The 72,089-nt window shown below is 33.1% G+C and overlaps 5 protein-coding genes across 10 annotated transcripts; 3 read left to right on the top strand and 2 right to left on the bottom strand.

The window, feature by feature from the left end:
* Positions 1 to 1,621: 1,621 nt before the first annotated feature.
* LOC11441233 (topless-related protein 4) lies at positions 1,622 to 11,137 on the top strand. Of its 4 annotated transcripts, none has more exons than XM_024781593.2 (26): positions 1,622 to 1,780; positions 1,873 to 1,986; positions 2,099 to 2,278; positions 2,363 to 2,476; positions 2,569 to 2,727; positions 2,827 to 3,004; positions 3,109 to 3,229; positions 3,486 to 3,595; positions 4,454 to 4,622; positions 4,733 to 4,842; positions 4,929 to 4,998; positions 5,136 to 5,209; positions 5,339 to 5,434; positions 5,504 to 5,599; positions 6,406 to 6,533; positions 6,631 to 6,865; positions 6,944 to 7,108; positions 7,182 to 7,274; positions 7,372 to 7,518; positions 8,042 to 8,152; positions 8,234 to 8,413; positions 9,204 to 9,332; positions 9,498 to 9,593; positions 9,867 to 10,055; positions 10,224 to 10,390; positions 10,473 to 11,137. In XM_024781593.2, exons 2-26 carry the CDS (start codon positions 1,907 to 1,909, stop codon positions 10,669 to 10,671), a joined length of 3,396 nt encoding a protein of 1,131 aa, XP_024637361.1. In that variant the 5' UTR covers positions 1,622 to 1,780; positions 1,873 to 1,906; the 3' UTR covers positions 10,672 to 11,137. The 4 variants fall into 4 exon arrangements, with proteins under 4 accessions (XP_024637361.1, XP_024637360.1, XP_003609377.2 ...); XM_024781592.2 differs by having other exon boundaries at positions 3,483 to 3,595; XM_003609329.4 differs by having other exon boundaries at positions 3,100 to 3,229.
* Positions 11,138 to 13,186: 2,049 nt separating this feature from the next.
* LOC11441671 (BRAP2 RING ZnF UBP domain-containing protein 1) lies at positions 13,187 to 18,403 on the bottom strand. Its single transcript, XM_003609328.4, has 11 exons — positions 17,949 to 18,403; positions 17,752 to 17,860; positions 17,021 to 17,135; positions 16,772 to 16,869; positions 15,484 to 15,590; positions 15,065 to 15,317; positions 14,498 to 14,551; positions 14,062 to 14,205; positions 13,927 to 13,991; positions 13,742 to 13,796; positions 13,187 to 13,656 (listed from the first exon to the last, which is right to left on the bottom strand). The coding sequence occupies exons 1-11, from the start codon at positions 18,227 to 18,229 to the stop codon at positions 13,498 to 13,500; spliced, it is 1,440 nt and encodes a 479-aa protein (XP_003609376.2). The 5' UTR covers positions 18,230 to 18,403; the 3' UTR covers positions 13,187 to 13,497.
* A 2,477-nt stretch (positions 18,404 to 20,880) lies between these two features.
* On the top strand, positions 20,881 to 23,406 carry LOC11441232 (putative clathrin assembly protein At2g25430). Its single transcript, XM_003609327.4, has one exon. The coding sequence runs from the start codon at positions 21,057 to 21,059 to the stop codon at positions 22,860 to 22,862; it is 1,806 nt and encodes a 601-aa protein (XP_003609375.2). The 5' UTR covers positions 20,881 to 21,056; the 3' UTR covers positions 22,863 to 23,406.
* Positions 23,407 to 35,300: 11,894 nt separating this feature from the next.
* Positions 35,301 to 55,395, bottom strand: LOC11444955 (WD repeat-containing protein 11). Of its 3 annotated transcripts, XM_039832751.1 has the most exons (21): positions 54,251 to 55,395; positions 52,876 to 53,362; positions 50,264 to 50,351; positions 49,958 to 50,139; positions 49,597 to 49,733; positions 48,961 to 49,027; positions 47,933 to 48,065; positions 47,687 to 47,804; positions 45,891 to 45,966; positions 45,613 to 45,795; positions 45,228 to 45,388; positions 43,343 to 43,448; positions 42,169 to 42,373; positions 41,801 to 42,069; positions 41,527 to 41,648; positions 41,119 to 41,263; positions 40,921 to 41,013; positions 36,679 to 36,752; positions 36,223 to 36,276; positions 36,008 to 36,144; positions 35,301 to 35,746 (listed from the first exon to the last, which is right to left on the bottom strand). In XM_039832751.1, exons 1-21 carry the CDS (start codon positions 55,255 to 55,257, stop codon positions 35,697 to 35,699), a joined length of 3,894 nt encoding a protein of 1,297 aa, XP_039688685.1. In that variant the 5' UTR covers positions 55,258 to 55,395; the 3' UTR covers positions 35,301 to 35,696. The 3 variants fall into 3 exon arrangements, with proteins under 3 accessions (XP_039688685.1, XP_024637074.1, XP_003609372.2); XM_024781306.2 differs by having other exon boundaries at positions 35,301 to 36,144; positions 47,687 to 47,801; XM_003609324.4 differs by having other exon boundaries at positions 35,301 to 36,144; positions 54,251 to 55,394.
* A 12,717-nt stretch (positions 55,396 to 68,112) lies between these two features.
* Positions 68,113 to 70,223, top strand: LOC11438797 (uncharacterized). Its single transcript, XM_003609321.4, has 4 exons — positions 68,113 to 68,494; positions 68,584 to 68,698; positions 68,788 to 68,902; positions 69,080 to 70,223. Exons 1-4 carry the CDS (start codon positions 68,394 to 68,396, stop codon positions 69,967 to 69,969), a joined length of 1,221 nt encoding a protein of 406 aa, XP_003609369.1. The 5' UTR covers positions 68,113 to 68,393; the 3' UTR covers positions 69,970 to 70,223.
* The last annotated feature ends 1,866 nt before the right edge of the window (positions 70,224 to 72,089 follow it).

Below are 72,089 nucleotides of genomic sequence, written 5' to 3'. Positions count from 1 at the left end.
CATAGGATATATTAAATTAATAAATTTAAAGTATTTTTTTAAAGAAAAATTAGTTTACAAAATTACAAATACTTAAATTAATGATATAATTTTTATTATGAATTAAGAATACCCTTTATGTCATTTTACATTTATCAGCTAGTTGAACCGCTATTTTTACCAAACACTTCAGTTAGCTTATCAGCTAAAAGCTATCAGCTATCCGCTATTTTTACCAAACAGAGCCGAAATTACAAAGAAAAAAACTTAGATCTATGTGAAAATCACTTATTTAGATTGAAATAAAGAGAAAAAGATGAAGAGGGGTGATTTCAAGTCAATAATTGACCCAAAATCACCCCTCAATGAAGAAATTGTAAGAGAAAACCTAGATGAAAAAACTAGGGTCGACTTGTTGGAGAGGGAAAGATTCTATCAAGAGTTTCTTTTGAAAAATCAAAAGGGTCACTCATCGGAAGTCCAAGTCACTTAATATGGAAGGAGGGAGTAATATATTAATCCATTTGATGTTTTTTTTTTTTTTTTGTAGCTTAGTGGTTAGAATTCACCTTTTTCAAAGTGAATAAGTGGGGTGTCCGAGATTCGAACCCCAACCCCTGCATATAATAATCCATTATCCTACCAACTGAGCCATGTTCACAAGACTAATCCATCTTATGTTAAATGTAAGTAAAAATGAAATACAATGCAATCTTTTACTTATATTTCAATCTAAAGGGGTTTTTTATTTTTTATTTAAGAATCGAAAGGAGTACTTGCAATCTACATTTGATTTATTAATAACTGACTGATAATTGGTAATACACCTTATCTTTGAAATTGATTTTTTCACTATAGTGAAGTCAAGAAAAATACCATAAACTTAATTGTGTGATAAGATCTTAATCTTAATTTGCTTGGTTGGCAAAAGTCAAATACTATAATTATATAGCAATAAATACATTTCCTTTTATTTTCTTTGAGTGCTAGTTTCAAACTAAATGCCACAAGATTAAAGAAGTATCATGCGTTGCAACCAACCAAGTAACCTCATTGAAAATCGACAATGCTTATTTTTATTTATTTATTGACGATTGATTAAATATATTTCCTTTTTGACCAATCAATTAAAAGTTAAATAAGGAGTTGTAATATTTTCATTAATTAAGAAAATGGTAGTTGACACCCTAGCTAATTAAAAATCAAAAAGAAAATTACTAAAAAAAAAAAGGTAATGAAGTTTTACTTTAACAAAAATATTTCCTTCGATCTCAATAGAGAAATTGCATCAGGAGTCAGGACCATATTTAAATTGCATCAGGACCATATTTAAACTAAGTACAATTTGACTTTTTGTTTATACAGTACTTATCCTAAATGAACGAAATCCACATGTTAATTAAATGCTGGCTCAAACCGAACTAATGTTGAAAACCCCGCAACTCAAGCCGATAAAATATTCAAATCTAGACAAATTAATGACTCCCGATATTTCGAACTGCGTATCACACTAACCATAACCCATTCTACTTATCAGAAGAAACTATAAGTCGAACTACGTATCGATAACCTGCTTATCATAAGACGAAGCCGTTATCACTTTCCCATCTCATTATCGATTTCTCACGCTATTTAAAGTGTCTGAATCCATTCATTTTTTCGTCGCTTCACACAATTCTCTCTTCTTCTCCAAATCCCTAACATCACATACATGAACAAAAGCTAGAGAGAGAAACTAAAATCTAGAGCGAGAAACAATTTTCACTCGCATTTCTCGCTCGCTCGATCTGTGCCGACGCAGGTGAAAACTTCTTCACCGTCGCATTTTCCGTCATTTCGTATTTCAATTTTTTCATTTTCATTTTTCATTCAATTCGTTGTCTTTGCGTTTAGGTATTGTTGATCTATTCGATTCTAGATCTTTCCGATGTCTTCGTTAAGCAGAGAACTCGTTTTTCTCATACTCCAGTTTCTCGATGAAGAGAAATTCAAGGAGTCTGTTCATAGGTATATATATGCTTAATTTGTTCAAATTTGTTCAAATTTAATTTATTTAAGTTATTTATTTATTTGATTTTAATTTGATAATTTATATTGTGAATTTTTTAATGTTGTGAAGGTTGGAGCAAGAATCGGGATTTTTCTTTAACATGAGGTATTTTGAGGAAATGGTGACGAATGGGGAGTGGGATGAGGTGGAGAAGTACTTGACTGGTTTTACCAAGGTGGATGATAATAGATACTCGATGAAGATTTTCTTCGAGATTAGGAAGCAGAAGTATCTTGAAGCGTTGGATAAGTAGGTTTATTTGTTCTGATGTTTGGTTGTGTTACTGTGTTTAATTTGATTGCTTTGATGTTGAATGAGGAAAAAATGTTGCAGGGGAGATCGATCGAAAGCTGTGGAAATTTTAGTGAAGGATTTGAAAGTATTTGCCGCGTTTAATGAAGAGCTATTTAAGGAAATTACACAGTTGTTGACTTTGGATAATTTTAGGTTTGGATAGTAAAGCTTTGATTTTATGTTTTGGTTCCTGGTTTATTTGTTTGTTTTGTTGCCTGGTGACATTTTTTTTAATGAATTTGCAGACAAAACGAACAGCTATCTAAGTATGGGGATACTAAATCCGCGAGAGGAATAATGCTTGCTGAACTGAAGAAACTAATTGAAGCTAACCCTTTGTTTCGTGATAAGTTGCAATTTCCTTCGTTGAAGAACTCCAGATTGCGGACTCTAATAAATCAGAGGTTGTTAAAAAAATATGATCTTTTCTATGTTTATAAAATAATATATTCGGTGTTAGGTTTGATGGGGTTTACATTTTATTTTTGTTTGTTGGTTTGCAGTTTAAATTGGCAGCATCAGCTTTGTAAGAACCCGAGGCCTAACCCTGACATTAAGACCCTTTTTGTTGACCATAGTTGTGGGCAACCGAATGGCGCACGAGCGCCTTCCCCTGTTACCAATCCCTTAATGGCTGGTGTCCCAAAGGTTGGTGGTTTCCCGCCACTTAGTGCCCACGGGGTAAGTTAAACAACAGGATATGACATGTGTTTCGTTTGTAAAGCTCTTGTATAATATTATACATACATGTTATGACTCTATACCTTATTTATTAGCCGTTTCAGCCCACCCCAAATGCTCTTCCAACATCTCTTGCCGGATGGATGGCAGCTAGCCCTCAAGTTCAACATCCTTCAGCTTCCGCAGGAGTAGGACCCATAGGTTTGGCCCAAGCTAATAATCCAGGTAATTAACATTGGTTACCTGCTTGATATGCATTGTTATTACGAATTATGACTATGAACACTTGGGATGGAGAAAATACTTGTAATGTGAAATAGCAGCTCTAAGGGTATATTTAAAAGTTGAGAACCGTGAAATTGATAGAGTGGTAGCAACAAGCTTATGATATCATTTAATGACGTAGAATTGCACACTTTCATGTTTAACTTAACTGATTTTCTTGTGCCTTTTTGGCTTTTACTTCTGCTGCTGGTAGCAGCTCTTTTAAAGCGCCCCAGAACTCCTCCCAATAACCCAGCTATGGATTATCAAACTGCAGATTCAGATCATGTAATGAAGAGAACAAGACCTTTTGGCATATCAGATGAAGTACAGTACTTGAATTCTATTATCTTCTTTGAATCTTGTTATTAGACTGAATTGCAGCATGCTAATGTGCGAAATAAAAGTTAGCTGTGTTATTATAACCTTTAGTGCCTGTTTGAATTAGCGCAATTTAAGAAATGAAAGTTTGAATCTTGTTTTTTGTTAATATCTTGCTTTCTATTTTCCCCTTTGATTTTGATTGTTATATATGTTTATGCTGATCAGTTGATGATTGGATATTGAGTCTTCAATTATGAAATTACGAAAAGAAAGTTAAATACACATTTCAGAATTGCCTGGAGTATCCATAGTTTTGTGTTTTCATACTCTGCTTCAATGCAACTTGTTGCAATATCTTTTTCCTCATTTTTTAAAACTAAAAACCCTTTCAAATTGTGTTTTAGAGAACCATTTTGTCTATTACTTCATTCCACAGATTAGTAAGTTGCACTTATTTTCACGGTCCTTTGATGGGAAGCCAACTGAATAAAAAGTGTCTTTTGATGGTCCTTTTCGGAAGTATTTTCATTGCACAGATTAGTAAGTTGCACTTATGTAGAGGGAATATAAATTTTTTCTTTATACTGTAGTTGGGAAATGATTATTCATATACTTTCGTTTGGGTGGATTAGTGCATGTTGTTATTCTAAGGCAGTTTGAATGGATGTGTCCTTTATACTCAAGTTTTATTTAAATTTTTTCTTTATTCAATATTTGTGTCTTGCTATCTAAGGTAGTTTGTTTTTCAATTTTAAATTCTCAGGGTTTCCCTTTCACATCTTCAGATATAGCGTGTACTGGCTGACTCGATTTTTGGTCCGTTGTGTATAGCTGAACCCTGTTTATATATTTATTTCACAGGTCAATAATCTACCAGTAAATTTGCTTCCTGTTGCATACTCAAGCCAAAGCCATGGTCAGAGTTCCTATTCCTCTGATGACTTGCCCAAGACTGCTGTGATGACTCTCAACCAAGGTTCAACTGTCAAAAGTATGGACTTCCATCCACTTCAGCAAATTCTACTTCTTGGTAAGCCTATTTCCATGTGAATTTTTTAAACTTAATATTTTCTTACATTCTATATGGTTTAACCGATTGACTTTATTTACTTATCTATTTATTTGTCCGTTGATGGGTAGTTGGAACAAACATGGGCGATGTCATGGTGTGGGATATAGGTAGTCGTGAAAGGATTGCTCATAGAAGTTTTAAGGTTTGGGACCTTCAAGTATGCTCAGTGGCTTTACAGGTATGGATCTCAAAGTGCTTATTTACCGCTTGTTTTTTAAGACACCTTGTCACTTTCTGATTATTAATTCCCTCGTTCTTATGTAGGCGTCCCTTTCCAATGAGTACTCAGCCTCAGTTAATCGTGTGGTGTGGAGTCCTGATGGAACACTTTGCAGTATGTTCTACCAAGTTTTTTCTCCTGTGTTTTACTCTCACATTCACTGAATATTTCCTGTGATACTTTTGCCTTTTGCATTATATACAAATATGTATGGAGTTCTAAAGTTTGCTTTATCCTTTTTGATACTTCAGGTGTTGCTTATTCTAAACATATTGTTCACATATATTCCTATCATGGTGGGGATGATTTGAGAAACCACCTAGAGGTTTGTCTGTCTAAAGTTCATAGATTTTCTAGGAGATCTTTATTTGTTTATTTCCTATCCTTACATTTTGAAAGCAAAAGATTCGTAACTTCTTGATATATGGATATTGATATAGTTTTTGTGGCTCAGATAGAGGCTCATGCTGGGAGTGTCAATGATCTTGCTTTTTCTTATCCAAATAAACAGCTTTGTGTTGTAACATGTGGAGAGGACAGGGTCATCAAGGTTGGTTTACCATACATATTTAATAGACCTATGCAAAAAATACCATTTTTAAAACTTCAACGTTTACAGGTATGGGATGCAGTCACTGGTGCAAAGCAATATACTTTTGAGGGTCATGAAGCGCCTGTATATTCTGTATGCCCTCATCACAAAGAAAATATTCAGGTAAGAATTTATATGTGTATCATTCATCAGATGTCTAAACCGAGAGAGAGGGACTAAAAAAATAGATAAAAAAAATTCCGTGCAAGAAAGTCATACAAGCACAACAAGAGAAATTATCCAGTTACTGTTGAAATATCAAATCTTGCTCAAATTCCTGCATGTGCAAGGGATAGACAAAGTCTTGTAGAGAATCAATTAGTCAACCTTTGTACATTTAGCACATAAATTTTATCTTTTTATGTTCATTCCATTTGTTGTGGATGTCATGTGTATAGTCACGAGCTTTTTTCTAATCCATGCCATCAGAGTGTGAATAAGCTTTGAAAATGTGGATAGTAAATGCTTTTCATTTTACATGTGTGTACTTGACTACACATGCAAATTTATCTCCAAAATATATTTTTCTCGTTAAACTTGGTTTGTGTAAGTGCTTGTGTGTGTTTTTTATTTTAACTTGTAAATCACACTTAACGTTTTTTTCTCTATTCGGATGAAATGTCAGCAATTCAAAGTAGTTCCCCAACTTAATAAGTGTTAAGTGTGATTTACATGTTCTATTCATGTTATAAATTGTGGATATGTGACACGTCAATTGTCAACTCCAATGATCCATTTAGTGGTCATGCTTGGTCAATAATTGTATTACGATATGGAGAGAGTATATTTTCATCTTGAAGCTTGTCCTCATAATATTTTAAAGTTGATGGATGGGTCATGGATACCTTTGAGTTTCTAATTTATTTTGGTTCAATATTATGCCTGTGTTCTTGTATAATTTCTAACTATGTTTTGATTTGGCACTGCAGTTCATCTTCTCGACTGCAACTGATGGAAAAATAAAGGCATGGCTGTATGATAACATGGGTTCTAGGGTTGACTATGATGCACCTGGCCATTCATCTACCACAATGTCATATAGTGCTGATGGAACAAGGTTCACACAAACTTTTTGTTCCTTTTATCTCCTTTTTTGGTTTAGTGCGTGAACTTATTGTTTTAGCATTTTCTTACTATCTATATATTGTTCATAGATTATTTTCTTGCGGCACAAATAAAGAAGGGGAGTCATTTCTAGTGGAATGGAATGAAAGTGAAGGAGCCGTGAAGCGCACATATCATGGTCTTGGGAAGAGATCTACAGGTGTTGTTCAATTTGATACCACCAAGAATAGGTTTTTAGCCGCTGGCGACGAGTTTATGGTCAAATTCTGGGACATGGATAGTACAAACTTGTTGACAAGTTTTGATGCTGATGGTGGATTACTGGTAATTATTGGTTTGGCATCTTGTTTTGTTTTCTGATGATGATAACTTCGTAGTAATACATGTCTTTGAAACCTGCAGGCTTCTCCATGTATTAGATTTAACAAGGAAGGAATACTATTGGCCGTCTCTACAAGTGACAATGGAGTTAAAATTTTAGCAAATGCAGAAGGTATTAGACTGCTCCGGACTGTGGAGAATCGTGCATTTGATGCTTCTAGAGCTGCTTCTGCAGCTAATGTGAAGGTAAAGATATTCAAATTTAGTTTACAGTTAATTTACTGCAAGTACATATTTTTAATCCTCCATGATAATTCAGCCACCTACTATTGGCGCTTTTCCTTCTACCAATGTTGCTGTTGGAACGAGCCTTGCTGATAGAACTCCTCCAGTAGCAGCCATGGTTGGGCTTGTGAGTTTCTCTGCATATCTATAATTAATCTGTCAATGAATGTGAATTGCATTTTTCTGGGGCTGTATTTAATTAAGCTCTACTCTTTTATTTGTAGAATAATGATTCTCGAAGTTTAGCTGATGTGAAACCCAGAATTGTTGATGAAGCTGTGGAGAAATCTAGGATATGGAAACTAACAGAAATTAACGAACAGTCACAATGCCGCTCCTTGAAACTTCCTGATGGTTTATCATCAATGAGGGTATTGTCTCATACTAAATTTGTATATGCTCTTCATTTCATTTTCTTTTGGCATGTGAAGCTGTTGTATAAATGTTTTATTCTCATCAATGCATGCTCTGCCTCCCTATTACAATTACACTGTTCAATAAATAAATAACCTGTTATGTTCGTGTTGTACATGTGTAGTGTATAACATACACTATCTTGCCTATATAATATCACTTTTTGCATGTCATGTGTTCAAGTTCTATTCTACTTGGATATTCCCCTTCCGTTGATGTATATATTTTACATTTGAATTTTGAAATTGACTCAGAAAATGGAACATTGTCCTATTATTTTTCCCCAGATGTCAATGGCTGGTACTGGACAGTTTCTTTATTTTGTTGCTATTATAAACTAATGTTAACTTTTATGAGAAACCAAATTATGAGATAATTGTTTATTTTGTAGTCATTATAAACAAATGTGAGTTTTTAGTGTTTGATAGCTTGAGGTTTTTTGTAACTTCAGCATCTTTGAACTATTAAATATTGTTTCAGGTTTCTAGGTTAATTTATACAAATCAAGGGGTTGCAATTTTAGCTTTGGCAGCAAATGCTGTTCACAAACTTTGGAAATGGCAGAAAAATGACCGCAACACTTCAGGGAAGGTAATGAAGTATCCTAATACACGGATGTATATTACAGGTTAACACCATAAGATTGTTAATCAACAATAACTTACCATGCAGGCCACTGCAAGTCTTCAACCACAACTATGGCAACCATCTAGTGGAATATTGATGACTAACGAGATAGGTGATACTAACCCTGAGGATGCTGTGTCATGTTTTGCGCTTTCCAAGAATGACTCGTATGTTATGTCTGCTTCTGGAGGAAAAATTTCCCTGTTCAATATGATGACATTCAAGGTGTGCAACTTCTTCTTTCATCTATTTGTTAATTAATGTATGGGCTGACTTGAGGAATTAATCAACTGTAGGCTTCACAGGCTTGTCACTTTCTTTTTTGTTGAAAATTTGAATTTACTGGTTTCTATTTCTGATCGTTTGATAGTGAGCTTGAATAAATATTAATCTAGTGTTGTCAAAGGGTATTTCTTTTTTGTTGAAAAATTTAATTTACTGTTTTTTTATTTCTGATAATTTGATAGCGAGCTTAAATAGATATTAATCCAGTGTTGTCAAAGGCTATCGGCACTAGGTTCAGTTAGGTACCCAGTATATCATTTTTTTTGGTTAAATGGGTTCCCAATATATCATTATACATGTTCATACCTCATTAAATTGCTCGCATGCCACATGTGTGAGGTTTATGAATGCCGTAGATTGGAGTGAAATAAAAGAGATTGAATTTAGTATGGAGTTGTAACCAAGACAACGAGAAATCCACAACTTGGTTGCATCAGTTGGGTGAAATTAGTTTGGAGGCTAACATGTTTTCTATCACCTTGTTTCTCTCTTTGTTTCACACCATGTGGTTATACATTTTCGTGAATTCCTATTTTTGACCTTTGAGCAGTGTAGCCAAAATGGAATTGCAAGTTCATGTAATTTAGATGATAGTATAAAATCTACTTATTATTTGGCTAAATAATGTACACAACTTCGTAGTTTATTGTAGTGCATTCAGAATTTTCTGTTGTTGGCTTTGGCTATTACATATTGAAATTACATTGATCTCTTTGAACCCTACCTGCAGACAATGACAACTTTTATGCCGCCACCACCAGCTGCTACATTTCTTGCTTTCCATCCTCAAGATAACAATATTATTGCTATTGGCATGGATGACTCTTCTATACAAATTTATAATGTTCGAGTGGATGAGGTAGTTCTAAATTTCATAATTTGACGATTGTTTTCAGAAGATTGCATTTGTCTCATTTTTTTTTTTCTTTTTCTCCAAGCCTAAAGCTATTGGTTTAGTTTTGTATATTGATGCTTTTTTTGTGAAGACTTTGACATTGATCTTTTAAAAAATGTTTCCATGAAGGTCAAAACCAAGCTAAAAGGTCATCAGAAGAGAATCACTGGTCTTGCATTTTCTCATGTTCTAAATATTCTTGTATCATCTGGAGCTGACTCTCAGGTAAAGAATTTTAATTAGCAGCCTTTTGCTCTATAAATAGAGTGTTGCCAAAAGCTAAAAGTAATCTTTAAGGAATAATATTGCTTTTGTTTGCCTACATATTCCAAGGTTGTGTTTACCTTAGATTTTTCATTGTTTGTCTATGTATATGTGTGTCAGTCATGTCCGTTATGCTCTGTACCTTATGTTCCTTGCGAAAGTATGATCATTAAGTTAATAACGATGTATTTAGTGAGATATTAAGAATGCATTCATTGATTTCATGTCAAATAGTTGTGTGTATGGAGCACGGACGGATGGGAAAAGCAAACAAATAAATTCCTACAGATGCCAAATGGGCGAGCACTAGCACCTCTTGCAGATACCCGTGTTCAATTTCATTTAGACCAGACACATTTACTTGCTGTTCATGAAACTCAAATAGCCATATATGAGGCCCCAAAATTGGAATGCCTAAAGCAGGTGTGTTTGTTTGTACTCAAATCTGAATTTATGCAGTTTTTTACTTTGGTCTGGTAGAGCACATTGTTTATTTAATTGGTAGCTCCATCTGATCTTTGCATTTCAATGTGATCTAAAGTTTAAGCCATGAAACACACTTATTCTGAATTTCAATTTTTGTCTGATCAGTGGGTGCCTCGGGAAGCTAGTGGTCCAATCACACATGCTACATATTCATGTGATAGTCAATCAATATATGTAAGCTTTGAAGATGGAAGTATTGGTGTTCTTACTGCCTCAACACTCAGATTAAGATGCAGAATAAATCAAACTGCTTATCTCAATCCCAACCCAAGGTGCGTTTTGTTATCAGTGGTGTATGAAAGATCTTTTGTTGCAATTCTTTTTTCTCACATCCAAATAACTTATTTTTGACAGCCTGAGAGTATATCCTCTTGTGATCGCTGCACATCCTTCCGAATCCAATCAATTTGCATTAGGACTTACAGATGGTGGCGTACATGTTCTTGAACCACTAGAGTCAGAAGGAAGGTGGGGTTCTCCACCTCCAACCGAGAATGGTGTTGGTCCTAGCACTCCTTCAGGTGCCTCTGTTTCAGAGCAACCCCAAAGGTGACAGTGCATTATGCAGTGCTGTCTCTAAGGACCTTTGAGAGCGTATTTATTGCTTATGGTCCCGCCCCTGGTGCCTCCATTCGGTTTGCAAGGGGAAGCTGCGGAACTTGTGTTTATAAGAAGATAGGATAAATCAATTGAACCAATCACCTTGTTAGTGCGTGCTTCCTAATTAATTTCTTCTGCATGGGGTTAGTTGAGTATGTTTACTCATTTAGGATTATTACTGAAATGCATAGCGTAAATTCGGCTGGGGCGTTGCAGAGTGGAGGGTGTCATTGCTATTTTTTTTTTTTTAGGTTTTTCCATTTTAGGCGGGTCTTATTTTGTTTGTGTAGATTTTAAAAAATATAGTGAACTAGTCGTTATAGTTTTCTTTTTTACCAGTGTTCACTCAGATATTTAATTGTTTTATTACTTCTACCTTCGATGCAAGGAATCTTTTAGATATCTTTACGAGGCTTCAATTGATAGATTTGTTAGCTGTTTTTTTAGTTCCTTTTGATTTCGCTAAATGAAATAATAATCAGAATTAACTGTGCTAATTATCACGAGGGACTTGCTAGTTGCTAACACTACAATTTTGAGTTGAGTCAAATAAAGTACAGTACAGTACAATTGTAGTAAGTCAAAATTAGCACAGTTAATTCTGATTTCAACACTATCTTTGACCGAAGGAAGTTGATGCAACTAATATCAAAATTGCGTACTTTTTATTTTTGAAGCAGAAAGTTGGCTTGTCTAACACAGTACATATCAATGATAACATACTTAAAAATCATTCTTCTTCAATGAGAACTAAAACCCGGATATTTTCTTTGTAGTTTTTTTATGTTACTCTTCAAAAGAATACTCTATAAAGATTGTACACTCATATCAACAAAACACTTCAAAATTTAAATAAAATAAATTTTCAATTTAGTCTTTTTAAACTCACAATCTCTTCCATTTAGTCATTAAATTAAATTATACAAATGTAATAAACAATTCTTGAAATGGACATATTAAGTTATTAAGATTAAATGGACATATTTCCGTATATTTTCAGACTAAATCTCCGGATTTTATGTTGTCAAAGACTAATTATTATATTTAGGATTAAATATGTTTTTGGTCCCCGTAAATATAACTTTTCTTTTTAGTTTTTCTAAATTTTCCTTCGTCTTTTAGTTTCTATAAAACTTTCAATCACCCTTTTTTGTCCTTATTTTTAAGTCAACTCATGTGTAACCTTTGTATTTTTTTTAATGAAATTGTGTAAAAAATTGTAAAAACACATAATTTACCGCCAAAAACATAAAAATTCATATTTAATTCATCTTTTGTTAAAAAGTTCTATTTTCTTAGGAGATTATAATATTATAAACTTTTATGCAAAACTTTTATTCAAAAACATGAATTCTACATGAATTTACTTAAAAGGAGGGACCAAAAGTGAAGATGTAATATTTTTGGGGACTAAAAGTCAATTTTTTTAGAGGGACTAAAATGAAAAGTTGGTATATTTATAGGGACCAAAAACATATTTAACCCTTATATTTCTATATTTTAAAAACTGCTACCAAAAAAATATAATTAAAAAAAATAACAGTTAATGATTTTTTTTAATTGTAACTAAACAATATTAAAAAATATACACACAACAAACAGACCTTTAACTTCTTTAAAAAAATAAAAATAGACCTTTAACTGTATACTTCAGATGTAAAAGTCGGAAAATACTTGGGTGACATAGAGTTGGGTGACATTGGTCAATCACAATGCCACAATGCTTGGGTTTCTCTCTCTTTCACAAGCATTGTGACATTGTGATTGACCAATGTCACCCAACTCTATGTCACCCAAGTGCTACCCGTAAAAGTCACAGCAAAGGTTCATTTACTTTTCTTTCCAATATCATTCTCAATTAGAGCAATGATAATTGGACACACTTTTTTGAACACAATACAGACATCAGGGATAATTTGGACTTTTCAACCTTAAAGAAGGGGTATTTTTGTAAATGCCACACATCATTCTTCTTCCTCTCTGATACGAGGTATGCTTCTCCCTCTGTTCTACCACAATCCTCCACCCCACCGCCGTCCTCCTCCACCGTCGTTCTCACTACCAACATCGTCCTCATCACCGACCACCAACAACGCCCTCCACTTCATCTTCTCTTTGTGCACCTTCTCTCTTTCTCCCTCCTTCCGCCATCCTCTCACCACCACCGTCATCCTCACCTTCGTCGTAACAACCACCATCGTCCTCACCGTCATCAACCCGGTTAGATCTTACGCCGTGTCGACGACATCTTCTCCTTCACACCGCAGGAGATCCGATTACATCGACTGAGATCCGTTCAATTTTTCCATATCTCTTGCGACCTCCAAAGAATTGACAGAGAAAAGGGGGGGGAGAGAGAGATATGCAGCACTGATCAGTTGCAGAAGAGGGGTGAGGAAGAAGGAAAAGAAAGAAAAAGAAAAAAAAGAAAAGAAGGGAAAATACGTATAATCATACGGTGCTGTCGATTTTGTGTCACAAAAATTGTGTTTACTTATCATTTCTGTTCTCAATTTTACAAAGCGTTTTCTCATTACTTCGAGCAGCAGTATCAATAAGTAGGCCCTATCCGGGGATTACAGCCCCACACAAAGCAAACAAGTTGAAATGGGAGTTGAAATGTAAGGTGGGCTAATTTTTTCTGTGGCAGTTAAGTCAGGTACCATCATAATTTCGGATATGCATCAGACAGAACTCTTGGCAAAGTTTATCAGTGTTTTCCCTCCAAAAATTTAGACTAGTCCATAGATTCGAATACATGTTCTAGGTGACGTTACAACTAACGCCGCTTTCGACCAGACTTTCTGTTTTTCTTGCTGTTTCCAGGAGAAGGTTGCTCATGAGCCACTGGTAAGACTGTTCCCTCCTTTATTCCATTTGAGTCTGACATCTTATCAATTGTTTTTTGTGCTTGTAGAAAAATCGTGATATCTCTTATCTGTTTGTACAGTCACTTAACGCGTCAGAGAACAATAAAAATGGAAAGCTTCTATACAAAGAATTAATGAAGGAAGTTGTCATACCTGTTCCTCCAAATCAAGTATCTTCTCATTCATCGACTTCATTGATGCAGCTTCCCTAAATGATCACAGATTTAAACATGTAATGAGAACATGGTGCAGCAATAACCAAACAACAAAACAACTTCACTATCATCTTAATAACCTCATTCCAAACAAACTGGTAGCTTAAGTGGTAATACCATTACCTCTCTTCTGCTTCTTTAATCTTCTTTCGCCACATTTCTGAATTTTTAATGAGCTTCCGATTAACCTAAGGGCAGAATGAAGTGTCTAAATAGCAGAGTTAAAGCAAGCAATAGGAAATATAGGAGAAAAGTTACCTCAGCAACGACATTTCTTTCTTCAGTACACTTTTCTAGTTCATTTTGGATATCAAGCATTCCAGAAGTTGCAGCTTTCTCCACTGCTTCAGATATGGAGCTTTCTTCTTTACTTCTTGCCTCAATTAGTAAGGATTCATAATACTAAAACAAAAATGGTATGAAGATAATCAGATTTCACAAACACGTCATCATATTACTGCATCAAAAGATCAACCCATTGCGAATTGTCCCAAAGCCTTCATCATAAGTGAAAGAAACTTTATACTGACAACCACACTAGAAATTACATCACTGACATTTAAGAAACTGGTATATTAGAGAAGAGTTGATGACATAAACAATCTATAGTTCTATAACCTGAATTGAGTTTAATGTTTCCAGAATTATTTTAACCCCACAGTGAAAAATTTCAAGGATGGTAGAGTTAACTCACTTGTCTTTGAGTCTCCAATTGAGATGTAAGAAGACGGTTGTACTCATCCACAATCTGTTTATGTCCATTAATTAATCAGTGACAGCATGGGAGAGAAAAATCATCGGAGCACAAGATACATCGAGTATCATACAATAAACAACCAAACGTGTGACATTAGGCCATGAAACGATGTTGAACATCACATGTGAAGGCTTATTTGACATTTCACATCCCATTTATAGAATAACTATATAGGCCTGTCTCTATGTCTAAATGACAGTACAGGTATTAAGTGCCTTATGCATAAAGCCCAATGTTAACACAGCAAACAAAATCATACCACACGTGCACAGGCTTTTGTTTCAGACTAATCTGCCCAAATTAGTAACAGCATAAAATTAAATTAAGAGATCAATACATGCGAAACAGATAAGCTCCACTTAAGTGAGCTTGTCACTAAAATGAGCAAGTAAATATGTATCTAGGGTTGATTTAAAATTAAAGTGCATTATAATGTTAACTTGTTAAGGTTAGCTACACCCTAACTCTACGATTTCAGAGAAGTTTTTTCCACGAGAAACATACCGCTTCAACTTTGCTGTTAAAGAAGGCCCCATTAACTTCTAAATCTTCACTACATTCACATGTGTCACATTCCCCTTCTAGAGACATACAGTGAACATGCATCTCCGACTTGCCATCAATTCTAGATTGGTCCTGATTCAGTCGATGGACATAATTGTCACCCACATAATCCCAAATTTGTTGTGTTCTAAAATCAAGAGAATAGCAATGCTGAGTATCTTTCCAATGCCGAATAGCATGTCCTTCTTTATATCTAGATTAAAAAAGAACCATAATATTAAAGTCTTCCCTGACAAAACAAAAACAAATAACCTATATAAATGACAACAAAATGTGTGTTTTGTTAAGCATATAAAGTAGGGACTTTTGTACACAAGTTATTACCAAGGAAAATTAAAGAACTGATACTAATATATTACCTTCCACATCCGACAAATCCACAAATCATACAAACCCAGACATCATCTAATGTTCCACAAATAAAACAAGTTGGCTTCTCATCCTGTTGTTGACATAATCGGCAGACCTACAATATAAACATCATAAGTTCTTTTCAATAGAATTCTCCATCAATTCAATAATATTTCCACATGCATTACCAATAAAACCGTGCTTTTGTTAGCGAAGCACATGAAATTTTAGTCAATCCAACATTACAAAATATAACTACTAATTAAATACTGAAAAATGTTCGCATTACAATTCAAACAAAATCACTCTATGTAATCATACTGCAGAGATGACAACCTAATTTCCGTCCTTCCTTGTTTTTTAGAAAATAAAAATGATCAACGAATGCTTGCATTTGCATCCCAACTTAAAATTAATAATTAGGGAGAAAATACACTAAATGGATTTTAATATCTGGAATGTGCAATGATAAGTTGGCCATGTGTTGAAATTGTTACCTTGACCACGAGGAGGGGGATGCAAAGGCAAGGTTAGTGTTTCAAGTGAAGTCGTGACAAGGTATTCGAATTGGAAATTCAATGCATTATGGCTCGATTGGTTTTAACAATACCTCACTTCGAACAATAAGTGAAGTATGTCTAAATAAATTTTGGAGAAGATATTCTTCTTTCGTTTCTCGACAATGAAGTAAGATTAAGCTCATGAGCTTAATATCCTAGGTTGGAAAAAATAGATAGGATCCATTTTTTCCCATCACCCATGTTGCACCTTTTATCTTTATACAAGAGTTTGAGCTTATGCAAGATCAAGTTATTTTTATAAAAGAACTTCAGATACCTTTACACCATTCACTTTGGGACTTAAAATGTGCATTAACATGATAATAATATGTCCAAACAAAATTATGATATTCTCTCAATTTCCCAAGAGAATATTTCATAATTATGAAGTTATAGAATGCAATCCTAATATGTTCTTAAACTTTGGTTAATGAAGAGCTTGTGACAACCTGAGAAACTTTCAAACTCGTTTGAATCAATCAATATATGTTCAATGCAAATTAATCTCACGCTAATATCCTAGTTAGGCAATATAACTCTTAAACCATTTGTGCAAGTTGAGTGACCAAGCTTCTCATGAAGAATCATCATCACTCACCTAGTACCCATGATGCTCTAAGAGTCTAAGTATTAAGGTCAAACTAACATGTTAGGACAATAGATTGCCTATACCAATCAAAGATTAAAGTGTAATAAAATGTCAAAACGGTTTTCATGGAACGAGGAAGCTACATACCTGGCAAGACAAATATGTCCACTTTGAGACGCAAGGGCATTGAAATGAATGGTCACAAAGTGTTGTGCATATTCCACTTGTATCAGGGTCCAGTCTCTCTGGCATTCAAACATAAAAATAGAAGAAAATATCACCACAATCATCAACCCACACAATCATAATCACCTCAGAGAAATTGAAGACAGCGAAAAAAAAGTCACCAAGATCCAAGCAAAGAGAGGGTTACAATGAAGAAAAAATGGAACTCACCCAAGCAAACTGGACAAGTTGGTATTTCTGTACAACCAGCTGGAGGAGTCCCAGCAACTTCTTCACATTCCGAGTACTCCACGGAAAGCAAAAATAAAATATGGCATATCTCTGCCTACATTTGATCATTATTTTGAAAAGCGAAAGAGAGATATAAGTAATAAGGAAGACTAATAAATTTGAAAAATGACAAAGGTATTAATTGATTATTGGGGAAATGCACATGAATATTAGTCCTAAATACAAGTCTATTTTGAAAAAAAATATGCCCCTACATATAAGTTTCATTTCAAATCATTATATTTTTTTCTACAAATATACCCTAATTAATACCATTTTCATGAAAGCTAAGAAGTCAGAATTGAACACATCTATATGCAAAAGGTTATTTTAGAAACATCCATACACAAAATAACACATTAAACAACACTACCTATTTCTACTCAGGGTCTGTTTGAATTAACTTATTTGAACTTATATACTGGCATAAAAACTTGTGAGACTGATTGAGAGAACTTGTGAAAACAACTTATGATTTATCCATAAGATGTCCAAGATAGCTTATACAAAAAACAGTTTGACTTTTTTTTTTTTTTTTTTTTTTTTAAGGGAAATAGCTTATATTCGATAAACGCTTATCCTATAAGCTGCAAACTAAGTTGTTTATCCAAACAGGGCCATAATATATGTAAATGGCAGGTATAAATTTATGGAAACACATTATTACTTACCTCAGCAGGAGAAAACTTCTTGCCATTGAAATAGGTATGAAATGCATCAGCAGCAAGCTGATCATCAAACCTAATCAACACACTATACCTATCTTCCATCCCATCGTTCCTACCAAATTAAAATCAACAATTAGGGTTTTCATGCAACAGAATATTATTATACAACTTTTTCAAAATGGAATTGAAACGGTACCAACCTGATGAAGAGAAGATGATGAAGACGATCAAGATAGTGGGGACCACAAAACCGAATGAAATCATCGAACGAGAAATAATTAGGAACAGCGAGGATGAAGAGAAGAGGTGAGAGAGAATTGGAATTAGGGAGAGAGGAGTGTGAAGCGCTACGAAAGAGATGAAGAACGCCTCTGCGTTCTGTGAATTTAGGGTTTGTTTGAGATTGGGTTGGAGCGGAGAAGATGAGTTCGGGATCGAGTGGATTCTCGGCGTCAACTGAGTGGACTCGGAGGAAGAACATGGCCGTGACTCGCTTTTTTGATCGGAGAAGGAATAACAAGTTTGGGTCTGAATTGTGAATGTGGAAAATGGAAGGGTCAGATGTGTAAAAATCCAAATCTTTATATATAGAGTCCGTTTGGGTTTGGCGGGTTTCTTTCTAAGTTCTAACTACCCCTACACCGTACACCGGGAAGGAAGGAAGTTCTCACCATCTTCAACTTACAAACATAAATTATATCATTTTATATAATTTATTAAAAATTCTAATTAAGTTTAATTAATTTAAATGATCTCTTAGAATAATTAATCTTGCTAGATCGAGAAGATATTAAGTATTAACTAAATTTGAGCAGTATTCTATTGATGTTAAAATGGGGTGGTACCTGCAAGCATTCTAACATTCAAGTTAGTATGAGAGCAAAGAGTGAGAAATTTCATAGTACATAGATGATTTATCTTGTATTGTTGTGGTGGGAAGATATTTATGCCTCCTCAAGGAGAAGTCGTTGGAGGGTAAAAGGTGAACTATTACGGATGACGTCCTTTGATGGTCGGATTCAATAGTCATTGGAGGACATTGAGTCCGCCAAAGTGTTACAAATTCTCATAATCTTATGCTAGAAATGAATCATTTCTTAATTTAAGTGTGTTTTGGAAGTGGATCGTGAAACCGAAGAGATTAAACCTCAAATAGGTCTAAAACAATAGCTATAATTTTTCGCTTTTAAAATAAAAATAATAATAATTTAGTTATTATCTTAGTAAATCCTTTTATCAATGCAGATCTATGTTAACCCTGCACATCATCCTCAACTTGTAAAAGAAAAAATGGTGAGGCAGCGGTAACACCAATGTTTAAGTTACTTATTTAGTACACCCTCCAATCCTTATTATAAACAAACCTTCATTTTTTAGGTTTATTCAATAAATGATATATGTGGTCTATTATATAGATCACATATATTATTTATTGAATAAATCTAAAAAATAAAATTCTGTTTATAATAATGATCAGAGGGTGTATTCTATTTTAATATTTTAAACGAAACTTTTAGCCAAGTGAGACAAGTGACAAACCATTCAAAACGTTAAAAGGACATTGTGCAATGGGGTTGCCAAGAGACTAAAAAATGAGTGCTCAATGCACACAAATCATTTTTTTATCAATAAAGAGCACTGGTTAAGGAATCTATAAATAGAATTTCTATTTTAGAAATATAAACTGTCACTTTTTATCAAATAATAATTATATTACTTTTAAATAAAAATTTACTACTTTTGGTGCTTAACCAATACCGCAGAGACATCGATTAACATTCTCCCAAAATAAAAATGGATAAATCACCTTTAGAGCAAAAATTGAGCATTGGTGAGTGACTCCTGACTGGGTCTGTCCCTTAATGGAAAGAGAACAACTATTGATGATTGTCCACATTTCTTTTCCTTTTTTGCTGAATTATTGTCACATTGTTTTTGTTTCTTGTACCCTAAGATAGGTGATGAAATAAAGTGTATGCGTCCCCTTAAAAATAAATAAAGTGTATGCATGATTAATTGATTATTACAATTGCTCAAAAGATGAGTATCATAAAAAGAAATTTATAATTTTAAAAATATTTTATCAAAACAAATAATTTAATAATAAAACATTTTAATGCTCTTAAATTAAAGGCTTCACACTTTGATATTATTTCAATTTTTCTTTAAAAGATTGATATTATTTCAAAATAAAAAACGTCATTATGTTAAATTATTTATAAATACCACATATTTCTGTCTTTCTCTTACTTGTGTCGTTGGCTTACAGACTAAATGAAAAAAATATTTCAAACACTATACATAGTCATATTTGCGGAGTTATGTATTTTGTAGTTTTATATTATTAATATGAATTTTTCGAGTTTGTTCGTAAATCCATGTTTTTTTTTTGCAGTGAATTTGTATTTTATCGAAATATTCTATCAATTTAAACGAACAAATATTTTTAATTTTTGATAAAAAAATACCACTTAAAATTAAAATTAATTTCGATCAGCCTAAAGAAAAATTTAAATGCAATAATTTTTTTTAAACCCAAATGTATCATCTCTCAACTGTGAGACTAATATCTGTTTGAGATAGTTATGATCCGTTCAAAAAAGTTAATCTCTTTCAGTAGATATTTTTTTATAAACATTTGTCAAAGATCACTGATCAAACTCAAAATCGATAATGAAGGATAAAGTATTTACATATTAATATTTTTTTATTCAAAAAACATCCATAATTATTAAAAAAAGCATTGATAATCTAATCATTACAATATAATATTAATTTATTTTTGACTATTTAATAGGAGTTAACAAGTAAGGAAATTAAAAATAGTAGTTTTGTATTGAAAATTACAACTTTTAAACTTATTAAAAATAAAATTCAAAACTTTTTAATATGTTATTTTTATTTTTGTTCTTTTAATCAATGTCTTAAAAGTATCCTCATTTATATGAAATGATGATGAATCTTTTTTATTTGATAAAATAGTGCATGTGACCGTAATAAAAAATCTAGTACATGTGAACAACAACGTCAGCATGTCAATGTGTCATGTTAAACAGAACAGAACAGCGTGGCGCGTCCCATGATGATGTGTACAAGTGCAAGCATCGTTCGTTCCTTCTTTTTCTTTTCACTGTTCAAAAAATCTTTCAATCTTTATTGCATTTTCCGTTCATTACGCGTTTTTCATAATCTCTTTCTCCTCACTTTTCTCTCTTTTGTTTTTCTCATTCATTCATTATTACAACTTATAACACACACGCACACACATTCAGCAACACTTTCTTTGATTTGATCCTTTCTCTTCCAAAATGGCACCATCAACAATCCGCAAAGCAATTGGAGCAATGAAGGATCAAACAAGCATCAGCATAGCAAAAGTTGCTGGAAATTTAGCACCTGACCTTGAAGTTTTGGTTGTCAAAGCAACAAGCCATGAAGAAGTTCCTGCTGATGACAAATATGTAAGAGAAATTCTTAATCTTACATCTTATTCTAAAGGCTATGTCAATGCTTGTTTAATCTCAATTTCTAAGAGATTAACAAAAACTCGTGATTGGATTGTTGCTGTTAAATCTCTTATGCTTGTTCATAGACTTTTGGTTGATGGCCACCCTTCATTTGAGTATGAAATTGTTCATGCCACTCGTAGTGGAATGAGGGTTTTTAATATGAGTGATTTTAGAGATGAGGCTCATTCTAGTTCTTGGGATCATGCTGGTTTTGTTAGGGTTTATGCAATGTATCTTGATCAAAAGGTTGAATTTTTGGTTTATAATAAGAAATTGAAAGGTGTTGTTGATTCTGGGGATGGTGAATTTGGTTCTGTGAAGAGGAATGAGGAGAAGAGTGATGTTACCCCTGTGAGGGAAATGAAAGCTGAGAGGGTTTTGGATAGGTTGAAGCATTTGCTTCAAATTCTCGACAGTGTATTAGGTTGTAAACCACATGGTGCTGCTAAGAATAATAGGTTAGTGTTGGTTGCGATTTACCAGATTGTGAGGGATAGTTTTAAGCTATATGTTGAAATTTGTGATGTGTTGGGGGTGTTGATGGATAGGTTTATGGAAATGGAGTATGCACATTGTGTACAAGCCTTTGAGTTTTATGTTAGTGCTTCCAAAATGATGGATGAATTGGCAGGTTTCTATGGTTGGTGTAAGGATACGGGTATTGCTAGGTCCTCTGAGTACCCTGAAGTGCAGAAAATCACTGACAGTCTTTTAGGGACACTTGAGGGTTTCTTGAAGGAAATGAGTGATAGAACAAAGAGTCCTGAGAAGAAGTTGGAGGTTAAGGTAATAACTTTGAAAGAACAAGAGCCAGAAGCATATGCCAATGAGGTGAAGGCTCTTCCAGCGCCTGAGGTGAAGAATTTAACACCTCGACCGCAACAACCTCCTGTGGCTCTGCAGCCTAAAGAAACTCCTCGTGTTCAACAAGAGACAGGTGAATTAGTGAACCTTAGAGAAGATGGTGTTTCAGCTGATGAACAAGGCAATAAATTTGCATTGGCATTGTTTTCTGGAGCTTCGACCGTCAAGACAGAAGGTTTGTGGGAAGAATTTGGTTCATCCAAAGTGACTTCAGCGTGGGAGACACCAGCGGCTGAAATAGGGAAAGCTGACTGGGAATTAGCATTGGTGGAAACTAGCAGTAATCTGTCGAAACAGAAAGCTGATTTGGGAGGTGGCTTTGATTCACTTATACTAAATGGGATGTATGATCAAGGTGCTGTGAGACAACATGTGAGCACAACTGAGGTGAGTGGTGGGAGTGCTAGTAGTGTGGCATTACCAGGAGTTGGTAAGAGTGCGATACCGATTCTTGCTTTACCGGCTCCAGATGGAACAATGCAAGCTGTAGGAACACAAGATCCATTTGCAGCATCACTGTCTGTGCCGCCACCTTCATATGTGCAAATAGCAGAAATGGAGAGGAAGCAGCACTTGCTAGTTCAGGAACAACAATTATGGCAGCAATATGGGAGAGATGGGATGCAAGGTCAACTGGGTTTAACAAGGGTTGGAGCTGGATCACAACCTATGATGAGTTATGGAATGCCACAATATGGTGGGATTGGACAACCTGGAGGCTATTACAATGCACCTTTTTGAAGTGTGGAACTTGTTGTGTCAAACTTTGAACCTGTTTGGAATATAGAAGTTTTTTTTTGTCTTTGCAGATGGGATACATACATAGTGAATGATATGTTTTGAGACAAACTGTCAAGCTAGGAGGAGTTTGATTCATGAAATTTGGCTCCTCTTAAATAAGTCTTGGTTCATATACCGTGAATTTGAAAAAACAGATATTGGGTTCAAACTATTTTTATGTAATTTTTATTGCGTACGAAATTTAGGAGAGGGGTCATGCCTATTATAATGGAATGACGAAGGAGCAATTCAAGAAAATGCAGGAATTCATAGCAGGAAGTTCCAAGAATCAGTCGAAACTATAGGTCTTTTATTTGTGTTGCGTTGCCACACACTTTCCTGCAATTTTCACTCCATTATGCGAAGACATCCCACTCGAATTTATACACCATTGAGTACTCAAACCTTTTATGTTTGGATATTTTTTTTTCAGTGTACTAGCATTCATACATTTTATTGCTCTAATTTGTATAAATTACCAATAATAGTTTTTATGAATTTTTTATTTTGGTTAAAAGATAGGTATAAATATTTTCACTTTTGTATTGTGACGAAATATACTTATTTTTTTCGGTGACACCAATAATAAGGTAAATATAATATAATTTCTTATATTTTTGAATGACACCAACAATATAACATTTTTATAAGAAATTTTGTTTAAAGATATAATTAAAAGTGAAAAGTCATCTCAAAATCATGTATTACTTTTATATGTAGTATAGATTTAGTTTTTTTTTTTTTGACAAAAAGTATAGATTTAGTTACTTTCTCTATTTAACAAAATAAAAATAAAAATATAACAAAAGAGAACTGCTATATGGTGCGACATATAGCAGCGACGAAACGCACGACGTCACCTCCCTCACGTGCACTCTCAATTTCTATTGGTCATTTATTTATTTTTTATTAAATCAGTGCAGAAGAGAAAATAACACATTTGCTGTCATGATCACATATTTTGTATGAACTTTGTAGATTCTAATCGACATCTTGCAACTCATCCCTGCCGTTACTTCCACCGATCTTGCTTTATTCCTTGTTTTCATTGCTGCAGTTGTTTGTCTTCAAATCTAACGAACAGAGAGACGTCATGCAACCACTACTCCATAACCTCATTCATATATGAACTTTGCAGCAAGTTTCATTTCATTATAAGATTGAAATCATCAAATCACACTTGATTTTTATATAAAAAAAAGTAAACAAGCAGTTACAGGATTGATTTACTCCCCTTGCCTTTGCACCGATTCACATAGTTGCAGCCAAAAAGATCTAAGGTCAAATTGGACATTTGTATGAAATAGAATTTAAGAGAGTGGCCCCATCAAGATGCCAGGTCAGTCGCGGGACTCACACGGCAGTTGTGTCGTGCATTTAATCATTTTCCATAACAAAAAGAATATTAGAAAACAGTGCAAAGTTGATGATATTCATCACTATTTTGTCTGTTAACCAACACCAATCAATGTATATAAGACACTTCAAATATTATAAATACCGTCGTCTAACATTTTTCAATCGATGTGGGACTAATTATGGTATCCCTTTTCTTGCTTTTCAAGCTTTAGAAGAAGAAACATAAAAGAATAATTCAATAAGTCATAATCATATTGTAAGCAAGCATTTATCCAATGCCTCTTAAATTTGAACTCTTAAGTTTATGTCAATTTTACAGAACGTGTATCATATCATATCATAATTGTTTCTTTTAGGGGTATAATATCATAATCATGTTAACTGCTTATAGTTACCGAAAGTTTGAATGGCAGTTCCTTTTTCTTACTAAAATAGCATTATCTAGAAACTTGGAGGCTCTTCGTCGTTGGAAAAAAATAAAACTGGAGCATTTTCCTGTTGTTTTTTTTAGGACTGAGTATTTTCCTGTTGTTATTCAAACATAATTGAATTCACCACAAAAAAAAAAAGGGTGAGAATATGGATGAGCTTGAACCGGTTTTCGCTGATTTGAAGTATTTGGAGGAGTATTCTTTGGCTGGGATGGTGTGTTTGTTGCAACAGGTTAGGCCGAATTTGAGTAAAGTGATGCAATGTGGTGTTTGCCAATGAGTGATCTTCATGTTGGGAAAGCTAGTACTATAGAGATTCCTGTGCCGGGGAGCTGCTGTTGTTGAATCTGGTGGTGGTAAGGCTTGTTCTAAACCGGTTGCTCATAGGTCTTTTCCATCCTGTAAGTATCATGAGGGGGTGAGGATTTGGAAATGGGGATTACATCACGAATGCGAATGGGATATTGTCTTGTGCTCCGGTTTTGCAGAGGGAGATTGAATTCCCGAAGAGGTTTGATCTTTCTCCGCCAATGAAGTGCTTGTTAAAGAGAAATGTTGCCATGTTTGCTGCTGGTCTTAGAGCAAACACCAAGCAATTGCAGGAGAAGGGGAAGGCCAACGTACCTGGTCGTAGTGCTGTGTCGAATTTGGATTCTCCGGTTGTATCTGGGGCTGAAACCACGGTAGATCTGTGTGGACACTCTCGGGTTGTTGATAACCAAGGGGCTGTGAACTCGGAGCTGAGTAAATTTCGTGACTTGAATCTTGATGAAAATTTGGAGTTTGTGGCTGAGGATCAGAAGGATGAGGTGATAGTGAGTATATTTCATCAGATAAAGGATTTGGAAAAACAGGCCAAGCAGCGGAAAGAATGGGTGGGCATATCAGAAAGCATTGCAGGCCGCAAAGAAGCTAAGCAGTGATTTGACTGAGCTCAAAACATTATGGATGGATAGAGAGGAGACCAGAAATTGAAGAAAGGGAAACAGGCACTTGAGGACACAACTATGAAGAGACTCTCGGAGATGGAGAATGCTTTGAGAAAGGCTAGTGGTCAAGTGGACCGTGCAAATGGAGCTGTGAGAAGATTAGAGACTGAGAATGCTGAAATCAGAGCAGAGATGGAGGCCTCCAAATTAAGTGCATCAGAGTCGGTGACAGCTTGCTTGGAAGTCGCAAAGAAGGAGAAAAAATATTTGAAGAAACTTCTAGCTTGGGAAAACAGAAAAAGCTAAGCTGCAAATGGAGATTTCTGATTTGAAAGGGAAGATATTAGAGGATTGAGAAGTGTCAGCTCAGAATAAGCAGCGCCAAAAAGAATCTGAGGTTCTCTCTTCACCCCTTATTTTATTTATATATATATATCTTTTGACAATGCCACACACAAACCACCAAAAAGGAAAAGAAAATATGGTTTTGCCTCTGTTTGCATAGAATGAGTTTATTGATCGGAATTGCATGTTTCATGTCAGAATAAAAGTAACATGTTTCAACCATAATCTGTGTGACTCATTTTTCACATTGAATTCCATTTGGTTGGACTTTACGTGTAGTTTACAGCTTGAAACAAGTGGGAGTTTGTGTCCTGGGCCAAGCCAATTCCCAAACAGGGATTATTTCCAGTCTCACCCAAAGAAAATTACATGTTTCATAATCAGACATCGACATGGCCTAGACTAGTGTGACACTGTTTGCTATTGTCATATTGAAATTGATCGTTTTGTCATAAAGGGATTCTCAGTAATTAAATGCATATCTAACTGGGAGAGATTAATATCTTATAGTTCAGTGTAGCAGTTTATGGTTATTAGTTGAAAAAGATTACAATTTTGTGTATTATTTTTCTTCTTTTTCGTGCTTTTAATGCATACTGGTAATTTACTAATGAACCATGTATGCATAGCTTGGAGACAAAAAACCGAGCCATTATTTCATACGGCACATAATTAAAGTTTGTGTCAAGACATGGGTATACGGCACAATACTTCAAATTCTATGGCACATTTCAAATTTTCTGCATCCGTATCTATGTTTTGTTGATATTTGATTGCATGTATTTATGCACACACCAGAATAGTTCATGGCAGAATGTGGTTCGAAGCAGCTGCTCCAAAATATGACACAGCTGCTAAGCAGATAGCAGAATTACCATGACACCAAAGATAAATGCAATGTCGAATTTTTTATAATCTGTAATACACACATAATTGGTATTTGATACTAAAAGTCTCCAGTACTCAAGAGTCAAGACACATTTATCATTAACAATCAAAAAGTACTTCTTGATTCTCAGCTTCTTCCATGCAATTGTAATCTTATGGCCTATTTTTTTATTTTTATTTTTGTATCTAACAGGTAGAGGTTATAATTGTTATTTTATAATATAACAATGTTATTAAATAGAAGCAATAAAGCGATATAGCATAACATATTTTGATGAGTCTTCTATGAGAACTTCGACACTGTCCTAGTTTCCCTATTAGGGAAATAGCGGCCGCTATTCCAGCTCCGGCCAGCACATGTTGCCTCAATAGCGGAAATAAGAGAATTTAAGGATTGTTTTTTATGAATAAATAAAACAGAACAGTCTGCATGTATTGCTACTATGTTCACCGTAGAATTACGGACTTATACCTTTAAATACTTAAGTTTTGCTCTACCTCCCTTCTAAATTTTTTTATATTCTGTACTATATCACTTTGTAGTGTATTTGGTTGCGGCATATTCATGAGTATTTATTTTAGTAGCCATGTGAAAATATTGTTTGCTTGCTTCAATTCTTGATGATCCTAACTTATATTCTACAGGTATTTTCTTATTAATAAAGGTGTAAGTGACTTTAAGAAAGTGCTGATCAATGCCCTAATGCTACTGATTAATAAATCAAAGTTATGAAGTTTTTCATATAACAATTCTTTAGGCAATGCCCCTGGGCATTGGTTAGCAAAACTCTTGATATTATCACACCTGAATTTTCTTTTTGTTGACTGTATTTAATTCCTGTGATTTTGTTAGCAATGATCTGTCACTTGATCCAATATGTATCTTACAAATAAATTGTGCTGAAAACTGCATTTCTTCACCAAAAAGAAAAACAATATGTTATTTCTAAACCATTTATTTTGCATAATACTTAATTACAGGCAAGAATTGTTCTTATTTATATTTACAGTTACATACAGTATAAAATAAAAACAAAGTTGGCAACAGAGTCATTTTATTTTGACAGGTGATGACCTTCCTATTCCATGGGAAGTTTGGTCCATTTTCCCTTTAATCTAAGTATATACGTAGCTGCTGATTAATAATAATAATAATAATAATAATAATAATAATAAAAGGTATGCTAAGGAATTAACTAATTGAGATTTCACTTGTTTAACAGACTCACGTCTCGCTGGTGTATGACTATTTTCACTCCTTAGATTTATGATTTGTCTGTGTGATAATATGGTGCATCTTGATGATTCCTTTCTCAACCAAACGAAATTCTTACCTCTTCTTTTTAATTTTCATTTTTCTTCAAATTGTTTCTTTGTTTCATAATATTAGAAAAGCTTCATGTTTTATCTCAGAATCAAACTAGTTTTGTTGAATTTTAAGAAACTTATTGCAAGTCCTTTACTGGATCCATATATATCCCTCTCATATTTGTGATGGTGTCTCAATTTTCCCTTCAACTAGAGTTTTCACTAGTAAGTTAACTCACAAATATCTCATCTTTCACTTTTACATTCTCAAATAAAATAAACAAATAAATAATGTTATGTAACTTTTTAAATTTTTTAAGGGTAGTGTTAACTTGTGCCCTTAGGGCACATGTTAAGAAATCCAAAAGAAGAAATATTCTCTAAAATTTTGTACATTCAATTCATTAAAAGGTTAAAGATTAAATGTAATACACACATTTCAATAAAATATTTTTATAATTAAAATCAACTGTAGCACATTGAAATTTAAACAATGTGATTTAATATTATTGTAGTACATCGAAATTTAAACAATGTGATTTAATATTATTGTCAACGTTACGGTAACCTATAGGGTCACACACAAATGACAGATAGATGAGAGAAATAAATAAGTAAAGCCTATTCGTAATTAAATAATTAAATATAACTTTATTATTTAATTTACAAAAAATAGAGAAAACGCGGTCCACCGTAAGGTACAGTGTGTTTAAGTGAAATATGGTGCACTGTAAGGTACGGTGTACTTAAGTGCTTGGCTTGCTCACCACACAAGTGATTTGATAAATAGAACCATTGTGCTGAAACATTACTGACTTTTGTTGAGTGCTTAACCTAATTCACAAAAGGCGTGAAACCCTAGCCGCCACTCTCTAAACCTTTTTCTCACTGAATCTCCGTTGGAATTGGCTAGCACCGGTCATCGGAGAAGTTCTGTTCGTGTGGACTAAGTAGAGGCATCGCTATGTTGCTTTGCTCGTGATCAGAAACAATTATGCTACAAAGGTTCTGCTCTTCAAAAGGTAAACACATGAATTCTTAAATTGCTTAAATATGTGTTAGATGTGTGATTAATGATTTAATCAAGATCCGTTTCAATGAGATTTCTTCCGCAAAGAGGATTAAAATTTTGAAAAACCCCTCTTGAAATCCCTTCAAAAAGGACAAACAAGGTAAGTATAAGAATAATCGTTAATCCACCGATTGTTGCTATTGATATGTTTGACGATTACAAGTTTTCATAATCGTTAATCCATTACAAGGATATTGAAAACTTGCAATCGTCAAACATATCAATAGCAACAATAGTATCCGTTTCGATAACACTTTCCAAACCCAAAGAACATTGACTTGCAATATTCGATGCAGTTGTTTGAATTACAATGTTCAATAATATCGCAATGAGCTTCATCATCATTAAAAGCACCTTCTTTACAGAAAATTAAACATTGTTAGACACATCATCTAATATTCATAACAAATATTTCATATTTCAAAGATATTATATATTTTTCCATAAAATCCTACAACTTAAAGATTAAAATGAATAAGGAAGTTGAAAAATAAAGACTTAAAGATTACAATAAAAACATATTCATTTAAAACATAACTATCATATTCTACAAATGCAAATCATTTTATTGAAAACATAACAAATATTTCATTGTGGAACTAGATTGTTACTTGCAAATTACAACCAAAGCAATGCACATAATTGCAAAGGTAAACATAAGAAGAGTCATACGGGTTGCCATTATTTTTTGATAGCTTGCCAAGTAACACCTTACAATAGGCTATTTATAATGACAAGGATAGTTAATCCAATAAATTAAAATATAATAAACAAGTCAATTGATTAATATCTTATTTAATTGATATTTTTTTTAGGGAATATTTGACTGATATTTATTGAAATAATTATAATAATAATTAATATTTTTCCCCTCATAAAATAATAATTAATATTTTTTTGACTAAAAAAATGATATTTTCTATCATTATTATTTTTATAAGAATGATATTTAAAACATGCGTGCATTCAATATAAAAATCATATTTAAATCTTAATGCATAAATTAAACCCACCTGGGTTTAAGCAGTGGTTTGGCTAGGGATCTGAGAGTGCGCTTCTTCTTGAGGTCTCAGGTTCAATTCTCTCTAGTGTCAATTTAGGTGGGCTAATTTAGCTTCTTCAACAAAAAAAAAATCTTAATGCATAAATAAATCAGGCCATCTTTTTAAATTTCTACTCCCTCCGTCCCATAATAAGTGAGTCATTTGCAAAAAAAAATATTGTCCCAAAAAATTGACTCATTTCACTTTCAATACAACATTAATTTCTTTTTTCCAAATATAACTCCAAATATAACTCCTTATCATAAATGCAAAGTAGAATATACTCCCTCCGTTTCAAAATACATGTCCACTTTTTGGAATGTGCACTATTCACTTGACTTACTTTGACCATATTTTTTAACTAATGTATAAATACAAATATTAGCATGTAAGATGTTGTTTGATTTGTCTCGACATATATTTTCAAAATATTAAATTTTTATAATTTTTTACTTTAGATAATTAAAGATATTAACGGTCAAAATTATACATTGGCATGTGTGAAGTAGTTGACTTGGACATGTATTTTGAAACGGATGGAGTATATTCTACTTTGCATTTATGATAAGGAGGAACACACCAATAAGTGATAAGACACTCAAAACTATTTTTACTTATTCACTTTTTCTTAATATATATGTGTGAAATGAACAAAAAACTCAGTTATAATGGGATGGATGAAGTAATTAATATTGTATTGAAAAGTGAAATGAATCAATTTTTTGGGACGATATTTTTTTACAAATAATTAATTTATTATGGGAAGGAGGCAGTAATATTTAAGTATCCTCTTTTTATTATATACGGTATTAAGGTGCAACTAGATGATACCTAGAAAACACCACCAAAAAAAGATGATACCTAGAAAACACCAATATGTTATTTTGATATTGTTTGATTTTGGCCCTTTGTGCATCTCACTATGCAAAATTGATAGGGCGTACGTTGACTTGGATTTGGCTTTGTTAAATTGATGTTATTGCATGCTGACTTGACTTTTTAAACATTTTTCCATTTAATTTTTTCCAACTGCCTCTTTTATAAATTCACAATTATATTATAAAAACAATTACATACTAAAATATCTATTTTTTTGTAAAATCATATTTTAACGTCTTAAACATGCCTGAAAAAAAAAATCATGAAAAAATTCAACCTCTGTCACTTTTTTAAACTACGAGTATATTATAAGATAAAAATAAGAAGAATATCAAATCACAAAATTAAAATGTGTTTTTAATTTTACGGCGTCATTTTTGAGACACTGCGTATATTATAGAATCAATTTACACAATTAACCCAATCAGCTTATAAAATATCTCAACAATTATCTACCGTTAAAATGCGATTGATTATAAAGATGTTATTGTTTATACTAAATGTGGATAAAAACTAAACTCTTATTATACTTATATTGCTATGCTAACTTAATTTTAAAATATAAATTTTCTTTTTTTATTTAATATCTTCTTATATCCCTTTGTCTAACCCAAGAGATGCTTCATGCATGGTTGTTAGCTCTTAATAGGAGCCCCAGGGAGAGCAATCCGCAACAACATAATGTTGGAGTAAGCCGCAAGTAAGCATTTAAGTGCAACATGGACGCAAATGTGTTTGAGGAACAAAATGCTTTTGGCACATGCATGTGCATTCGTAATCATCAAGGTTAATTTATCTCAGCACAAATAATGGCGTTTCAAGGGACTCCCCTGTCGCAAGAAGCACAAAATTAGAGACTAATGGAAGCAATTTAATATGGTGGAAAAAATTGATCATAAAAGAATTGATATTTACAAAATTGTTTTTGATTAAAAATGAGTTAAATGTGAATTGATTTATGTTTAAATAGTTTGAATCAAAATTGATTTTAGATGTATAATTATCAAAAAGGGTATTGATATGTATATGAAATTGGATTTTATTTCTATTTTATATAACTATTTAGAAGGACAATACTTATAAAGCATGTTGATATTTTCAGAGAATCGATTTCTCTCAAACGCATAAGCGCTATGAAATGGCGTTTCAACTAAAATTAATTCCAATAATTTGAATCACGTTTAACAATTGATAGCCAAACATCTTTACAAGCTTATGGAACTGTGTTTAGCTATATGGACGTGTGTTTGAAGCCTCTCAACCTAAAACCAAACAGACACTTAATGGCTTGGTGAGTTGAATTTGAATAAAGTGTACATGTAATTGGATTTTTTTTTTTTTTTATGCAAACATAGAATTAGATTTTTTTTTTTTTTAAGGAAAACATAGAATATAGAATTAGATTTTTATTTTTTTTTAAGGAAAACATAGAATTAGATTGTAAGCCTGTTTTACACGGATCCGCATATTAAAACGAATATGGTGCTATTTAGGACACTTTAAGAATTTATTTTAGACATTTTTCAAACTTTAGGATAAGTTTAATTCGATAGCAAATTAATTTTGTCGGTTGTTCAAAAAAAAAAAACTTTTATTTTTGAGGGAAAAAAAATAAACTTTGTCGATCATTTTTTTTTTTATAGATACACGAAATGGCAGAGCCATTATAAACTTTTACCGGGGTTCGAACCCTGGTCATGACATCCGGCCTAACAATTCCGACATTTTATCAGTTGAGCTAAAATTTTTGGATAACTTTATCGATCATTACTTAGCAAGATTACTGATATATGCTAGTTCCTTCCTTTTTTTATTTTAGCTCATCTTCTATTGAATCTATTATATTGAATGAGATGGCGTAGTTTTGTTTGAGTAAAAGAAAACACACCTAAAATGTTAATGCATCTCTTTTTTACATGAACTTAAATTATAACACTTATTTTTGGTATTGAACCCACATTCTCATGCTACATTCAAACTACTTATATCATTAGGCGCTGCTTTTTCTTGAAACCATTTAATATATATTACATAGAAATTTGGTACCCCCAACAAATTAAGTCAAGATCCGCTACCGCTGCCAATGCGTCCTGAACATATGCAAAACCAAAAGCATCAGTTTTCATTTCAGTTTCAACAACTTTTCCAAAACTTCTCCAATTCCTTCAATTCGATTTTGGTATAAAATCAAGTGAATCATCTCCATTTTATCACAAGTAAGTAGTTTTACTTATTTTTAATTATAATGTTAGTTTGTGTAGGTTTTTTTAAAAAATAAAATAAAATTGGTAGATTGCATGTGTTTTCAAAATGTTATAGATGAATGTAGTTGTGTGTAATTTTGAATTTTTTCTGATTTTTAAAAATTTTGAAAGAGATTTTTGTATTTGAAATTTTCTATACCTCTTTAGTTTTTAATCATAAATGACATGTAAAATGTATTCTACGTGTGGCATGCAAAAAAAATGAAGAAAAAAAACACGTTAGTGCCACAACATAGATTTTGCTGAGTCAAAGACAAACTCGAAAATAGCCTATATTACACGGAGTAAACACCATTAACCTATAATTCTTTATCCAATTGTTCTCGTTTACAAATCAATCTACTTGCTAATTTTGATATAAGTATTCTGGAAATCGGAGTATTGAATGGAATTTCAGAAATGTTTTCCCAGTAAAAAATTTATGTGGAGGTGAACTGAAATGATAAAAAAGGTAAATTTGACATTTTTATTAATCTGTAAGGATAAATGATTAAATGTTCGGGTATAAGGTATTACTTCCCTTTTTTTCTCTAGAATATGCAAATGCAACCATGAATGATTATGATGACAAAAAAAAAAACACTACCCTGGAAATTGTATCCCCAGAAAAAATAAACCAACTCTATAGTCTGTATAGCAAAAGTAACGGTCATGTGTAAACGGATATTAGACAATAAAAGAGACGTGGCACGTGATAACTGATAAGCATCAGTTTCATGATAATTTATATGTACACCAACTCCAACGGTAATATTTGACCGATCGACATTCATCAACGGTCATATATTTCCCTCACTCACCTCTTCACCGTTAGATCTTCATCAAAGGCCCCACAACCAATCCATTTATCCTCTTCCTTTTACAAAACCATACGAAAATACCAAATGGAGAATTACGCACCATCTTTTCATTTCATTTCTTCAGAAACCTTCCTATAAATACTGTTGAAAATTAAATTTAAATCAAGCATAAACTAGAAGATGTTAGAACCCACGAAGCACCTAATTGAGTAGAGCTTTTTTTTAAGCAAAGATTAGCAAAGCTATTAGAATAAAAAATAAAACAACAAAAATCATTTTGTTAAATCAATTAAAATTCACGTTTTAATCCACAAAATATAAAGGCTTTTGTTTTTTCATTAAGACAACAGAATCGTGAATGCACCCTATTCATGTTTTAAAAATCCAACGGATAACAGAATGCGCAGCCTTAATTAATTAAAGCTATATATATATATATATATATATATAGCTTTATATATACATGATTTGCTAGAACACACCCACTAGTTTTTATGTGGGAGTGTTTTAGCAAGTTATAACTAAAAAGTTAATAAATACACCTTAAGGTGTTTGTTGATATAACACACCTTCTAAAAAAAAACAAGTGGATGTGTTCTAACAAATCCTATAGGCATATGCTAAAATATTTTTAGAAAGAGTATTTTAGCAAGTGAATAACCAAAAAGTGATTAAATACACCTTAAGGTGTAGCTTTGCTAAAACCTGCCACATAAAAACTAGTGGGTGTGTTCTAGCAAACTATATATTTTTTTTTGGACGTTATATTTTAAAATTGACATTAAATAGTCAACCGCATAGTAACCAAAAAAAATAGTCAACGTATAAATGTTTTTAAAGATAAAAAATAAAAATAAAAAGATACAATTATCTCTTTTTTGAGGTAAAAAGATATAAAACATAAAAACTCAAATGATATAAAGTTTTATATCTTATCATTAGATATTTATTTGACTACTTTGAATTAAACAAAATAATAATAATACTGAGAAGGAAAATCAATCCAAACTTACCACAATCGATTTTCACCGGTCTAGGATTGGTTTTGACCTGTTCTCGGCAATTTTAAGATTAATCACTATTTAGCAGTAAAAGAACCAAACATCAATCAGCTGGTCATATATTCCAAGGTATGGAAATTACTATGTTCACAAGATACAATCAACTATACTATACAAGTTCGCGAACTTATCCAACACCGATGTAACATGTGTAAACATAGATCGATGCAACCATAATCAGTGTGGAGTCCTGTCACAACATATAAATACAATTAATTGATTTGTTGCCTACAAAATTTTATATACGATCTACAATGGGACACCTGCCTATGTGATTGCAATGTAAACTTCAGAAAGTTCATGTATTCACTGCCATCAAAGAGGATTGTTTTCATAGAAGATTCTGGCATCTTGCTACCTCAAAAGATTGCATGTCATCCTACGCCATTTCGTCTTAATACTCTTGTGACAACAACTTAGGAAACGAAAGCATCTGAACCTTTGACGCTAAAGAATGCAGGCAGTACTGCAACAGATATCAGCCTACAACTTTCTTTTCAGCCAGAGTAATCAATTAACTGAATATAAATGAATAATTTGAATATATTTCACAAGCCCTATACTTAGTCAGAGGATGGATGTGAATCCATGCATAGATGCACCAATTTTCTTTGGTATTGCACAAAGTATTCATCAACCGCAACTACATCTTCATTTTCAGGATCTAAAGCATGCAAGTTTAGTATCCTATCATTAACCGATGAACTTGATTCATCGTCAGTAATACCTAAGTCAGAAATAATCTCTGCATGGATTTCACGGCATGCAAGTATAAACATTGCAGCTGTATCGGGTAGCTGAGCCTCGCGAAGAGCTGCCAATGCTTCTTGTAGTGCACCAGCGGCAACATACAAAATCAGAGCCCTGCATTGGGTCATTTGAGTTAAAATGGAGTGAATAGTGGTAGAGTTAAGATAAAAAGGAAAAATTAAACAGCGGTACCTCCAGATATTATGTTCACTGTGCAGGACATATCCAGCCCATCTTTGCAACACTCTGCAAGAATACAAAATGTAAGATCTCCTGGTCAAGATAGTGTACAATTCAAATAACCTTTTCATTCATATAAATGCAGATATTAATCATCTTGGAAAGCCATTTCAAAATTATGTAGAACGGAAAATGATTCAAGAAAATTGGCCACTTGCATTATGCCGTTAACCAAAAAGGAAAATTCAGATTCTTCATAAAATAAGACAACAGGACAGTATGTTACAGATAGATGATATCTGAAATACTGGCAAGGATTTATTTTTTGTTCATTCAGCAAGAGACCGGTGGTTATTCTTCAAATTGCAGATGGGGTTATGACATGAATGTTACTTTCACCCCATGCATAGATTAAAAAAATTATAATTAATATGAACAAAACATATGTTATTGAGAAAGAGTATAAACCTTGCATAATCTGATCCTTTTAAGTGAGTGGCAGCTAAGGTGGCAGCATCTGACCAGCATCCAGCATCTTGTAGCTGCATAGGTATGACAATACACTTCTCTAAGTAAATCAATCATATCATATTGATGACATTTCTGTCAATTTTTTAAATTTGAAAAAGCTTTGGAAAAAAAATATATACTGAAAACATCCAGAAAGTTTTCACTTTTGATATATTTTCCAGAAAGTGCCTGAATTGAACATGCCCTAGAAAAGAAAAAAAAGCATTTCAAAGCAAAGTAGTAAGGAAGGCCATTTTACACCCAGCAGATTGACATGCATCAATCTGAAGTACAAGGAATTACTTGTATCTTGTCAAAGGGACTTACTCTAATTGTCCCTGGGAGAACCTCAATCGTTGGGCTCTAGGTACTCTAAATTGGATGTTTCAATAGTTAAATGTTGTCTCAATTATATTCCTGGTCCCTTAAGTTGTTTTTAGAAGTTCACTTTAGTCCCTTAAGTTTTTTCGTTACATTTTGGTCCCTTAAATTACAAACGGTAGACAATTTGGTCCCTTGAAAAAATTGTTTCATTTTCGTCATGTAACTTACTAATATTAAATAAATATTTTGATCCTTCATATGTAAGTTACAAACTTTAAACACTTTAGTCCTTCATATGAGGGACCAAAATATCTTCATATTTGTAACTGTGTCCAATGTTCATAACTTAAGGGACCAAAATGTAACAAAACAAACATAAGGGACCAAATTGTATAACACTTGTAATTTAAGGGACCAAAATGAAACAAAACAGACTTAAGGAACCATAGTGAAACTTAAAAATAACTCAAGGGTTAAATATGTTTTTGGTCCCAATAAAATCGGGACCTTCTAAGTTTAGCCCTTACTTAATTTTAATAGTTTTTTTAGCCCCTATAAAAAATTTCTGCACGTAGTATTAGTCATTACTCAATTCAAATTTGTTTAATTATGCTTATACTCTTAAGTTTTCGAAAATGCTTTTGCAGACGTGTTAAGAACAATACTAAAAGTTCCTCCGCAAAAAATTATCGCAAAATTTGATTTCTACGTCCATATTTTTGTTACTTTTATCTTGACGTTTTGTCATTTTAAAAAATACATATTTAATTCATTTCATTTTTAAAAATTCTAAATTTTAGTAAATGAACCTTTCATAGTATTCTAAACTTGTCTCAAAATATTCGCTCAAAATTTAGAGTTTAAGTATAATTAAACAAACTTCGTATTAGCATGGACTAAAATTATAAGTAATTTTTTTTGGTAGGGACTAAAAAAACTATTAAAATTAAGTAAGGACTAAACTTAGAAGTTCCCAGTTTTATAGGGACCAGAAACATATTTAACCCATAACTTAAAGGAGATGCATTACCTCTTGTCTAGCCAAATTCTGATAAAATGTAATATAATAAAACTCCCAAGTGTATCTTTTAATTATTAATATGTGTGTAACAATGCCTACCAGCTTCTGCCACTAAGATCAAATTAAGCTTGGAATATGCAGATTTCAGTTGTCAAGGTTGTTTATTTTGGAATGCCACGGTTGAAGATGTTTTAGACAATGATATTGGACTTGATTCTCAAGCGACTATCGGTGTAAAAGTAGTAGATAACAGTGCAAGCAAGACTCCTAAGTTCAAATATTAACAACCCCGCCATATGGGCGTCTTTTGGTTTACCCCCTAGGAAAAAAAACTTGGAGATTCCCGAAGATTCTTTGGTTCATACCCCCAAGCTATATGACTGGATTAATGAGATGATGTGGCACGCTGATGTGTAATTTTTTTTTAGTTTTGATTATTTTTAAATTCCACATGGCACATATAATAAATTTAAAAAAAAAAATCATGTTTAAGATGTGAAATAACTAAAATACCAAATAAATTTTTTTAATTTGGTAATTTGTTTAATGCCAAATTAAATTTTTTTTTTATTACCTCACATATATATAGAATTAAAAAAAAAAAATCAATTACATCTTCATCTTCTTCCCCACTCACTCTCTTTTTCAATCTCCTTCTATCATTATTTTTCCAGATTTTTTTTTTCCTGACTCTTTTACTCCATCTCCCTTCAAACCCAGAATTTTTTTTCACCTTCATCATCACTAACAACAACAACAACACAACAATCTCCTCAATCTTCTCCAACAACACATAGCAGCACGCACAACAGCAACCCAACAACAACAACATCAAAACACCAGAATTCATGAAAAACATCAAATTAAAAATTCCAAATTTTTTTCTCCCTCTTCTCCTCTAGTGCCTCTTCTTCTCTCCTCCTTCATCATCTTCATCAACACAACATCAATAACACACAACAACAACACCTAGAAAACCTTAATCATTCCAATTATTTTTCTAATCTCTTTTCCTTTTCTTCTTCATTCTTTTCAATTCAAACCCTAATCTCCAAATCTGAATTTAATTCAAACTCAGAAACCAAAAAATGGAAAGAGATGAACAAAGAAGAAAAAAAACCCAAGAAAGCAAAATAAATCGTGTACTGTTTTCATGGTTTTCGGATCTGATATTAAAATAGATTTGGGATGATTAATTGAGAATTATATGAAGAGATTAAAGGGAGAATTCAAGGAATAAATTGAATGAAAGAAAAACAGAAAACCCATCAACTTTTTATTTGTGAAGAGAGAGTTAGATCTGAGAAAGATGGGATAAAATGAAGGATGAAGATGATGCAAAGGGGAAAAAAAAGAACATATAGAGAAGGAAGAATGGGGACGGGAGTGAGAGGTGCCATTTAATTTGGGAAAGGGGAGTTGTTTCCCACCATGGGAAAGTTATTTTCAGCCATTAGATTTAAGAGGAACATTAATTTTATTATAGTCTATCCACACTATATTTTTCCATTTGTCTTCATCCTTTACCATTTCCATCTTTTCACCACAACCAGCAAACTGAACAACTCCGGTGGTCACCTCCGCCACCACAAATGGTAACGTAACCTCCACCACCTCTGGATATCACTAATAGCGACAACAATTTTATAAGCATCTTTGAAACGAAGATCTATAAAGCTGGAGGTAACTTTGAATCCACTATCCAGAAATTGATTTGTGCTGCAACCGTACATTCATTGATATTTGGTGGGAGAGATGAAAATACAACCTACTTATTTTATCACAATCCAACTTGACATTGACCATGTAGACTAATTAAGGAATAATTGGATAAAAGTTTAACGGCCAATGTTGAAATCATATATAAATAAGTCCTTTGGTGGGAGAGATGAAAATACAGCCTATTTTAACATTGACTATTTATTCAACATTAAAATTGAGGAATGGTTAAATCATGGGCTGGACTGAAATTGTATTGCAAAAATTTAGATCTGGAATGCAAAGTTTGAGACGGTGGTGGAGAGAGGAAAGTGGGGATGGAGGAGAGAGAAGAGTGGTAGGAGAGAGTCTGAAAAATATCTAGTGTTAAGAGTCCATAATAATACCATGTTCTTCATTTAATCCAAAAGTTAAGATCAACTTTCCCATGATGGGAAACAACTCCCCTTTCCCAAATTAAATGCCACCGGAGTGAGAAGAGAGAGAGGAAATTTTTGACAATTTTCATTTTATTTTAATGTTTTAATTTATTAAATTAAGTTTTTAATAAAATAAATTCAAATGTAACAAAAAAAATTGGAAAAGAAAAAAAAAGCCACGTCAACGTGCCACCTCATTGATCAATGCACAGTAAGCGTGCCACATAAGCTAATTTGTCCAGTCACATGCTATCAGGGTTCAAAACCAAAGAATCTTCTAATGGCAGGGGGGGAATCTCCAAGTTTTTTTTTTACAGGGGTATACCAAAAGACCCCCAAATGGCAGGGGGGGTAAAAGCCCATTGACCCTTAACAATTTAACAAAAAATCCTTTAAAAACTCTTTTTTCAGAGTGATGCGATAGTTAGAAAAGGAACCGCTTTAACAAATTATTTCACTTCCAAAACATTAAAAACTCTATTTCCTTCTGTTTTAATGTTCGGCAAATATGCTATATTGTGGATCCAGTTCTCACCTAAACGAATAAAACAAAATTTCATTGACACAATTTGAACTTCAAAATCATCAAGAGACCATCAATCTTCCGGGCTCTTGATTACAACTTTATAAGATTAACATACTATGATGGTGTGACCATTCGAGGGAGCTTTAAAATTGTTTGTTTTTGGTTGGATGTGTTTGTAAATGCAACCTAACCTGAGAACATGCTTCTTGATGTCTTCCAACTGCACATAGAAGATGAGTGCCAGAGAGTGACCTGTCAGCTCTCACCATGTTGGCTGCAACAACCTAATAAAATATATCTCATTAATACATGAAATATTTTTTTGAACACTAACGATAATTTGTATTTTGATGTCTAAACACACACATGCACTTCCCAGTTAAACTCACCTTCACTGCAAGCTCATGAAGAGATCTTGAAACAGTAGAAGAGAGAGCTACTGCACGAAGCGCATTGACATAGAAGTAAGAACTCTCCGGAGGTGTAGAAAGCAATAAACTAACTGCAGCTTCTAGATTTCCAACTGATACAAGTCTGATAGCACCAAATTCAAAAGGAATTGAAAATGAGAATATAACTAGGAAAGTAATAATTCCACCTGAAGTATTAAAGAAAACAAACTTTAAAATGGTTTCTGTCGCAGAAGTGTGAGACCTAATACAATGTTTTGTACGTTATGATTTTAAGTAGTACAGCACTTAAAAAAATTGATGGATTTGTACTACAATCACTTAAAGAAGTCAAGCTAAGCCATATAATATCAATAAAATGATAGAAGAAATGATAGATTTACTTACTCATGTACACGTTTCTGTATAGCCTCTTCACCTTCTAATTTTTCATGCCAAGAAATACGCTCACTGGCACTTTTCCACAACTCTTCTTGGTCAAAAGCCATCAACCTTTGTTGACCTTGACTCTGTTAATCCAAAAGCAAAACTCACTAAGAATTTGAAACTCAACATTAACAGCAATTCTTTAAACAACAATTGAATGTGCAACGATAAAAGGTCTGTCATGTGAAAGAACCACAAAAGATGCTATAAATAAGACCTACAATGCATCTCTTACCATGTCTTCCGTTGGTTTTCCCTTTGATGATATCCTAGACAGTAAAGATGTTTCATCAACCTCAGAGACAGGCTCTGTTGTAGGCCCTTTTGACGGTGGCTTTCTTGATGACTTATTAATCAAATGTTTAAGCGCTTGAGGAAGCTGTAGCCAAAACAGAGCTTCTGAGGATTCACCAAATACTGTGGCCGCAAAAGCAAATCTTGCAGCACAGCCTTTATCCACAATACTAGCATACAACTTGGCTCTCTCATCGTCAAGCATGCAACCTTAAAATGGAAATATTAGTAGTGTTTTTAACACTGAAAGTATAAAATCTTAAGTGGAAGAATTCTCATAATTGAAATTCTGCATAAGAAAATAAAAACCTTCTTTTCGATATGGTTCCAATACTTTTAGAAGCATCTCTGGCACCACAGAGTCTCCAAGAGGTGGTATGTTGATCATGTATGTGCGAAGATCCCCCGTCGGTGAAGGAGCTCCTGGAATTAAGTGAGGCCTTTTTCCTATGGTTGTACTACAAGTATTAAACCAAGATGGTTTAACACCCAATTGCAAAATCATTTGCAGTGCCTGCAGATATTTAATGAAACACTGAAAATAAATAAAGAGCTGATATAATTTATATTTATACAAGAGTAGTAATTACTCCCTCCGTCTCATTATAAGGGTCATGTGAAGAATATCTTGCTGTTTCAAATTATATGTTACTTCAAAATACTAAGACAATACTTCAAAAAATACAAGACAATATTTTTCTTTCAATGATACCCTCATTTATTTAAATAGTCTATCCACCAGACTACTCTACAACTACTACTTTCAACTAGTCCAATTAATGTGATGTTTTACTTTTTCACAAGGGTATTTTAGTCTTGACGCAATTTTTTTTCTTCTAGATTCATGAAAGCCAACCTAAAATCAATGTGACCCATACAAACCCTAAGGTGCTTACACTGTCAACCAGCAGTAGCCTCATGAAAGCCTTCAGCCTCCACTCTCCATCAGAACTCTTAAGCCTCAATCTTCCATCTACTTTAAACTAACCTCTCATTTTCTTCATGATCTTAAAAAAAAACACTTCTGTTATTTCCTTATCTTTGTCACTCTGTTCTCTTCTTTCTGTTATCTTAAATATGTTTTTATGGTTTGTTATTTTGTTTTTTTCCCTCCACCGGTCCAATTTTTATTTGAGCATTTTGTTATCTTCATTTTGCTCTCATGGTTCTGTTTTTGTTCAACTAGTACGCTTTTGATTTGAGTATATCACACTTCCTACCCTTTCGTTTATCCACTTCTGTTGATTTTTTGTTTTTTAAACTATACTCCACAGATTTTTTGGTATGTGTGTGTGTGTGTTTATTTATTATGACCGCCACGCTTACACCATGGGTAGCAACGTCATCAACCATATTATTATGGCAGAATTTAGGCTGTCCACCTTGAACTGCCATCCACCATTGATAGTTGGTAGTAGACAATGAGAAAATATAATATTTCGGTTGTTTAGTTAAATCAGTAAATTTAATATTGGCATATTACCAATGCATGTGGTGAAGGGAGAAGTATGGGACAACATATAGGCATTGCTCGGAATCTCTCCTTTGTTTTTCTGATCCGGGGTGCAGAACCAGATCGTTTGTCATTTCTGCATGAAAAGAAAAGTATGTGTCATTCATAAAGTCAGTCAATTATAGAAATTTCCTAAATTGAAACAACTTTTATTAGCCATGTGGCACCTATATAACAAGACTTGGTGATTGATTCACCTTGAATCTCTATCAGAAGATTCATAACTCTAAAATGTTAAACATGATGAACTAAATATCAATCGAAGTTGCACTTTGTTGAGCTGAAAAATAACTCCACGTGAAAAGGAATATTTAATTATTCAAATTTTCTAATTTCTTTTATATTCCAAGCAGGTCCAATTCCAATACAAAATCCTTCCTACATACCTTTCCCTTCCTCTTTGGTATGTAAGTTATGTATGTAACAAGTGAGACTTGGAGAGGCTCTTTCTTATCCGAGAGTGAGAGGAGCAAATCTTAATCATTCATAGATGGTCAAATTTTGCTCCACTAACTCATCCTATTGATACACGTACATTAAAAAAAAATCGCTATAAATTAATAATGTTGGGACTGTGAAACTTTATTAATTTAGAGGGGGAGTAATTAATTGATAAACTAATAATATATTAATTCAAAGAGTGTTTTCTTGATTCAATGATTACAGATTTAATTACATACAAAATCATTGTGTATATTGTAACAATCATTTGCGTGAAGTATTTCTAAAATATTCATGTACATATACAACAACAATCAAGCCTTATCCCACTAAGTAGGGTCGGCTACATGGATCAGACGATGTCATAATGTTCTATATCCCACTAAGTGGGATGGGCTACATGGATCAAACGACTCCATAATGTTCTATAATATACCATATTTCTATCCAACTCATTAATCTCTGGATCTTTATTAGTAGTTTCTCTTATAGTTTTCTCAAGTCTACCTCTGCCTCTAGTGATTTGACTACCCTCCGTCTAATCTACTCTTCTTCCTACAAAATCCACGGGTCTTCGCTCTACATGCCTAAACCATCGAAGTCTAGTTTCCACCATCTATATATTGATGAAAATAAAAAATAAATGGTATTCGAGGTATGATGATGAAGGGAACTACTGCACGAACAATATGGAAATAAAATCTTAAAATCATACCCGGCAAAGATTTCTCATCTAAAAGGTGTCCAAACAGAAATCATGGCCAATCAAATACATATAGCATTATGTGAGTAGAAGAGAGATCACCGCACATCGACACAAAATAAATCATGGCTTGATGAAAAATATCATTTAAAAGTTGTCTAAGGTACAAAACCAGATATTCTAGAGAAGCGATCATCTGAGTACCTTTCAACAAACTTAGAAAATGGGAGAAATTGGAACCTGTAAAGGAAAAATAGGACCAAATCCCTATGAAGGTACTTTTAATATGGAAGAAAATGATTTGTTTTACAGGTTACAAGCTGAATATTCTCTCGCAACAACCTATACATTAAGAGATTTAGAGGCAATATTTTCACACCTAACCTATACATCTAATCCCACCCAGTAGAAAAAGGCTTAGCAGCTGTTGTTGTCAAAAGGATCTAAATGAAGGAACAACTGAATGAAATGACATTACTTATGCTAAGGCTATTTTTTTATGAACATTTTAATATCAAGATGAATGTTTTCATAATTGCTAAAATCTTGTTCACGTTTGAGTCAAAAAAAAAAATCATTTTCCTGCATCCAACGTAGTCTAAGGCTCTAAGCCACAACAACAACATCTAGACCAATCATATTTTGGTAATAACACTAAAGAAGGAAGGAGCTGATCACTCTTGACTCCTTAGAGTAACTTGCGGCACTTACACATTAATATCAACAAGGCGAAAACTACCATCTGCTCCAGCAATGCAGAGTACCAGTGGATCATTCTTATCAGTTCGCAGGGGCAACCAATCAAGTTCCAACACAAGGGTTCCAGGAAATTGAGGTTGCAAAAGTGAATTGGCCAAGGGGTCAGGCGAGTCCTGCAAAAAAATATGTTTAGAACTATGATCAAATAATACAAAATTAAAACTGGAAAGATTAGTTGCTTGCATAAGACTGCTCAGTTTCATAGTGCTCAATCCCCAGTAAACCAAATTAATCAAAGTTCTGAACACGCTTATCAAAAGAAAATCAAATATTTAATATAAATAAAACAAAAACCAAACTGCACCTATAATCCAGAAAAAGTAAAATCCTATCTTACCAAATCAAAAACAGAAAAGGTATTATCATAAAACAGAACAGCAACACGCCCCCGGCTATGGTCCCCTGGTACAAAAGGTGAGAATTTGATTCGACGAATTCCCTCTCTATGAGTGTTGAATGAGGAAGAATGTCCAGTTGTCACGTCCCACCATCTTATGTTCCCCATTCTGTCTCCCATGACCTGAAAAACTTAATTAGTCAAAACCATCATCCAATTTAGAACAATTTTGGTTTATTGTTGAGGCATTGAACCAGTTCTAAAGTAATAATGTATACCACATGGGGCAAGCGGTAGGCCATTGCAGTTATCAATCCATCTGATGACACAAATGAAGAAGAAGGCCATTTTGGTCTGTGGACAACGCTAACTTTATCAGATAAAAGAAAACAAACGAAGAATTGCAGGAATAAGTTGTATGTTAAGTAATGAGGAGGGATATTTTGACTCCAAGAGTAAGTTTGTTAAGTTACTTCACATCTTGACCTTTAATTCTAATATCAATTAATGGCTAAGATTGATTAATAATAATTGTTATAGTGAGGTTTAATGCTTCTCCGTACTGGAAAATATGAAAACATCAAAAAACGCTAATCATGGCAAAAACACCCAAAACACTTTTCACAACCAAACGACATAAGACGTAAATACTCTTTTCTCCTTTATAAAATTAATTTATTTTAGTCCCTATATTTAAAAATAATAGTATGCTTTTAGTCCCTCTGAAAGAGGAAAAAAATTTAATAGGGATCAAAATCAAATTTTATAAGAACCAAATATATATTTTACCCCAAAATAAAACAACTCTTTTGGCCTAAAATACCCTTATTGTAGTGGTTAAATGAAACAATTGTTTAATTAATGTATTGGTACTTGAGATAGCAATTAATATTGGGATTGTTAGAAACATAAATCATGATTTCTTAATAATATTATACAGCAACAAATAATTTGAGACAAATCAAAATTCTAAAAGAAACGTATCATAATAAGATGGAGGGAGTAAATCAGAAATTAACCCTATGCTTTCAATTGTGATGCTATAGCGGACTAGCGCTGTGGCGGCAGTGTCCGATAGCAATTAATATTGGGATTGTTAGAAACATAAATCATGTTTTCTTAATAATATTATACAGCAACAAATAATTTGAGACAAATCAAAATTCTAAAAGAAACATATCATAATAAGATGGAGGGAGTAAATCAGAAATTAACCCTATGCTTTCAATTGTGATGCTACAGCGGACTAGCGCTGTGGCGGCAGTGTCCGACGCGACACGTTTGGCCAGTGATGTGCTTTCAAGAGGTGTGGCCGTCGAGGCATATATTTGCACAGTTCGCGCATTTGTTAATTTCTTAAGTGCTATATTTGTGAATTAGGGATTGCAGAAGAAATTTCTTAATTACCCCTCTATTATAACCATTCTATTTTGTTTTTGAGGGTATATTAGTCATTTTGTTTGAACTTTAAGTGACTTTATTTCTCTTCTCGAGTGCCTACAATTCTCACATTTTGCCTGTTTTTCTCCTTCTTCTGCAAACAGAGAACACAAACAGTTCTCCTGCAAACAACGAGTACGCGAACAGTTCTCTTCTGCGTACACAGAACCAAGGCCCTCTTGCCTCTGCTCATCTCCTTCTTCTGCGAACCATATTAAGTACTAAAACTAATATGTGTCGAGTCATATTGGGTTTTTATTTTCAATGTTAGTGACAAATGACCAAAATTAGTTATAATCATTAAGTACAATTAGCCCTTTAATTTTGTGTACTTTGATTATTTATGTATCCTATTGAGATTTAGGTTTAGTTTGTATACTGTTTTTAAGTCTTTGCACAGGCGGTTATCCCGCTATCTACTATACCGCTACAACGATTTTGGGGTCCAGCAAGGAGCACTGCTATCCAATATTAACAACATAGGATTAAACCTTGATAACTACAGAAGCAACAATGATGAGGATTAAATAACGGTTGAACAAATTTACTGGCCAATAATATGGAGTCAATATATCATGATAAACAACCCCGTTGCAGTAATGCACATTTTTTCTCAATGGAAAAGTGTTAACACCTGAAATCTCGAATTCTCCGACCATGCACTTCAAAAACTCCAAGTGCTCCATTCACCAGAGCAAATGCAAAACTTTCGGAAGTATCATCTTGTGATCCCTCTGCACTTGAACCCTCTTCTAATAAAATATAAAATTAGTAATCAGCTTATTTTTAATCTTAACAAAATAATAAAGAACCAATAATTCTAGACTGGCAAGTAGCAACTATTTGGGTAATGTTTAAGCTCTTAAAACAAATAACCTACTTGAATCTGATGAGGAAGTCTTTGATGGATTGGATGCCTCATCTGAAGCCCCTGATGTTTGTTCCTTAGCGGGCCGTGGAACTGTTGGAAGGGTCCATTCCAAAACCGTAAATGGAAGAGCTAATGATCTAAGCTACATAGAGATACCAAGCATTATAAATCTTCAGGTAAAAGATCGTATAGCATCAACCAGAATATATAACACCTATTCTGCAGACATATGAATCAACCTTCCTAATCAAAAAAACGAAAAACATAATAAAATGAAGGGCTTCAAAATTAAAAAAGAAAAGCAAGTTCAGGCACCAATCAGGAATAGAGAGTAGCTTGTATGAACCAAGTACAACCAGCAATCAAGGAGAAAGCATTAGAGAAAAACTAGATATGGGTCCAAGTAATGGATTTTTTTATCAGGGAGGTTAAAATACTAAACTGCAATACTGACTTAAGAGAGCAATATTTATCCTTGTCCATTTTTAAGAATACGTTAAATCATATGAAAAATGAAAATATCTTCTAATATCTCAACATTATCTTAGAGTATCTTAGAGATCAATATTCATCCTTGTCCATTTTTAAGATTTCATCTTTAGATTAGTTTCTTATCTTTGTTTATATATATTTTAGTTATCATCATGATTTGTTTGCCTACTTGGTTGGTAGTAGGATAGGACTCAGTTCTAGTTCTAGAATAGTATAAATAAATAGAGGTTAGTGATTATTCTTTTGTTTCACCAATCATATCAAATCTAAGTCACAATTCAGAGTTTTCTTTCTTTTCCCTCTTTATCTAAATTAAAACCCTATAATTTCAACAACTGCACAAGATATAACCAAATATAAAAGTTAGCGAAAGCCCTTTGCTTTCAAAATTATGAGTCAACAAAAATAAAGTATCACCCGGAACTTTCACATGTGATTGCACTCAAGACCATATATACTTCAGACAGTTATTGCATTACATTACATACCAGAAAAAATGATATAAAGATGAAGAACTTAAATGGCTGGGAGTCCCATGTGCATACCATGATAGGATTCTTAGTCATTGCCCAAACTTCCACAGGTGCATCACGAAACAAAATTAGAAGATACCTGAAATATTAGGGATATCAAACTACTGAAAACCATGATGTGATCACAATCATCAGTTAAGATGGGTGAAAGAAATGCAAACAGCTCTAACAATCCCTCTTCAAAAAAGAAAAAAACTTGTTTCCCTTGCTAATAAGTTTTAGAACCTTAGGAGAGCAAATCTTGAAAACAAAAATTACTTAGCAATCAGCGTGGTGGATCTGAAAAAAGAGAAAAGATGGATATTGAGTTCCAAAACACACTTCATCTGCACCTCAGATCACCAAATTTAAAGCACGCCCAGAAACATATTTACATCCTTTAGGATCCCAGAGGTAGCATACGAAACACAAATACTTGAACTAAGTATGGTTCACTTCCATATAAACTCTAGCTTTCATTGAACCACTAAATTCCATTCTGATTGTACAAATTGTTTATATTTCTGAGCCATGCTCATCAGGGCTTTTATGCTTTGTATCAACACATCAGTATAGAAAACAAATAAAAGTGGGGAAAAAAGGAAGATTCAGGAACTAAAGTAGTAATGAATTAAATGATCATAACATAGATAGAGCTTTGAGATTCACCTTCCAGATGAAGATGTTCTCAACGCTCTTATTGGAGCACGTTCTGGCTTTTGCAAAACTCGAAACATCTTGTTAAGGCCACTTCGAAGGCAGGTCACAACTAGCTTGTTAATATATCCTCCAGATTTTTCATTGGCCTGAGTCAAAAAGTATAATGATGGAACAAGCTTGTTAACATAATGATGGAACGAGAAGCATAAATGCTTTACAGAAGTATGAAATATAACTAAGTAAGCGATACACGATACGCACAAATCATTAATTATACAGTAATGAGCCCAACATAAAGAAACAGACTATGTGGGGACTACAGAAATAAAATAAAATATAAATCCATAAACAAAAGTATCAAATCATATACCTGAATATAAGAAAATGAAACCAGTCTGGAATTTCCTAGCCATCTTAGTCCCCTAACAATACCATTATGTACACATAAACTTGATGTAACAGCATTGGCAGAAACATCAACAACCTCTATCGTTCCATTCTGTGTTCCCAAAGCAACCAGGGGAACAGCTGCTGCAGGATAATTCCCTCCACCTTCAAATGACATTAGCCCATTAATAAACACAGATAACGTGGTACGCATAATTACAATTTACATCTATAAAAGTGTAGTACTAGACTTGAACAAATATGTGAGTTGATAGAAAAATGAACTAACGGGCCAGGGTAGCAGTTAGAGAAGGGGTTGGTACTGCCAGCATAGTCACTGTTGAAGAGAGAAGCTGAAGCTGTCCAACTAAGTTAATCTGCATCAGAAGGAAAAGGAAGGGATGTAAACATCAAAATTTTGAAACCAACACAGGAAATCTTAATAAGTGCTACATTGCATTTCGACTTAGTTTTCCTGCATAGATAAGCCAGGAGCCAGTTAAGCGCAACAGTTATGAGTCAAATGATAACTCTAGCTCTAAGTTCAGAATATATGATCCTATTATCTACATTTAGGCAAAAAAAACGTTGGAATGGGATACATAACTGAAATATAAACTAACTTTTCCACATAGAAAGATCTTTCATAGGCAGAATAACTTTGATTAACCCATGAAGTATCCTAAAATACTATAAACATAATATAAGTCACCTTAAAATAACCTTAAATGAGCCTTAAGATTTTCAACAACAAAATTATGTTTACCGTTAAAGTAGATTTGCCCTGTTTGAATTTCTGCAAATTGTGTCTGTATATACTCAGATCGTACAACTTGTATTTATAATAGTCTTACAATAAATACATTGAATGGTTAATCAATAAGCACTAACATAGGAAGTTGTATATTTTAAGCATATTAACAATTAATCTAGGAAGTTGTAAGTATAAGGAATATCTACATATTTACTCAATTCTAACACCCTGCATTAGCTCTCTCTCCTCTGCTTCGAAAGAAAACTTAATCTTGAGCATTTTTCAGTTGATCTGGAGATATTCCATCCAGAGACCATATATATAATGCACTGTGAATATTTGAGTTACAAAATGCTTTATTTTAAGGCTCATGCTAACTTGTGCCTAGGGCACAAGTTAAGAAGTTAAAAATAGAATCAAAGCATAAATTTGGTCTTGAAAATATAAGATTTAAAATTTCTAAAACATGAAATGCCTTAAGGGCACAAGTTAGCATTTCCCTTATTTTAATACTATTTGTCTGTCGTAATTGAGTTACAAATGAATTAGCTATGGGCAGGCACACACAAATCCAATCTGAAAATAAAATATGATGGATATTCAGTGGTTAGAGTGTCTGTCTAGGTTTTTCTTTTCCTCATTCTCCAATGTCTATCTGATTATAACAAATTTTATTACAATTACTTCTCATTGTTCACTAAGAAGTCCCTTTTATAGGCATATTATTACTTAACTTACACTTGGCAAATTCAATGATATGCCTGCTATAACTTGTCTAACCCACATAGGATCTAAATACGTAGTACTATAGATGTACTGTCATGAAAAATCATGTTCTAAGTTAGCCTTATAAACTCCCTGCAAATTAACCATATAAAAATTTCATTAAAATATCAAGAATCAACCTAATATTTTGGCTGACGAGCCCCCTTTGGTCTTGAATCAAAACTACACCTAACCTATTATTGTTTTGAAGCTTCCTAGCAATTATACCAACCCCAAAATAAAAATAAAAGGATATGGGGAAACCTCAGATGTTGGTCTTGACTATCGGTTCAGCCTTTCCCAATTGATTGAATATACGAAGCAGAAGTAAAAAAAAAATAGACAAATGAAACATTTTTAAACTACATTTGATAGGAAATGGGGAACTTCAATATTTGGTTGCAACTATTTGTTCCTCCTTTACAAATTGGTGAAATATATGATGCAGTAGCAATAAAATATTACTGACATACTAATATCACAGACTACAAGTAGTGAATAAAATCAAGTTAATACTAAATATTGTTAAAACCGCATTTTTTTTGTGTGTAGATAGTAGATGCAATTATTAAGGGATATAGTTAGGGATTTGATTGATATTCCCCAACTATTAAGAGATACTATATCTTTGTGATTATAAATACACTTCTTGTGTAGTCTTATGACACAACATTCCAAAATAATATTTTACATGGTATTTTAATTTATTTTTTTATACCAATTATATAAAGAGACCTCCAAAGTTTACCACTAACTACTAATACTAATTTTGGTAAGACCTTTTCTGGACAAAATTACCCTTGACACCTCAGTTCTTTTTCAATTCAAATCTACACCATAATTAAAGGCTACTCCAAAACTAACTATCAGTTTTATTAGGACATTTACTCTTGAAAAACATAACCTTAACAAGTCAATTCTATTTCAAATTCAAATTAGGTTTAGATAACATATGTATTATTATAAAACTGAAACAAGATATTATACAATAATATAAATACGCATACGCACACACAACGAAATATAATAGAGAAAGTGGATAGACGGGCACGTAAAAGCCTGTGTTTCCGCTAGTTTATATAATGAATAAATAAATAAATTCTATCATAGCACACCGTGTATTTGCTTGCAAGGGCTTGAAATAACGCAGCATGCAGGTAAACATTGAAGTGATCAATTTTTTAAATCATTAAACTTGTATGTCGGGGTATAAACACTCCACCCCCACACCCCCAAAAAAAATAAAAAGGTAACCACTGTTTAAGGTGATGATAGACAAATTAAGAAATAAATTAATGTTGTTAAATAATTTCTTCTGAACTGTCCCATAGAACCAAATGGTGGGGGTATAAACCAAAGCAAGTTTGTGAGTGCAGACTTACCTTCATCGAAATTTCTTCATGGTTGGACGTTGAGCTTGGTAGGCGGCTTCTATTATCATTGGGATGCTCCTGTGGCCTGCCTACATTTAGTTCCCGTCCACCAGCAATAGATACCATAGTGTTAGAATTGGCTCCATCTAATGCTACTGTGCAATCATCATTGACTAAGCCCAGCTTCTTATCATCCTTTTGAGTGTCTGCATTCGCTTCAGCAGTCAAGAGCCAGTCCCATATTTTCCCATCATCAGATATGGAGATCAAATGTATCTTAGAAATAATCTGGGACTCGTCGCAAAAGTCAAAAGGATTGTCAAAATCCTCATGAAGGTAAGGAGAACTGGGTATATCAGAATAATTCTTGCCAATGTTCTGGAGAGTGGAATCTGATTGGCATAAAACGACGGAAAGTATCGAAGGAGAAGGGACAGAGGTGCCAACAGATGGCATTAACTCTTCCATCGAATACATAGTGTGTACTTGTTCCCCACTGTGATCACATACAGATAAGTATAACTCTATTAGAGAAACACACTTGCAAGTAAATTAGCTAAACTCTGATTTCAGGAAATGAAGAGACTGGAGAGGGAAAGGAGTGTGAGAGACCAGAAATATATGTAGCATATACTGGATGCATAGATATTTTGGGCATCATATACTTAAGTACACCCATGGCCCAACAGTGCTTTGAAAGGTCAAATGACATTAAAAACTAAAAATAATTAACAAAATATAAAACAGAGCAATGCAAACCCAATATGGTTACTGAAACAGCTCAGAAAAGGGAAATACACAGTTAAATCATAGTTAGTTATAAACAATCAAATGATGCTGATCTGTATCAGGCCTAGAGTTGCATGCGTCGATGAGTAATACCCTTGGAAAACTTATAGAGAGCAAATGACAAGTATAAAGACAATAGGAAGAGATAATCATTTTTCTCATTTATCCCCTATAACAATCAAGGAAGCCACCATCACGTATACAATCTCCTCCTCTGAACATTCATCATTTGTCCACCTAACGTAAAAATTCAGTTCTTGGGAGCAAGGGAAGATAATTCATATAAAGGACAAACTCACGTCAAATTTCAGTATCATCATACACGTTTATCAAACACGCAAATACTTGCAATAACCAAAAATTTGACAAACAAAAGTAGCAATAATAGATTTAATATATAAAAGAGAAAGCTTCTAGTTACAATCAACAGATTCTGCCAGCATATACGAGTTATTTAAGCATCATTATATCACTCTATCACAAGTATATATGAAACTATCAATCACTAGACTGTATTTGACAATGTGTGTGATATTGATAGAAAAATCATCCGAATGTCTGAATATAAGAAAATTCTAAGACAAGAAACACTTACGGTTTCCTCTTCCAGGTGCTAAGCTTGCCATCAACATGAGCACAGTAGATCCACTCGTTACTAGGATCGGGCAAAACATCTAAAAACTTGCCACAACCACGAGGCAACGACGATGCAAAGATCACACACTCGTACTGCAAATCAAACACAACCAACTCCCTCGGAAACGTAACAAACAAAATGTGCCTCCAAAGCTGAGAGAATGCAAACCTAGCTACATGAAGAGGAAAAGCCGCAGAAGCCGGTGCTGCAGCACCGGTAAAATCTCTTTCAAGCTTGGCCAATTCAGTAGAATCAGTACGAATCTGAAGCTCCTTGATAACAACACTTTCCTCAGAATCACCAACATGAAGCAACGATAAGAGAAAACCTTTAAGACCTATCGCGCAAATTCGTCTCGAATCAAACGCATCACGACGAATACACGAAAAATACTCGGGCGAAGCATCGTATTTCCAAACACACCGTCCAGTAGAACCGTTAAACAAAGAAAGCGTAGAAGGTCCGGTAATCGCAGCGAGTATTAACAAATCAGGCCGCGCCTGAATCCAACAGAGATCCTGAATCCCTAACTTCGAATCAGTTTCAAACCATAGAATCGCGGATTTGAGACGAAAATCAAGAAGAGCAATGCGACCTTGACGATCGCCGGCGGCGAGGAGGAGGTGAGAGGAGGAAGGCTCGGAGGAGAGGAGGTGGCGATTGAGAGGGAGAGGGATCCAGCGAACGGAGGTTACGAACGGTGCAGCGGAGGACGGTGGTGGAGGGATGGGGAAAGCAGAGAGAAGTTGCATTGACCGTGTGTCGACGATGGAGATTGAACTGCCGGAAGGGAATGCGAGGAGGCCGTTGGGGTTTAGATCTGAGGATCCGAAGTTGTTGCGGCTTGATGGACCTGGGAGCATTGATTCCCATGATTCTTGTGGTGATGATGATGATGAAAATGGTGACTGTGGTTGTGATGAGGATCGTGGTGATGCTCGTGGAGATGAAGTTCCTAAGAACATTTTTTGGATTTTTGAATTCAAATTGATTTGGTTTGATTTGATTTGATTCAGTGTTGGTTGGTGTTTACTAGTTTCTACTATGTGTTATGCAGACACACGCACGAATAAAGCGCGGAACGTTCCTTTTCTTTCATCGGTTTTGATTTTCGTTATTTTACTGCAAAGGGAAATCAAAGGAGAAAAAATCGCAACAATTAATTTAGTTACTAAAAAAGAATTGACTTCTACGTGAAGTAGTACTATTGTGTTTGGTTTACAAAACAATAAGTATTGGACAGAACAGTACAACACAAGGCAGAACAGCACATGACAAATTTTTTATGATATTGAGTAATTTTTTGTTTTATACGAATTTTTAGGGACAAAATGCTATTTTGGTATTTTAGACAACTTGTTGGACAAAAAGTTGTGTTGTGGTTTGGTGAGGGACAAAAATATGAATTTTGTCTTGTCCCTTGCCTCCGGTTTGTCCTGTACCTGAAACAGTTTTACAAATCAAACACTGGACAACTAAAGTTGTTCTGTCCTGTCCTTCATTTTTTTAGCAAATCAAACGCACCTATAAATTAGGAACTTCTACCATGAATTTTTTAATCACATTTCCGTAATTCAAAAGAAATAACAAAATGTTAATCTGACGTATTACTTATTGTATGTCTCTCTCATTAACAAATTTTAGCAATTTTTATATCTAAAAAAAATCTTATTTTGTTAATGTTACAACCATATTTTAGCTAAAGGTTAATCAGACCGTGATGTTGTGAAATTAGTGACACTAAACTAACAGATCTAAAAATTAACAATTGTCTCGAGAGAGTCTTTATGGAAAACTTTCTTCAAACAAAATTATGAAAAGGTTAAAATATGCTTTTGATCCTTGCAAATATAGCGAATTTGAATTTTAGTTTTTGGTAAAAAAAAATGGAAATTCATCCCTGCAAAATTATTATTATTTTTTTAAATAGTCTCCGACCCCACTTTTTTGATGATTTGACACTTTTTTGCTTAAGTGACACTTGTTGACACTACATAACCTATACACGTGGCATTTAATCTAATTTAAATAAATAGAAAATAAATTAATAAATCAAAAAATATTTTTATTTATTTATATATTAGTTTTTGTTTGTTTTAATTTAAATTACTTGCTCAACAATTTTTCATCGTCAACCTTTATCTTCACCTTCAACCCTTAGAAATTACACAACTTAAAGCCATAAATTCATCCAAAAATTTAGAAATTCACATAAATTCGAATCTCATGCATTGAGCAACAACAGAAAATCATCATAGACTCTCCAAAATCATAACCACCACCTCCGTTGTCACCATCTATGGAAAACTCTTCTCAACTCTCATCATACTCCTCGTCCAATCAATTCAAGAAGCCAAAACAAAATCTGTCAAATCGAAAACGTTTTCTGCTCCTGGCTCTACTCTCACTTCCAGAAACTTCGACGCTAAACAACACCGCATCATCAAACTCAAACGCTTTGTCGATCGATTGGGTCAACGTTTCCAATCATCCAACATCTTTCTTCTCAAATTCACCATCGGCCGACTAAACTTAATCAATCAGAAAATAACACAACACAGATCTCAAATATTCAGAGAGAAGAAAAAATGTTCAACCAATTTAGATCTGGACGTGAACCACCATTAACACCTCCACCATACAACCGAATCAGATTCAAGAACCAAAAACATAAACTTTCCTTAAAAACTAGAAAAGGGTATCATATGTAGACCACCCAAATCATAAATCAACCATGTTTTTTTTTGTAGAACAGGAAATTAAGAAGGGGTGAAACAAAAAAAATAGTAGAATTTGACAACAGGAAGGAACGAAGGTGTGGGTAGTGGTTTTGGAGATTGAGGTTTTGAAGATTGTTGGCAATAAATAAGGGAAGATTTAAATGATTTTTAGAATTGAATGAATAATATGGATTTTAGTTAAAAATTGAATGAAATGATTTATGAAATTAGCGGAGAAGGGGGTAAAGAAGAGAACTTGCATACATGTTTTGCTTGGTTTCAAAGCTTTTTTCTTCCCTTTTTATTTTAATGACTTTAAAGCAAACAAAAATATATAAAAGCTTTTTTTTTATTTAATTTTTTATTTATTTAAATCAGATTAAACGCCACGTGTACATGTTATATACAATCAGCAAGTGCCACCTGAGCAAAAAAGTGGCAAATCATCAAAAAAGTTGGGTCAAGGACTATTTTAAAAAACAAAAAAAAAATCCAGGGATGGATTTCAAAAAACAAATTTACCAGGGACTAAAACTCAAATTCGCTATATTTGCAAGAACGAAAAACATATTTTAGTCTTATGAAAAATATCAAGAAGGAATATGTTGTTCCCAACAACTTGATGTTTAGATTAACCTCGTATCTATTTGATGTTTGACTCTGACTTTTTAGATGACAACCTAAGACATGATTGTTGTAAATTTTTCATCACTATTATTATTTTCAATTTAAGATAAGATAATTATTTTCAATTTAAGATCTTATTTGATGTATGTAGTAGCTAATGATGGTACTACTTGGAGAAAGTATATCATCGAACACATAAAATTTAAGTGTCCTTATCATGTATTGATAAATCTGTCATTATCATAAATGCAAAGGGAAAGATATTAAATTTAAAATGATGAAATTTGAAATTATTACTCACTCCATCTCAAAATAATTGTCTCTTTATAATATCAATGTAACATTTATTATTTTTTCATTGTCAAAAAAATTATTTTTTCCACTATTGCACCCTTATTTATTGAATTTCATTCAACTTAATTACTCCACTGACTACAATTAATAAAAGTATTTTAGAAAATTATTCTAATTTTATCATTGAAATCAACACAATCAATAATTTTCTTAGACATCATGCACAAACATTAAACGATTATTATTGATGGATGCACTGTTAATTAGAGAATATAATTTAAAAAAAGATAACTACTATTAGATTATTAGATTGAAAGATGAAGCAAGTCATTTATTTTGAGAATTCAATTATTTACAAATTTGTCACTATTGTAGGACAGAAAGAAATTAATGCTATAAAGTCTATTTTTCTATGATTTTTTTAAACATTTTTCTTGGTTATGGTGTGATGAAAATATTGCAACCCTTGTCACGAGACCTAAATCTCACAACCAGATATTTATTCTATTATCTCTTTCTCGATTAAGGTGGTGGAAATTGGAACAATAGTGGTATCAAAAGTTGAATCTCATAATCAAATATACATTAAGTGGAGCATCGTAATCAGATATATTTTGAGATGAAATTGTTACAACAATTGTTGTAACAGTCCGATTTTTAGCTAGGTTTATTTTAATTATTTTTATTATGTGTTTGTGTGTGATTATTTGTGCTTGTGTGTATTTAATTGTCATCGGGTGCATTTACGTGGGTTTTCGTATTAGAAGGGTATTTTGATAATTTTGTGAAGATGGGTAAAATTATAATTTTAGTGGGAATTGCTTTTAGTAATTAGTGAGAATGGTTATTTCATTAAATTACTAGAGAGAATCGAGATTTTACCGTTAGTGACACTTTACCGTTATTAATTAAAATATCGTTTAGAGTGTAGTAATATTTTTGGTTTGAATAGAAATGGGTTAAGCCCACTAGAAACTAAGTTAAGCCCGTTAGTAGAGATAACACTAGGGTAGTGTTAGAAGAACCAAATCATTTTCATTTCACAAAATATTTATAGAGAGAGGTAGAGAGAGAAAGAGGTGAAGAGAAGAGCAAAAGGGTTTTGGAGAGAAGAGCTTAAGGAATCAATTGGGGTAAGCTTAGGAGCTGAATTGAAGCAAGAGTTGGGTTAATCTTCTTCTAAGGTAAGGGGGTTAGTTATTATCACAATCATGTAATTTTGCATTTCCTCATGTTGTATGAAAATGGGTTGATGAACAATTCATGCTAAATTCGTGCTCTTGCTGTGATGTTATGTTTGTATGCATGGATTGATGTTAGTTGTATAATTGTTGGTGAAATTACATGTTCATATATGCAAAAATGATAAGTTATGAAGATTGTGCTAAATTGGTGAATTTCTCCTAAGTTGTTGTTAATTTGAGTTGTGATTCTTGTTCAAATGATGTTATGAATGTTATTTGATATTATGATTGATGAATAATTGATTGGGTATGTATATTCATGGATTGATGATGAGAATTTGAGCTGTGTTGGTGTTTTGGTGAAAATGATGAGTTAGCTCAAATGTCAAGTGTTTTCAAGTTTGATTGTGTCTTTATAAGTCTTTTTAGTCATATTGATCTATAAACATGTTCTGGGAACACATTTGGGCATTGAGGGATCAAAATTTGGGTTTTGGGGTGAAAAATGGTTCAAACCCGTGAAAAATTATGTAGAAATAATGACTGTTCGCTTAAGCAAACCGGAAGCGAGATGTAAGCGAACAGCTACTGTAAGCAGTTCGCTTAAGCGAATAATCGTTCGCTTAAGCAAAATGCCTTTTGACAACATTTCTGATTTCGCGTTCTTGTGTCTTTTTCACACGTTTCTGTTTTGAATTGGACTTTGGTGTAAACATGAAAGTTGTAGATAATTTTGTTAGCTTTCTAATGGCCTTGGTTTGACATCCAAATGATTTTTAGAACTTGAGATATGATTAAATTACTACACATGGGTCATGTGGATTTTTGTGAAAACTTATCATAACTTTTTCTTTGAGCTGTGGAACTTTTCCAAACTTGATATTGTGTTTAATGAAGTACTTAGAGTGAATAATTGAGTATGCACTTATGTATTTGGAAATGTGAATGTGTTGATGGTTTGAGATATAATTTTGAGTGGAAAGGGTTCCAAACCCATAACTTTTTCTGCAAACCTGTGAAGGTTCGCTTAGAGGTTCGCTTAAGCGACCTGGTAAGCGAACATTCATAGTCTTTTCTGGGTTCAGTTCGCTTAAGCGAACTGTGAGCGAGCAAGTAAGCGAACAAAGTGAGTTGCTACTGTAACTTGTTCGCTTAAGCGAACCAGGTGGTCGCTTAAGCGAACAGCTCCAGTCTCAGCCACTTTGATCTTTTGTTCCGGGTCTTTGGGGGCCAATCCGAGTTTTCTTAAATGATGTCTTAAACATGTTTAACCACTGTTAATCCTCCAAAACCTACTGGAACAATGATTGCTTGCATATACTTGTAATTTTTGAAATGAGTCTTAACTTGTGAAATTTTGAGAATTCCAAACTTTGTCGAAAGCAAATTTTGTAATCTAATAAGGCTTGCAAGTGAACCTACAGCTCATATAGACTTAGGTGATGCTTGCAAGGGTGGTCAATATCTTAATCAAAGTAAAAATGACATTTCGGGTGGGAAGTGAAAGGTTGTGAAAATGGGATTTTTCTATGTATACATTGTCGATTAAGATTGGTTAATTGTTTTAACTTGTCTATGATTGTTTCGTTTCAAGTTGGTACGGTGAAATGTTCATATGGTTAAGTGAAATTGTGTGAATGATAATGTTGAATGACATTGTTGATTATTGATAATCATGTTTATGTATGATAAATTGTAGATGTTGAATATAATATTTATCATGAGATGTTGTTTTCCCTCTTACTTGGAATATGAGAATGCCCGAATTGGTGAACTATATGTGATAGTTGATGTTGAATAACATTGTGGATTATTGATGATCATGTTGATGTGATGATGGTGAATACTATGATTTATTTGTGTATGGGAATGTTTTCTTGATAATGCAATAATGTGGAGATAATCAATATAATTGGGTGTTGTCCTATATATTGAGGTTGAGATTGTGAATTGTTGTCGCATTATCGAGTCCTTATACATGTCCATGCATCATAGTCGTTGTTGCTGTAAAAGGGATGACTCTTTTACTTCGAGATTATTGTAAGGCAGGTGTGAGCCCTTACAATCGATGTGCAAGTGGCATCGAAAGGTGACGACCTTGTTGAGATTTGGTACCACATGCATTTATGTGTCAATAAGTTCATATCATAACATGAGTCTTATGTGAAATATGTGATTGGTGATGAATTGAGATGAATGATTATTGATGATGTTTGAGATTGATGATTGTGAATGAATATTTGTGAATTGATATTTGTTCCTGATACATATGATTGGTGATTGTTCATGATGTATATAATTGATGATTATGTATGAATAACTGTGAATTGATATTTGTTTATGACACATGTGATAGATGATTATTAATGTGAGATATTGGGGTTCTGATGTAAGTATTGTTATGTGAATATTTTTATTGATCAAATGCATCATGTAATTGAAATGTTCGTGATAACTGTTATTGGATTATGATAATGTAATGCTTACCCCCAGTGGTTTAAACCGCCTACTTGCCTGTATGGGTGAGTAGACGTTGTGCAGGAGTAGTCTCGGTGAGTCTTTGCTTGGGATATCGGGAGCTTCCTCCGATATCGGCGTCGTGTCGGCTCTGATCTAGGCTTGTCGTGTCGGTCTAGATTAGGTTGTCATATTTCCTTTGGATTATTATATTTGTTGATGACTACCCGTATGTTGGGGTTTTGAGATTTATTTTTGAGACATGATTTATTTGCTCATGACATGTATATATTTGATCACTCTGATTTATATTCCGCTGCGACTATTGAAGTTCATAAACATGTCTATCGGTTTTTGAATATTGAATAAGACGTAATCTCTATTTCTTGAATAAATGTATTATTCGCATGTTTAATTGCTTTACTAGAAGTAGGGTGTTACAATTGTCATAAGAGTTGAACCTCGTAGCAGTAATTTAAAATAGATTTTAAAAAACATTACATGTAGTTTTATTATAGTGTTCGATTTCTTATCAAATGATAATTAGGTCATATAAAAGAGTATAATAATTGCAGTGTCCTTACAAAATTTATAAAAATACCATATTTTCTTTGTTTTATTCAACACGTTAGTTATCTTCCATGTTTTTCTTAAAGTGGTATAAATATCTAAGGTAATACTATTTTTTAAAATAAGAATGTACGTATATGGATGGAGGGATAACAAAAGAATATATAATATTTACTAAAATAAAATATAAAAAAAATCATAAATAAGAAACTAAAGACATAAATAAATGTAGTTGATATTCGTCGTCTATCGTTAAAGTGATAACTCATGAAATTTATTTATTTTTAGAAAAAAATGTTATTAATTTTACGTGTTTAATCAAATATTTATTCAATATATAATAGATACATGTATAACAAGATATCTATAATAATATATAAATGAAATACATGATTTTGAATAACAATATATAAAATAAATATATGATTTTTTTTATTGAATTTTTTATTATTCCAGTTACATAACTAAAAAAAATTGTTTTAAAAAATTAATAATTGTTAGTGTTATTGAAAAGGATACAATTTTTTACTATATTTGTTCTATGATTGGTAAAAATTAAACATAGTTTGTCACTGTCTAAAGTCCCAAAGATTTATATATAGAATTTTAATCAAAATCAAAATCTTTTATAACAACATATAAAGGGAATACATGATTTTGTTGGGTTGAATTTTTTATTATTCAAGTCATACTCTTAAAACAATGTTGCTTTTGCTTTTAAGGATGCTACATTGTTGGTGTTATTGAAAAAGAGTATGAATTTTTATTATGTTTGTGAAATTATTGGTTATAGATAAACGTAGCTTGTTACTACTCTCACCCTTCCTTTTTAAATGTCGTTTGATAGTTTAATAGTATAGTTTTTCAATTATATCATTTTTTATTCACTCCTACTTGTTATTTTTCAATAAAACAAATCAATGTTATCGATTTAGAAAACTCAATTTTCTTTTTTGTTATCTGCAAATTTAAACAAATTTTTGTTAACTATTATAATGGTTTGATTAATAGTTGAAATTCTATAAATAAGATGAGTAACATTGCTAAAAACGATGTTGAATTTTACAATATTTTGATTAAAGAAGTTGGAGGAAAATAAAAATTTCTAATCGAACAATAGAGTTCAATTTTGATTAATGTGAAATTAAAATAAATTTTATTTTGTTTTGCAATTATTAAAAATATGTGTACATTATTTAAACTATTGACAATTGTTTATTATAGAAGTGAGATAGAGTGTATGTAAAAAAGGTAAGATTTTTTTGAATAGCGAGGATAATTAACAATTGATTTTTTTTTTATATATTTTAGTAAAGTGATTATAAATTTTTTTTAACAAGTAAAGTGATTAATAATTGTTTGCTATGAGAAAAAGTTAACACATTAAACTCATTGAAAAGAAAAATTGTATGCAATAATATGAATTTATTGGTATATTAAAATAAAGGTATATATGAAAAAGCTTTAAAAATCTAGTTCTTTAATTTGATGTTATTATTCCAAAGCGACAATTAAAAAGGAATGAATGGGGTATGTAAGAGTTATAAAAAAAATTGCTTCACAAATAGTGAAGGTATATTATTCCATCGAACATATATAATATTTATTCTCGCATGATACACATAACTCAAATAGTGATATTTAATACATGGAAAATGAAAAAAAAAAATGTATTATATGTAAGACATGTTTGTATTCATGTGAGTAGTCGGTGTATATGTTTGTGATTGAAATCCATGATTTATAAAATCATGTCTTATTCACGACAACGAGAGAGAATCAATTGTGTCTGATTTAACTACTATTCAAAATTAAATTTTTAATTTAAATTTTATGACATATTAAATTTCGTTTTATAGTTTTCTAAAATACTTATCTTCGTTAATTGATTCAAGTAAGTTAAGAATCATGTCACAATATTAAAAAAGATTGAAAAAATATATTAAATATTGTAATGACTAATTTCTTAGTAAGATTTAATTTATTTAGTTTTTTTTATGGATTTGTTTAGTTCTTAAATTATTCTATGTCAATAAAAAGATTGAATTATTTCTTTATTAGGAAGGCTTTGTCAGTTTTGAGGAAAATAGTTAGTGATGTTATCTTGTATTGCTTGTTATGATATTTTTTAGATTTATTTTTCTCCTCTGCAATTTGATGTTTTTCATTATATTGACTCATGTGCATGCATAGTTGCTCTAGCCTTATTTTTTCCCTATAAATTTATAACTTTATTTATTTTATGTTCGTTTTGCCATCATGAGTTTTTTGTTAAAGCTCTAACACAGTGCACAAACGAAAGAATTCTAAAATATGAGAAAGAATTCTAAAATATGATTAAGACAGAGGTGCCATTACTTTAGTTGTAGGGGCACAAGAAATTTTAGGGTTGGTCTTGCTCAAGACTACTATATATATTCTTTAATTAAGATAGCAACAATAAATCAAGACATCAAATAAAAGAGCAATTTAATATATATTCCATAAGGCATACATTTTTATGTCAAGTTTAAACAACAAAAACCTAAAATATAATAATAGAAACAACATAACATTGACATAATTTATCAATTAGAACTGATGTAGTGATTCCACCACCATCAAACATCCAATAAAAGATTAAAACAAACAAAAGCCAAAAATTTGAGTTTTGTGGCTGTGTAGAGGGGCGGTCTCTGTTTTTTTTTTTTTTTTTTTAATAAGTTAAATTAGTTCACTTAAATTGACACCAAAGAGAATCGAGTGTGATACCTTATGGAGAAGCACACTCCCAAATTCCAAGCCATACCTCTAGACCAACCCAGGTGGGTTAGGAACGGTCTATGTTGTTGTTGCATTGTTGCAATTTTGTTGGTACAAAGGGTCCGTTTGTTTTTGGGTTTGTGTGTAGGGCTGGTCGCTAGTTCATTTGGTTTTGTGGGGCTTGTTCTAGTGCTTGGTTAAACTGTTCCGCATACTTACGACACTTTTGCATTGGTTTATTTTTTCACGAGCTTTTTAGTGTGTCTTGCATGAGCTATCAATTAAATATTTGTTGATTAAAAAAATTGTTATTTTAAAGTATTAATGCCACATTTCTCATCAATGTATCTTTATTTATTAAATTTCATTCTATTTAACTACTACTTCGTTATCTTCAATTAATAAAAGTGTTTTAGCCAATGAAACTAATTTTATACAATTGAAATTCATTCTGTAAATTATTTTCTTAACAATCATATATAACTCAAATATGACATTTAATCCGATAAGGAAGAAATGATACTGTGTTTGTAGCAATTTTGTGATAGAATGGTTTGTTTCAATTTACACAATTGGCATATGTTCAATCAATTTATTTATGAGAGAATCAAACATTCCTTTAATTAAATTAATTGACAACATCTATTATTTTTCACAAAATTAGAAATAAAAATTCCAACACCAATTGATAAAAAAAAAAAAAAAAGTGATTAGCTGAAGTTGGATTGAGAATCTTCACTTACTGTCCGTCCTCATGTAATAATCGAGTGATGGGAAGTTGCTTTCCACACCACATTTGTCTTTAGCCTTGGTACTATTATGCTTACACCCCCGCCATAAATGCCATCAAAATGAAATGAATTGAAAGGCAACAAAAGTTAGTACAACCCTTTACTAACCACAACATGACTCTGATATGACATGCACGATGCATCTATTGCATCTCCTCTGCTCTCATCCTGACCAAGTAAATCATCAAACAAAATTAACAAAAGACAAACAAAAATCTCACATATATATCACTTATGCACACTTTGGATTCACAACCAAACTTGTGTGGATACTAATTTAATTAATCAAACAATAATGTAATCATGTCTTTGGTTTATCAGCTTCTAAAGAGAGTCAAAATACAACCTTTGACCAAAACTAACATATTTTTGATTTATTTTGTACAACGTGTTTAGTTTAATTGAAATGAAATGCTATAATTAAAAATTGCATCCCTTTCAATTGTTTTTCACAATTAAACTTTATTGCTAATACGGGAGTGGTTGGGTGATGAAGTAAAATGATGCATAACCTTTGTGTTTATGCTTCAAAGTGCTATAGTCTGAAGATTGTGGTCCCAACTCTCAATCACTTATGAAATGAAAAATTAGCATTTAATAACTTAAAAGCTTAAAGCAAAGTTTAGGTAGATAATAATGTCTGAAAAATGCGTCACATGCATTTTAGCAATAAAAGAAAAGATTCACTCCTAACTGAAAATTAAACTACACGAGCATGGACATGGTTTGCTTGTTGATTGGGGGAAACTCACATCACAAAACCAACGAGGGAAATTGGTTTATGATTTTATGTGTTATCTTATAATCCTTTTACTAATTAGTTAATTATTTTTTATCTTGATGAAGTAATATAAAAAACTGGAATCCTGTACTTTTGAGAATATAAAAAGTACAAGTAAAAACAAAATAGAGAACTGTGAGGTGAGGGGGATTACACTACTGTTTAAAACTGTAGCTTTATTTTCTTCTTCAAAACAAGTACTGTACCCTAAAGAAAAAAAAAAGGGGATAGAACTTGAAAGTGGGATTGTGAACGTTACATAAAAACTGAAAAAGAAATTTGGCTTTGTGCAGGCAATGTCAAGAGTGGACATGACATGAAGGAGTGGGGAAGGCCCATACAGCGTCAGTATTGCTTCAAAGGCTGTTTTCATCACATAAAAGGATTTATTTACAGTGCTGAAGCTGCAGAATGTACCCGTTTACCCATCAATGTGTTCACTGCACATTCAATGCACATATTCATTCATATAATATCCTAGCAAAAAACCATATACTAAATATTATTTTTACTAGACATACGGGTCATGGTCCATTAAATGTATCATTGTCACGTCTTATTTCTTCATATTTGACCTTTGCAACACAATAATGTAACATAAACCCATATCATGTGGTGTACTTTTTAGGTAGCACAATATTCTAGCATATCCGAAACAACAGTGTTGTCTGTGGAATAAAAAACATGAATAAGAAACATAATTTAATAACCCTAGGGTAAAAATAATTTGAGCTAGGAACTAGGAAGGGTTAAAATTTGAAAAAGAATCTGAGTAGCTTTATTAAGGAAGAATGATGTACCTGGATTCTCTTTGGTTACTTTATATCGAAGTTGATATTAGTTTATGTTTTGTCATTTTCCTATATGTATGTACTACGAATATGGTGGCAATGTAATGTGTATGTATGGACATGCTTGTTCAATTTTATTTTATGTAGTAGTGAAAAAGTATAGAAGGGATGGGAGATAATAGATAGATACATAATAATGCATGTAACAACCCAATATTAAATATAGTATAGGGAGAGGGGGAGAATTTTAATAGACTTTATTATGCAGGTACTTTTTGATAGTAACCTAACCCTCCCACTCTCCTTTTCTCAAGAAAGAGGGTGTGACCAGACCCCACCCTAGACACACACATACACAAAGCAAAAAAAAAAAAAAAAAAGAAGATTGAAATGAACAAAACAACACCATCAAAGGAACAAATAAAAAAACCATGGGTAATTGTAAACCCTCTAAATTATTGAGGAAGACAAAAGAAAGAAAGAGAGAAAGCTACTACTACTACTGCCCCAAACAAAAACAGTCCCATTAGAAAATGTGGAATAAGAATAGCAATAACAAAGACAAGTGAAGCAAAGTGTAATTGACCCATCAAACAAACAAAACCCTATGTAGAGTGAGTGAGTGAGAGAAATAGAGAGAGCAGTACTGTGCCACCACCACACTGTGTTTGTTTCTATATACATAAAAAAAAAATTAAAATAATCACATTTCAAACTTTATATATATATATATATATATATATAAGAGAAAGTTAAATCAAACAAAATTTCAACATTAATTTTTGTTGACATATTCTTTTTTTTTATATATTGAACCGGAGGAAGTATATTAATAACAATATATTTTTTAGATCCAAGTCATTGGTTGTCAACAATTTTTATGTTGAGTCGATTCATTGAAAACTGTACTCTAATTTCAATTGAACCTACGCTATACGACTTGATGGATCCAAATTAATCAATGTTTAGGTTGGACATCGAGTTTTCAAGAATAAAAAAATATATGAAATAAAATATGTGAGTAAATATGTAAGTAAACTCCTCAAACAAAGACACACTACTCAATTATTTGTGTCCATTCCTTCTTCCCATATTGTTCCTGTTTGTGTTGTGTGTGTGTTTTGAAATTGTGAAGTTGTTGAAGATGCCGCGGCCAGGGCCAAGGCCATACGAGTGTGTTCGAAGAGCATGGCACAGCGAGCGTCACCAACCATTAAGAGGTTCCATCATTCAACAAATTTTCAGGTTCTGATCTTTTTTTTTTTCTCTCTTATTTTTCTTCATCTATGTTTTCTCTTCTACATTCTCTGATTGCACACCATGTGTTTGATTAGGGTTGTCACTGAAGCTCACACTCCAGCTACTAAAAAAAACAAAGAATGGCAAGAGAAACTTCCTGTTGTTGTTCTCAAAGCTGAAGAAATCATGTATTCCAAAGCTAATTCAGAGGTTTCTATAAACCCTTTTCTTGATTTTTGTTGTAATGTGGATTTTTTGTTTAAACCCTTTTGTTGATTTTGGTTGATTTGGTTTTTTAGGCTGAGTATTTGAACTCTGATACACTATGGGACCGACTCAATGATGCTGTTAACACAATTATAAGAAGAGATGAGACAACTGAAACTGGTGACCTTTTGCCCCCATGTGTTGAAGGTAATGAAAATTTTCATTTTTCTTTGGATCCATTTTTATGGGTTTTTGTAAAAATCATATTTTTATGTCTCATTTGGGATTTTCAGTGTTTTTGAGCTGATTTTATGTGTTATTGAGCTGGTAGTGTTGTGTTTTTTTAATTTTTGATTTTGTGGGTCATTTTTGTGTGTTGATCAGCTGCACTTAATTTGGGTTGCAAACCTGTTAGAACTTCGAGAAGTGATCGGCATAATAACCCTAGGACATATCTTGGTCCAAGACCTCAACAGCCTCCTTCAGGGTCTCCTAAACCTGTTGTTGGAAATCCCTTAAACTATGCAAAAGTGACAACTCCTGCTCTTTCACCGAATCATGTGTCGGATTCTAACCAGCATGTTCATCAAAATAGTAAGCCGAGTGGTTCAGGTAACTATCCTTACAATTTTCCGCCGAGTCAGCAGCAGCCATTGACAATGGAAGCTAAGCCCACGATGAATATGGGTTCAGTTTACCCCTTGTATTACAGTGGCGAAACCAGAGAGCCTCAAGCTCAAGTAAGGACTACTGTAAGAGATAATACTTCTTCAGACATGATCTTTGTTGGCAGACCGGTCATTACTCCAGTCCCTGAGCCTTCTGGAATTGGCCTATTGGAAAACTCCCGGTATGGTAGATTTCAACATGTTGCTAACAGAATTGTACAAGAAACAGCTTTAGGCACTCAGGAGTCACCAGGTGGGGAATGTGATTTATCTTTGAGGTTGGGTCAGTGTCTGCATCCTTGTTCAAGCGGCAAAAGTAGTTCAGCGTCTGAAATAGATGGCGTTGGTTTAGGTCTTTCTCAGGAGGGCAACAAGTATAGTCATATGCCTTTGCAGAGGAATAGAGAGCTATTTCTGTACCCTAGAGGAGCTGGTCATGGTACCATTGACTCCAGTTCTAGAGGCAATGTAGAGGGCGAAGATCAGAATTTAGAGGCGATGTTTCGGAAGCGCAAAGCACCTTTAGCTAACAATGAAGAGGATGGACAATTTTGCCGGCATCTAGGGGTCCCATCCAATCGTTTTACTGGTAGGCCAGGTTCGTAGATAGTCTTTTTGTTGTGTCATATATGTTTAGCAATTCAAGATGATCCAAAATGTTGTTGAATCCTCTTATGTAGACTCTCTGCTTGTGAAAAAATTTAGAAGCTGGCGTTGAGTTACTAGTTGCATTGCTGCAAATGTGAACTGTATATAAAAATCTTAGCTTGCTTTCTTTCATTTCTGCTTTGGCTCTTATTAGATTAAAAGAGAAAAGTGTGAAATTTGAACTTTTGAAATGGAGTGTCTATAAGCAACCATATCCCCCTGCTGAAGATTAAAGCAGTCCAGGTTAAATTTTATGCATGGCTAAGACATGACCAATGTGTATACTGTTATCCGTGCTATCCGCACCAAACCTGATCCTTTGTGGTAGAGACTTTAATCTGCAAGCTGAAATATCTATTTCTCAGCCAAGATTAGTTTCTTGACTCAAGTATATTGGCTTGGGAAAGATTTGTTTTTCATTAGCAAGTGATTGGTGACAAAACAGGCTAGTGACATTAATATTACTAGACAGAATAAACTATAACCGCGTTTAACTAAATCTGAAGCATAATTTTAAAATCAGTATTAGGAACCTAGGAAGTAAGTCAAGTTAGAAGACATGAGAATATTGTGAAATGGTGTCATTTAATGATATCCAAGGTCACCTCAAAATGGTAGAGGGTAGTTGCTCTGATTGTTTTCTGGGATATTACTGGAAATGAAGGTATTGGGGCTTAATCAATCTCAAATAAGCTTCTCCAACTTTTCATGGAGATGAAATGAGAAATTCCTAGGTGGCATACTGGCATTGCTGCCTACCATATACAACCCATTCACCAAACATAAAAAAAACATGTAATGCATGTGAGAAATGTAACGCTTTACACATGTCTGATATTGAACTGCCTAACTAATGAATTTTTTCTAGATCTTTATACTGATAAACTTTGATGTGGACAGATAACCAGTTTCAACTGTCTGATCAAAGTTCATTAGATGTTAGTTTCAAGATTTGGTTCAAAGGATACCAAACTGAGAGTTGTTCTAAAGCATGAATTGCAAGATTTTGTTTTACGATTGGTTGGGTTTTTGGTCCTAACATATGGGGAATAGACATCTAAGTCAGTAGTTGTCTTGTAATGGAATATACACTTCAAAATAAAACATGATTATTCTAATTGTGAATGCTTAGTGCAAGTTTACTTTTCAATAACGGTCACTATTTTCATTTTCAAATTATACGTGGGTGGGATGTAATCACATTTGGTTATGAGTATCATTTATAAAAGGAAAATGAGGAAAATGCTAATGAGTGCCGTTGGGACATTAAGTTTTTTTTTAATTTTTTTTTATTTTATTATAGAAAGAAATAAGGTGTATTAAATCAAGAATAAAGATGACTGGTAAATAACTATCAGGACGAAATGAAGATGAAAACTGTTACACATTACTAATACGAGGCCAGGAAAGGGTTAGAACATCTTTGTATATAAAAGGGACAAAAGAACCTCTAAATTATATTTAAAAGTGAAACCAGATTGTATTTACGAGATTGTTTGTTTATTGCAGAGTGAGTAGTATTTATACTCTTTGCATTAAGTTGTAAAAGTGAACCTTAATTATACTATTTTAATAAAAATATACATCAATTAAACACTTTGTAAAATTTTGATTTTTAATTTGTATACAAAACAAATTAAATCACCAAACTTTTGAAATAGAAGGAGTAATAAAGTTATGATAGCGTGAACCAATCAATTATGACAGAGAAAACTAAAATATCTTCCTTGCTGGAAAAACGTTACTACTATAACTCCTACAAAACAACTTCATAAATATCATTTGATTCTATGCCACATTTTAGACACACGTTTCTTCCTTGATAGAAGCCATAGTCGTGAGTTTAACCAATACTACTTTTGTCAACATCATGCATTAAGACTTAAGAGCGTTCCAATTCTTACGCAGGGCCATTATTGATATGCTATAGTATGCTGGTAACGAGGGTGTCATTATTAGTCACTCTCAAAAGCCAGAAGAGCATTTATCAAAATCATAGGTCCCATCCCATCGGGTAACGGGTGGTGGGGGGTAAAGCTTAGGGCCGGTCAAGGTGAGTTGTTTTGATAATGAATTGT

The sequence above is a fragment of the Medicago truncatula genome, chromosome 4 (genome assembly GCF_003473485.1).
Source record: "Medicago truncatula cultivar Jemalong A17 chromosome 4, MtrunA17r5.0-ANR, whole genome shotgun sequence".
NCBI lineage: Eukaryota > Viridiplantae > Streptophyta > Magnoliopsida > Fabales > Fabaceae > Medicago > Medicago truncatula.
This window is presented reverse-complemented; position numbering and strand designations above follow the sequence as displayed.

Bases quoted from the DNA above. Each gene is read 5' to 3' on its own strand.
- LOC11441233 (XM_024781591.2), top strand. From the start codon at position 1,907: ATGTCTTCGTTAAGCAGAGAACTCGTTTTTCTCATACTCCAGTTTCTC. The intron at 2,477-2,568 runs GTTTGGATAGTA...ATGAATTTGCAG, and splicing joins TTGACTTTGGATAATTTTAG to ACAAAACGAACAGCTATCTA. The intron at 5,435-5,503 runs GTTGGTTTACCA...CAACGTTTACAG, and splicing joins GAGAGGACAGGGTCATCAAG to GTATGGGATGCAGTCACTGG.
- LOC11441671 (XM_003609328.4), bottom strand. From the start codon at position 18,229: ATGTTCTTCCTCCGAGTCCACTCAGTTGACGCCGAGAATCCACTCGAT. The intron at 17,136-17,751 runs GTAAGTAATAAT...GATCAAATGTAG, and splicing joins AGAAGTTTTCTCCTGCTGAG to GCAGAGATATGCCATATTTT. The intron at 16,870-17,020 runs GTGAGTTCCATT...TTTGAATGCCAG, and splicing joins AACTTGTCCAGTTTGCTTGG to AGAGACTGGACCCTGATACA.
- LOC11441232 (XM_003609327.4), top strand. From the start codon at position 21,057: ATGGCACCATCAACAATCCGCAAAGCAATTGGAGCAATGAAGGATCAA.
- LOC11444955 (XM_003609324.4), bottom strand. From the start codon at position 55,257: ATGTTCTTAGGAACTTCATCTCCACGAGCATCACCACGATCCTCATCA. The intron at 45,389-45,612 runs GTAAGATAGGAT...ATTTTTTTGCAG, and splicing joins CCTTTTCTGTTTTTGATTTG to GACTCGCCTGACCCCTTGGC. The intron at 36,277-36,678 runs GTTTATACTCTT...GTATTCTTGCAG, and splicing joins AAAGGATCAGATTATGCAAG to AGTGTTGCAAAGATGGGCTG.
- LOC11438797 (XM_003609321.4), top strand. From the start codon at position 68,394: ATGCCGCGGCCAGGGCCAAGGCCATACGAGTGTGTTCGAAGAGCATGG. The intron at 68,699-68,787 runs GTTTCTATAAAC...TTGGTTTTTTAG, and splicing joins ATTCCAAAGCTAATTCAGAG to GCTGAGTATTTGAACTCTGA. The intron at 68,903-69,079 runs GTAATGAAAATT...TGTGTTGATCAG, and splicing joins TTTGCCCCCATGTGTTGAAG to CTGCACTTAATTTGGGTTGC.